The sequence below is a fragment of the Dreissena polymorpha genome, chromosome 3, assembly GCF_020536995.1.
Source record: "Dreissena polymorpha isolate Duluth1 chromosome 3, UMN_Dpol_1.0, whole genome shotgun sequence".
Classification (NCBI taxonomy): Eukaryota; Metazoa; Mollusca; class Bivalvia; order Myida; family Dreissenidae; genus Dreissena; species Dreissena polymorpha.
In genome coordinates, this window is record NC_068357.1 from 152081402 (window position 1) to 152144992 (window position 63591).

The following is a 63591-nucleotide window of genomic DNA, read 5'->3' on the forward strand; positions in this document are numbered from 1 at the left end:
AACATGGTCATAGTTTTTGTCAAAAATATGCCTGCCTTCACTATAGATGTTGCAATTTGTTGCATTTTCTTGTCTTTGCGCCTAGTCTGTGGAGACATGACATCCCACACTAGTTTATTCATTTTGGCAACCATCAAGCCATCACAATTGCCTGGACGTGGGCAATTCTCATCCTTTACTGTTTTTTCATACAGTTCCTCGTGCATTCCTTTTCTGAATAAATCAGTGACGTTATTCGCCAAATATTCGTCAATGTCGTTACCACAGACATCAGTTGGTTTAAATTTCTTTGCCAAACTGGCGAATTTACTGGACTTTCCACTTTCTTCAGACTCTAAACTTCGTTTACGAGACGGCCCCGCCTCGTCAAAATTGTCAATTTCTTCGTTGTCAAAATAATCACCACAGTCGTACTCGTAACTGCAATGTTCAATGGCCTCTATTCTATTTATGAGAGCCGTTTGGGACTGTTGAATGTTTTTCAAACACTCCATAATAATGTTATTATTTAGATCATTGTTTGTGTTAGACGGTGTGTTAGACGGTGTGTCCAACACATTCGATGTTTTCTTAGCCGGAGCTTTCCCCTTAGAAACTTTTCTCTCCGGTTCTCCGCGCGGTTCTCCACGAGAACTGCTATTCATGGTATCATCGGCCATATTGGCAACAACCAATGTTTGCACCATGTGCAAACTAATTTTGGAGTTTCCGCGGCGCAACTACGTTGTCACCTTCCAATAATATCGATAAATATCTTAAAAATTATTATTTTCAAAAAACACAACGAATCATTACAAATTACGTCGACAAATTACACGATTTTATCAAACCACGTATGATAGCAGTTTACTTTGCGAATAGCGGAAGCACACTGATGCGCATGCGTAGCGGATGTACCATCTCAGTTAACTACCGTATTCGTTCTAATAAACGAAATAAAATTGGTGTGTATTCGTAAATGTGGCACAATGTTGAACATTTGCAGACAGGGAATATAGCCGTAATGCTCCAACATAAGACCCTGTCTATATGGAACTTAAGGAGTATTGGGCTATGAAGAAGAAACGTCCCCCCAGAGTTGCGTTAAGACAATATTTAAAAGAAAGTCAATAGTAATATTAGTATATTACAGTTAATTACTTACTTGTCGCCAAAAAAACGGTTACCTTTATAGGGCCACGTAAGAATTATAAGGTAAAACAATGTATTTTACAGTTAAAAATTAAACAAGACAAAGATGTTTCTATATAAAAGTAAATTATGTACATTATGTACAAAGCTACAAGCATTTATTGATAGGTAAAATACATGATGCCACCCTGGGGGTTTAAAGAAGGAGAATTTGGAAGTGTAGGCTGGTGTGGGTGGGGCGAGCCAGCAGGGGTACTACTGGGAAGGGTACAAGGGAGGTAATTGTGGAGGTGAAGTTTTATGGTGGTTGTGTCCCCTAGACCAGAGGGAGTGCACGGTAAATGGAAATTACAAATGGAAAATGATGGATAAAATTTAAGACAATATGATATTGTTATAGTGAAATAATCCAGTAAAATGGAATTGGTTAAAGAAATACCAAGTCATACTAAGATGCAGGAAAAAAACGCAAGATACCTTAATCTAACCTATAATACTAAATATATAGGTGATGAAACAGAGTAAAAATGGTACATAAGTACCTCATTTGCTATATAAGCAAAGTAACAATTTTCATAGAAGTTAAGGTAAACAAACAAACAATAAAGTACAAGTGTACTTTATATACTATAATACTTAATATAGCAATTTTAAAAATAATTAAAGTACCAAAGAGTTGGTAATGCCCTTTTAAGGGCTAAAATGGGTTTTGCAAGGTGTATGACCCTGCACCGTGCACTCCTGTCTGACATGGCTCTTCGAGTTTGAAGGAGAAGGGGGTTGTCAGAGGGGAAGGGAGGGGGTGCAATGCAGCCAACTTACCCGGGTTACTGAACAGCCTCGTCCTTTCTTTAAAATAAAAACTGCTATAAAATATGAATATATTAAGAAACTGAAGAATGTAAATGGTGGACTAACGTCATACTCTTATAAAAAATGTTTTAAAATAAGAAATACCAGGTCAATACCATTGGCCTGATTTAGAAAGGGCAAGGTTGAACAATAATCCCGTTAAAAACTAAAACAAAGTTGTGTCGAAATGACAAAAATCCAACACACTAACAAAGACTACGTTAGACTTGTGCAAAAATAACACGGTTTAAAACAAATCAGTCACATGACTGAATAATAGGGTGGGTGTTGGCTGCTCTCCCTCCCCCAAAAACCTAGATCTTGTCAGTTATCTGACAGTCTAGAAAGTATTTGGCAAGGGCAGAGAAGACCAGGCCCCTAGCTGCTCCCTTGTGGTCTAGCACGTTGGAAAGGTTTAAAACTAGTTCATGGGAGTGCAAATCCAGCTTCAAGGTGGTCCCTCTGCGCCTTACGGTTTTGGCAGTGCAGCAGCATGTGGGGCGCAGTGAGGGGTTCCTGGCACCTAGGACATGCACGGTTTACACTGAGGACATACTTTTCCGCGCCACCGGGTAATAGGGTGGTTCCCATCCTCAGGCGCGTGATGGCTCTGTCAAGAACAATGCTTGCTGAGTATCTGTCAGGCGGCCTGAGGGTTTTCACGGGTCTGATAAAAGTATGTCGACAGGAGGCCAAATTGTCAGTCCGGAGATTCCACTGACCCACGATAAATTTCTTTGCCAGGGAGTAGATCTCAGTAGGCGCCAGGGGTTCCCCAGCATCTACGGCCCCCCCCCCCCTCAAGAGGCCCTCTTTAGCCCCCCTGTCAGCCTGTTCATTCCCACTGAGGTTGACATGTGCTGGACACCATACTAATGTGACCTTTAAAGATTTGTCTAGGAACTGTTGATGAAGTTCCAAAATGCTAGTTAAAATATCAGGCCTAGATCTGCTATTTCTGTTTTTTATAGACTCAATAGATGACATTGAGTCTGATAAAAAAAGCAGCTTTAGTAGGCTTATTGACCAATATCCGGCACAAAGAGTATTTAATTGCCAAAAGTTCTGCTGAGAAAATAAAGAGATTGTTGCTGAGCCTGTGCGTTTTGGTAATATTTTTTGAAGGAATTACAAAAGAGTTGGCTACCAAACCAGAGTAAGGGCATTTAGAGACGTCTGTATAGATTTTTAGATGCTCAGCATACTTATTATCTATGAGTGAGAGAGCTTCTGACTTGATGAGTTGTGGCAAGTCAGTTTTCGTTTTTTATTAGAGAGAAATAGGTCAACATCAATGGGTCCAAGCGTCCACGGGGGGTCTTGGATGGCCTCAGGTCTGCTACAGGTACCTTGTCGAGGCCGGCATCCTCAACAAGGGTCCTAATACTCGCACCGAATGGTAGGGCGATATGCTTACGCTTAAGTATTTTCCCCTTGATGAAGGTGCCAGTCCCGACAAGTTTGTTTACAGGGTTTGAGCCATGCCGAGACTTAGCCCTGGCCCAGAGTTAAGTGACTGTTGTTTTCTGCGCAAGTCAAGGGGTAGCATACCGGCCTCCTCTTCAAGCAGTGCACCCGGTGTGCAGTTTAGGGCTCTCAGAGCTATCCTAAGGGCCTTGTGTTGAATGGCATCAACCATTTTTAGGACGTTTGGCTTTGCACATGCATAGATCTGGGCTCCATAAACTAGCTTTGGACGTATAAGGGACTTATAGAGAGTTAAGAGGCTATTTTTATCTGATCCGAAACCTGTGCCCTTTCGCACCTTTTTGCCAAATATTTGAAGTGGTGAGTAAAGGTTAACTGTTTATCTAGGTACATACCTAGAAATTTCATCACTTTTTCAAAAATAATTTTGGTGCCGCCTAAATTTAAGTCCAAAGAGTGCTGAATTTGGTCGCCAAATAACACTCCTACTGTTTTGGTTGGAGAAATTTTAAATCCCCATTCAATAGACCATTTCCATATGGAGTCTAAGCCTGCTTGAGCCCTCTTCTGCAGGCGTAACATGTTAGACCCCTTTATCCAAGTGCCTGAGTCGTCGGCAAACTGGGAGATAACCATTCCTGAGTCTTTTACGGCATCAGGTAGGCCGTTTACGATGAGGGAGAACAGAGTTGGGGATATTACGGAACCCTGGGGGTGCCGCGGTCGGTTATGGCTTCCTCCGATAACTCCCCATCGACCCTGACCTTGATTTTGCGACCCTCTAGGAAAGCTCTGAGGAAGTGAAAACAGTATCCAGTGATTCCATAGTCAGCTAGCTTTTTTAATATGCCAAAGGTCCATGTTAAATCAAAGGCGGCCTAAAGGTCCAAAAAAAGTGCTAGCACTGATTGCCCTTGATTTTTTGCAGAAAGAATATCATTTTGTAGTCTAGCTAGCTGATCAAGAGTGGAACGCCCCTTCCTAAAGCAAGACTGGAAGGGGTTTAGTATGTTTTTAGATTCCAATAAGTGTTCTAATTCGTTTTTTACCATTATTTCTAGTAATTTGCCTGCGTGAGATGTTTATCTTATTGGACGATATGAGTTTGGACCGTTTTTGTCCTTACCGGGTTTAGGAATAGGAATCAATGTGGCCTGCTTCAACTTGGGTGGTACTGTGCCTGTTCTATACACCTGATTGAATAGGTTAATAATTCAGTTAAAGTAAAAGGTAACTTAAGAGGCGTGCTGTTGTCCCCAGGCTAATTTAAAATGTTTTGGTGCTCCGTCTCAAACCGCTTTTGATAGTTCAAAGTTTCAACGGGAAGGTTTGAGTCACTGGAGACACATTGGAAGTGCTGTACCAAAAATTGAGCCTTTTCCCTTGGGGTAGTGGCAAATTCGCCTTTGTTTTTAAGTAGCGGTACAGGGATGAAAGATTTTCCTTTAATTCTGTGAATTTTTTGCCAAAAATCCCTAGTATTTTTCTTATTAATAATTGCTGAATCACAGAATTCTTTCCAATTTTGAGATTTTGCGTCCAAAATGACCCGGTTTGCTTGATTTTCGAGGGACCTATGTCCTGGAGACATAATATTTGTATATTAGGATTACTGTCAAGAAAATGTTTCAGCTCTGTATGTTTGTTGGTGGTAAGACCACCAACATTAAAAGAAATGATTTGCAGATTACTGTCCATATTGGAGTGAAACTATCTTGCGTTAAAACTTATTGCGGTTATGGTGTGGAGATTTAACTCCTAATTTATGACCGGCACAGGCCCCTTTGAGTTTCGCGGGGATCCTGGCCGGCCGGGCAGGTTTCTTGTTTACTGAGGGGAGACCGCTGGCCGGAGGGGGGCATCCGGGGTCTGCTAGTTTTGGAGGATCCCCAGTTCCATAATGGGTTTTATTAGTTAGGGATTTGTCAGGGGGGATAACCTTTGTTAGAGATTCTCTGCAATTTTTGAACCGAGAATCAATTCTATTATAAATGTAGGAAATAACACGACACCCAGTGGACGGCCTATTTCGGTCCTTTAATATCTCAGCTATCAGATCCGTCAGCTCGCTGAGATGAATGTTCCTATATGTGTGACCTGTTGCTGGCGGATCCTTGATTTTGATCAACAGCAATAAAGAATACGAAAGAATAGTTGTTGTTTTGTTTTGTGGGATTGCCAGTTTTTAGTCTTCCGACCACGTTTACTCTGCTGTTATATAAACTAATTCGTATTTTATACAGAGGAAATTATATTTATGAATATACATTTATTGGTACTAAATGTTATATTTTTGCAATATTATTTAAGAGTTTTAATGTTTATTTCGGATTTTTGTTTCGTTGTATTGACTAAACAAAAGACATGTATACATGTTTTACGTTACTGTAACCAGTGTTTTTTTCCAACCAGTCAGTGCGCATGCGCGGAAAATCCCGAATGTAAACAATAACATTCAACTGGTCTATAGGTCTTTGCTTTTACTCACTCAGGACTCAACCTACATATTTATTTATTTTAAATTAATTATTAAGACAAATAAAATGCACTGAATTTTAAAACTAATCGATAAAATTATTTTTTTCACATATCCCGGCATTATTACAAATAACTTCTACTAATATACATTTTCATATTTATGTGGACGTTTCATGGGGGTGAAACGTCTGCGGAGGAAACGTCTTGGGGGGGGGAAACGTCTGCCACCTAAAATAACTAGGTCATCAATGGGAAAAAGAAAATATACATTTCTAGAGAAAAATAATTATTCTCGTTGAAAATACAGTTTGATCAGAAATTGTTATAGGGGTACGAGCAATAGAATGATCGTTTCCGAAAAATGATCCGCTACTGGGGAAGATCCGTTACTGGCGACTAAACTGTATCATGGAGACATGCGTCTTTCTACCGATTTATTTCTCATACAAACGAAGACGATGACGAATACGTAGACGTAGACGATTCTCTAAAGACAAATAAATTTAAATTATAGCAATGTAATAGAGCAACGTCGGCTATTATCGACAGTTTAAGACTTTAGACATAACCATTTCGATGACAGCCGCTGCAAAAAGAAACGAAAGTTATATATAGAATATTTAACGGACGCTCTTGCCATTGGTTGGTATAAAATATCTGCGCCAATTCATTGTGTACACACCGGTCTTAGTGACAATAACGTAGTGACGTCACCATCTATGTATAGAATGGCGCCAATTTGTATAAGTAAGACACGATACGACCGTCGCTGGACCAGGACGAGTCCTTTAGTGCGTTCAGTTACAGCGAACGTTCGCTATAGTTCGCAAACGGTCGCGAACGTTCGCTATTGAACGCTCGGTTCGCCGCGAACGTTCGCGAACCGAAGCGAACCCTCTCGGGAGGTAGTTCGCTATAGTTCGCTAGCGAAACCAAGATGGCGGACATATAAATATGTTGTATTTGTTCAGTGTAACTTCGATATTTTTTTCCTTTTTTGTAGTACATAAAATGAATTGAACAATTAACAAAGTGTATAGGAGGTTTTGGGGATTCCAATAATGACGCCACGTTTGCGCATCCTCAAATTTTCGCCGTCAACACTGCGGCCATTCTGCTGTTGTTTGCGTTTGATGATCCGCATCGTGATAAGGTTTCAATCATATTCGGGACCCTTTTTTAAGAACAACAAAATACTCAGAAATTGAAATTCTTTTAGATTAATAGAATCCAATGAATGAACACAAAAAAGGACGAAAACAAACAACAAATTGATTGATTCATATCATAACATAAAGAAACTATTTGAACCTATATGTCCGTAAAAACTTACCTTGTTACAGATTAACTAAATCCTCTTGATACATGTAAATGTTTTTATTAAATTGTTTACAACACTTTTGACAATCCTGATTTCAGCATTTTTAACCACCCATTGTTTAATTGCCCCTTTGTTCATCACAAACCGATTATCTCGATATGATCGGATACTGTCCAGACAATTACTAAGAAAACAGGGTGTCATAAACCCAGGGACCTATATTTGTAAGACTCAGTATGGGGTCATTTACCACATGTGTCTGTCATAAAGCACAATTTATGATACCTCCGTGTCATCTCTTGGCATATTAAGCCAAAAACTTAACAGTTGCTTTAATAAAATATTTGAACATATTTAAAAAATAGGCGTACATTTGTCCGAAATGGATTAACAGGAACTATTAAGTATATATATTAGCCAGTTTAAACATAACACTTAAGTGTTTTATAATGACAATACATTTTAAATATTGTACAAATTTACTGCTACACAATTATCGTATTAAACAGGTACCTGCAAATGTAAACCGATATAATAACGTGTAAAGATCGTGCGTTACTGCAGTGTTCGAAACATCATCGTGAAAACAAGCAATCGCGTTTGATCATTATATGGATATAAAATACTTGGGTAAAAAAAAAGTATAGATTTATGGTATAATAAAATGCCAGATTTGTATCGCTCATTATCACTACAAAAGAGTTTTCAATATACATGTACATTCAAAGACAGTTCAATTCGCAAAATATGCAGGTTTTTTAATTCCATTTGAATGCTAAAATTTATTAATATTTTCATTAAATGTAAACGAAACGAAAATTCATTCAATGTAAAAGAAAATGACAACTACATTTGAAGATTGTAATGTATTGCGCTATTTAAGGGCTTTGTTTTATAACTGATTCAATGCACCTCTTACACTAAATTCCGATCGCTAATGAAAAATTATACTATCGCATTCACACCACTTATAATTATAATCAAATTATTATAGGTTGTATAATTTTTGAAATATCTGTTGGTTACGTATTTTTGTGTTATTACGCAATCAAAATCGCAATCAATTTTCTGGGAGCCGCCATCTTGAAACGTTCGCGCCGAACTTATCGTTCAATAAGACCGAATCGGAGACGAACGATCATTGGCGAACGTTCGCTGTAACTGAACGCACTAAAGTTGCCTCCAGGACACGCCCACTCAGCTTATCTAAGAGCGTTGACCTCGGCACACCGAACGTCATGGCAGCTTTGCGTTTAGACATTGCCTTAGTTCGAACGGCCTCAATAGCCAGGCCCATTTTCTTTGGCGAATACTGGACTCTAACTTGTTTTGACATATCTTTACCAGCAACAAAACAGATAATGCAGGTCATATTAAAATGTTATGCAAACCTTAACATCATTACATTTTTTACAATTTAGACGGAAGCAAAAGACAAAAAAAGAATTCAACCTTCTCCTGTGTTGATAGATCTAATTTTTCAGCAAACGAATTTGAAAGCATCTATATAAAAGAACCAAATTATTTAAAGAATTAGCGTATAGTAACCAAATTGAGGTTGAAAACATAGGGAAAATATGAGGACTCTCCCTTTGCCACAATTTTTTTAGAATTTCGACTGCTGCAAAGACGTACTAGAAGGCCTTTCTTTTATGAATCGCATATCGCAATATCGATAGGTGCAAGATCTATAGCTGAACGCGATATATCAATACGTTTAAAATAGTGTTTAGACCTTTAGTTATTTTTTTTATTTATTAAAATAAAAACCAATCAATAATTGCCTATCGCATAAATTTGCGTCGGCAATTATCGACACATCTGATATCTGAAGTTTCAATGTCAAATCACGCACGATTTTGCAATGCAAACGTTGTTCCATGTATTAAACTTGTATTTACGTAGAAAGGCATTCAATCGAGTGCAGCCAAGGACACATGACATTGGTACAGAAAAGGCATCCTCCTTATCGTATGTGTTAACGTCATGAAATTTTAGTATAGCAAAATTGTACTTACTTGTTTTGTTTGCGTAAACCGTTGAGCTCGTTCAAATCGAAAAGATCGAAAAGTGACGTCATGTATTAAGTAATTTATTACGTCATTTACCATCTTTCGTAAAATAAAAGGCCAAAATCAGGAATTGACGATAACTACCGACGGTCGATAATAGCCGACTTTGCTCTATTAAGCAATGTAAAATAATAATTATTACTATTCTAACAACTCATTTAAACATTCTATAGATAGATGGTGACGTCAAGTGCTACGTTATTGACAGTAAGACCGGTGTGTACACAATGCTCATTTAAATTACTTTTACTTAAAATATGCACACGTCAATAAATACATAACAATTAATTAATGAATAAATTATAATAAACAAATAAATAAAATAATAATACCGATTGTGATGTTGTCCACAAATGTTGTACAAATATTGTTTTATCAATGCTCGTTATGACGTTTATAATATGACGTAAAACGCGTAAATGCACGTGACGTCGTGGCGCGAAACATAAGAGCGTAGGTTCTTATACCTGCTTTAGAAGTTTTCAATATCAATTAATAAGAGGAGTCTGTTTTTATTGAAAGTATGCGCGTTCAATTTTATTCATTAATTGATGGAGATATTGACGTGTTTGTAAGTACTTGTTTAAGGGAAACAATGGATGGCAGTCTCAGAACAAACAAAAGATCTTGAAAATTCTAATAATTGAAAAATTATCATACACCATCAAACTTATACAATTTTGTTGGAGGTATATGAATTAGTAATTATTTAATTAAAGATTGTCTTAACATTCATTGCGGAAAATTTTCCTTATCAAGTGCAATTATGTATAATTATCCAATATTTTTTCAACCAAAATATGTTTAAACTTATCACTTGTATGTTGAATGTATCATTTGTTTTTGTCTTTCTAATTAATTCTTAACATAATTATCAAAATATCGATAACAAAAATCACGAACACAACTTATTAATCTCATGCGCCAAAAGCAATTGTAGCGAAAAGTTTTGGGGTTTCTTCACTGTAATATTATCATTACCTATACCATTCTGCATAACTTTCACACCATATTTAGTAAATTTAGTAAACAATGAGGATATCCTATTTGTTATTTGCAAAGTAAGTGAATATTCTGATTTGGTGTTAATTTATTTAGCAGTTTTATATCGCTACTAATTCGGTTTGTTTCCGTGTTAGTGGAAGAGAAACACATGATCGGTAATCTTCGTAAAATGGGCATTCGCTAATGTATTAACTGTCGAGATTTACTGACGCACTGGCTAGGTTGCTCTTTGTTCGCCTGTATATAAAGATATTTAATTTGATAAGCAGTCACAGTGGTTGAACACGCGCTTCATACCTCGGCGACTCGGGTGCAATCCCCGTTCCCAGAAGCATGTGAGTTTGGTTAGTAGTCCCTAAATAGTGGTCATCAAACATAATTCAGCATCAGGCGCAGGAGGACATCTTAAACTTCGAAAAAGACACATATAACTAGGCATTTGGGCGTCTGCGTTAGCTGCAAGGTTCAAACGGCGCTTCCCGGGTTGCAGAGAGTTCCTGTTGCAAGTTAAGAGTTTCGTAGGAGGGTTGGAGTCTTCGGGAATCGAACGAGGGAGTGCGGAAGCTTTATATGGTGGACAAATGGTTACAGCTTAATTGAATATCACTATCTCAGCCTAGGCCTAAAAATGGCTGACAGAGGCGAAGCTATTAAATCAATTCTTTTGAAGAAATGGAGGCGATGAGGCGCTACAATGCGGCCATCGCAGCAAAAGTTGAAAAGTTGACTTGGGAAAATAACTGGAGTTATTAAAGTGAGACAACATGCGGACTGATTTGTCAACTCATGTTCGTGATAAAAAGAAAATAGACCCGAACCAATTCCGGAAAATGTCACAGATAGAAAAAAAACAATATAAACATGCGCTGAGATCAATAAATTGGACTACAACGACAATGGGTTGCACTTGGTAGTGATGTAGCGTGACCATGCTCAAGTAAATGGAAAACTGTTATATAATGCCAGGGATAACGGCTCACTGTTGCAGGTATTGGAAGAGCGTTTTGCGAATCCTTACCAGACGAAACTCTACAGAGTGCTGTTGCATGACCGCAGACAGAAAACTTTGGAGACGCTGGAAGAGCTATGACAAGGCATTCGAAAGTTAACATACCTTGCATACCCGGCTGCGGATCTTAAAGAAACATTAGCTAAAGAGCAGTTTCTTGATGTTCTTCATGGTCAAGACCTGAGGTTGCACATCCGTTAGCCTCAATGATGCCTCCAGGCACGCTGCGGAGCTCGCAGCCTTCAATCGAGCAAAAAGGGTGTAGTCCGACGGTCATGTGGCAGTAACAGATGCCGATACATCAATGAAGCAGATTGATCTGCTTTAAATGATGGCTCATATGCTTGAAAAACGGCCTAAGGAGTCATGGATCAAAGTCGAGTGCCATTTAGCGACGATGTTATACCTGCGTTTCAAAATTTCACATGATGCGCAGTATCCTGATAATCGACATGGGCCTCGCAACGACGAAATTACGACTTTAGGAAAGACCTTTCTGACGCAAATGTCAATATGCGGAGAAGGCCTTAATTAAAGGCTGAAGTCACAGTGTTTCAGGGTAATATATCTGCATTGTCAAAAGGCTGTTCTTCCTCGTCAACGCATATTGAGAAGAATGGTATTATGGAAGAAAGGCTTGAGCTAAAATTAGAGCTGATGAGAAAGTTTGGAAATTCAGGCCCTGCGTATAGCGTACACGAGTTAAAAAGACCGAAGATGCTATCTATACGGCTCAAAAAAGCCCCTGAAAAGACAAGCCCTAATAGCCGGTAAAGGAAACACAGGAAAAGGATGTCCTCTTCAAGAAAGCCAGTAGAGCTTAAACAACGACAGGCCAAACGCTATTGCGGACTCGTTCTCTAGGTTTAATGCTTCGGAGGAACGTATCGGAACTAGGGGATACTGATGCCGCGATGACACTGTTGTTGTCCCGGGTATGGGACAAGCTCCAAAAAAGTACGCTGAAACCGTTAAAGGAGTACAATTAGGCACTGGATTCGGCGTCTGGTAAAACAACTGAGGCAGGAACTTGATTACTTAGGTTACTGGCGTGGAATGCTACGCATTCGATCTTGTGCAGCTGAAGTAGATTGTAAAATCATATCATCACTTTAATCACTTAATGAAAAACATTGGAAGTACAATTAATGTAGCAAATAGAAACGGTGTCATTCACGACGAGAGTAAAGCATTAAAACGTACTTGCGGGCCCGTATCGTTCAACATGCGTGAAACCATGACGGAGCAAGGGATGGCTAACGTACATAGGGATGGGAGAATTCATGTTTGCAGTGAAAGCAAGATGGTGTCGAAGGCAAAGGAGAATCTGGTTCGAGGAAATAGTCGGGTAAACCGTGATAGAAAACGGTTCTAACACATATGTTGACGAAAACGACAATGCCTCTGCGGTTTAAGCCGGCATGTGAATTTGCCGATGCTGGTATGTAATCATATAGGAATAAAGTTGGTTTAAAGAAAACGATAACGGTTTTGATACAGAACCATAGCACTAAGATGTCCAATACTAAGAAGTCAGTACGAAATCAAGCAGTCGTTCAATGTAAGCAGTCCAGTGGCGTGTCCGAGGAAGTCACCTTCAAGCAACAGGACCAAAGATGCTTCATTAACGTATCGATATGCAAGGCCAAAGCGCCGGCTACATTTGGTTGGACTGCTTAGGCAAAAGGGACAGCATTCAGGACAAAGTGTCACAAAGTAACTATGCAACTACAGGCGACATTCAAAGAAGGAAGCTTGTGATAACTAACGAAAATTAATCAGTTTATGAAAGGGAGACCAGTAACAGGCGAATTTAACATGCCTTTGACAGTTATGATAGTGCAGAGAGCATCTAATCTGTAAGTCAGAATGCAGAACAAATCGAATTACAAACATCACGACATTTTGAAAATTCTGATAAGACTTTACCCTTTCTGATAGTGGAGTTGGTTTCCATGACAAGAGAATACGTGCTTCCGACAAGAACATATCCCTTTAAAGTGCGCAATCAATCAGGGACCTCAATGAAGGGGATAGTGTTTTGGCTAAGAAATGTAGAAATGTGTAAGAACGCGTTATTAGATTGAACATGCATGACTTGTGCATACTTAACACATTTTCAACACCCCGTTAATAAGACCTAATAAAATGTATTTGTACGCCAAGTTTAGAGTTGGCTGACATAAAAACAATGACGAAGTCTACAAAATAAGACATGCTAGATAAAATTACGGTGAACGTTTCTTAATTCGATTGTTTGACAGATTGCAATTATTACCTTCATAGTGTAATTGTTTAGGATTTGCCATCACACTTTGCTTATATTTACAACAGGGCATACAAATGAAATGTTATATTGTAAACAATGTCTAGTTTGCATCCTGATACTTGTTGTTATACATATTAATTGGTATTAAAATTTATAAACAAAAGTAAAACAGAATTAGGAATTCGAAATGTTGAGTTGTTTAAAAAAATGCATTGCTGCTGTTAATAATATCTTTAAATTCCTATTGATATCCTTTCAAACATTGTTAGAAACTACACAAAAATTGTACATTCATTAATTCGGGATGAGATAATGAAATAGTTTGTGTTTGTGTATGGCGTCAATAATATTATACTACTAGTACCATATCCACAAAATGTTTAATTTTAGTTTCTTTACGTAAACGGGTCCAGTACTACATTCTTTTGTTTGTTATGGGGCTGTTATTTTGGAGCTCAAACATTCCTTTTTTAATATAATGACAGGTTTAATTCCTAAATGTCCACGTTAAAATGAAATGTGTTAAGATTCCATTCTTTATTTCGAAAATTTAGGTAAATTTCTTTAAATACAAGATAGTGATGGGGATTTTTCCAGAACGTATTATCAGAAATTTTCGTTTGTACCCAGGTTCTTGAGGCTTATATCTGATGGTTTGTGAACATATACAGTAATATGTGAACAAATAATGTGTACCGCAACTATGAAGGTGATATATGTTAATATTTAATACATGTACCAATTACAAGAGACCTGCATACAGAGAGTATCAAATTAATGTAAACAAATATTTTTCATATAAAATAACAGGCATTGATAAATATGAACATCTAATGAGCAATTGCATCACGCTTATGAAAGTAATGATTGTAGGTTATTGTATATGATATTTCATACGCTGATACACGGTCAAACCATGTTTGACATTATGGATTGAGTGATAATGGATCATTGATAAATACACAGAACCTTACATTGACAATACATTTCATTTATTGTAGAGTCTTCAATGTGAAATGTGTAATTGGAGTTACTCCAATACTCAGTATTAAGGTATGGCCACAGATAACAGTGCTAATTGTAAAGATATCACAATATTTTTTTTAACAAAGTCACATTCTCTTACACAATGCGGGCAGTACCAAATAATATGTTCGTCGGCCATCTCTTGATTATACACGGCGCAAGGCCAACATAACCCAGGTGTCTTATCTGCCGCAGTTAGCACAATCGCAACTTGCACTTGCATTTGAAATATCTATAAAGATTGCATAATCAGGACGATCTTTTCTACAATTGCTTTATAGCTGACCACTCCTTCTAGAAAGACGTGGAATTAGGGCTGGTAGGTTTTCGTGGCTACTGTTGACTGGTGTTCACAGAATCGTGTGTAGAGTGGCACGGTTCATACAGTGCATCTGTGTCATTATGGTTCATGAGTATTTTGGGAATGATCCAGTTCATAAAGAAGTCCTGTCAAGCTACAACACTGGTTTCAATGTAAGAAAACAAAGTAAACGGGTACTGTCACCATGTCAATCGTTGTCGAAACTACCTAATTGCACAGGGATAATCCGGTAATCTTCTAAAGCCCATCGTACTTGTGCGTATTTTCCATCATTTTTTAAGCCCAAAACTCCCATTCTCCTATCAAGATTTTAAATCACACCATCTTTAGGAAATGTCTGCACTGTGCGGGCATTTTTTGACGATGCTACAGCATCGTCCAAGGTATAACCCTAACCCTAACCCTACTCCTATAAATATGAGGTCGATTTACATAAGCGGGGTAGCTTACGTCTAATTATTTGGACTAACCCTAACCCTAACCCTAGCCATACAAAATCAAAGCGCTGAAGGCACTGAAGATGTTCGCTATTGCATAATCTAACACGCAATTCGTTTTTGAAAATCAATCGCAAGTTTGAAATGAACACACGCCATTCAACTTTATAAAGTGTGTGTCGTAGCGCACGGGCCGAGTTTTGTGTGCACTTTTTATCATCCTTATTATTTCATAGAAATAACGAAGACAAAATAAAAACAACATGCTTTTTGGAAGTTCTGAAAGCATAGAAAGTATGATGAACATGGTAATGATAACATAATATAAAGAAAATTTGCAGTCACCATCATATTAAATGAATATTTTTTTCTAATATCAAATGACTATCACACCCAGAATATAAATTCATAATGAAAGTTCCGTGTACAAAACTTTTGATTTTTGACACCATATACAAATTCAAAATATACAACAATCTTCGTATCTTGTATATGGAGGAATAAAAGTATATAAACATTGCTGTTTATGCTTAACTTATTACCCGAGCAGTTCACACGGTGTCAACAACGCTACCATAAACATAGGTATAGAGCACTAATGCGCTTTTAGGCGTAGCTGTTTCAGTTTTCATCTTAGTGACTTTTACATAACGCATGAATATTTTCGAATATTTAATAAGCTGATTCGAGATACAACCTCTGAATTTTTGCAACATCACTGCGTATGTGCTCAATTCAAAGGATGTAGCACTGTTCAGTGCAAGGAATTCCGGACTACTCTCTGTATGCTCAAACGACACAAATTGTGGCCCTGTTACAATTACGCGTTACAATCCATCTCGCAAAATTTCACTTTCGCCTCCAAGATGAGTAAACAATCATTAGCGAAATAGTATAGTGTCACGATAAGAGAAAATCGTTTAATTATCATACCACAATGTTTGCCGTACTTGGTCAGCACGTCTGGAAATCATTCCTTAATGTGTGGATAGGCTGCCATTATTAACAAGTTTGCTATTTTCAATTCAATTTTGTATCAGAAAGCATTGTTCTTAAATGTGGCATTTTCAATTCGCAATGAGATTTGTAATGACCCTCGTCATGCGAAAATGGGTCTTATTCCATATGCGCCCATCATATAAATAGCCCACTCAGCTATCCCTCCTTCTGGTAAGGAGAAACATAACATATTGAGTAATTTTAAAGCGAACAGCATCCCCTATGGCCTGACTGCGCAAAAGCACATGTTGGGTTTAACAAACGCTTGCCGAAACGCATAAGACCCATTTTCGCATGACGGCGCTATTGACGTGTGATTTAAATGTGTCGAAAGAAAACTGCGTTTAAATAAAATATAAACATACGATATATTTCGATAGTGAAGAAAGATACTCATAACAAGGCATATGAGGACACATATGAAGTGCTCTCCCGTAGTATATTTTTTATTTACTCACACTAATGTGTGGTTTGACAATGCTAACACACATTTCATGCGGTGAATATGCAGCTTACAAGTGAAATACACAAAACAATAGTTTAACTTTTGTTTAATTGTATTTAATTATTTAGAAAAGTAAATTGCTAACTTTATTTCAAAGTCAGCGTATACGCCGACTACATTTTTAAAAGACATTTATTGTTATAAATATATTTAATATAATATATTAAGTTGTTTTCGGTTTTAGCGATTAAAAAGCATTTTCGAGGTTGCCTATAGTATGCCTGTAGTAATTGATGAACTCATATCCAACTGTCTATGTATTGAAAACTGTGAATATAAACAATCTTAACCTTCTACTAACCTTCTACTATTGCATTCGTATTATTATTATAAATTGTTTGTTATATTCGGGTTTAGCAATAATGAAACTTTTTTTTGTCTATCGTATATAAATTGAGAATATAAATAAGCGTCAACTTTTTCCCGAATCTCTCAATTTACTACCTGTACTACGTCATTGAGTTGTATGCGAGAGCGTAACCTATTGCGTTGTTCAGTGTGGCCATACCACGTGGTTTGTGACGTCATTTTTGCTAGCACGCTAAGTAGAAATTTGTCAACATTGGCCCCGCTTAGAAATTTCAAATCCACGTAAGTATCTTATGATTTACTCTTTTTTGACGAAATAAAGCGCAGGCTAAGGAAAAAGTTGAGCACTATTACCGGTTATATAAATATTTGTCACCAGATGAATAGTTTAGTCTATCATTCGAGGCAAATTCCTAGTTTTTACGTTACAATGCACGCAAGCACGACAAGCACATTTGAAATCGTCCAAAATATCTGTTTTATATTCCTTTTTGCAGTGAACCAATATATGCGGACGTGATTAATTCCATATAAAATGTGTTTTGTCCGAAAAAATTACCTGAAAACACCACTTAATGACATTTCTAATGTACATCAACACTTTGGCTAACACGACAAGCAACGAAATTCAAGGCAAGCACGGCAAGTCGATATTTGGCTAGAACGATCAGTTGTTATTAATTATGTTTCTGAAGCGATGTTATTGTTGTGGTCATACACACAAATTTAATTAGAATTTCAAAACATTTTCTTGGTCCGGCACAGTAACCACAAAAAAATAATGTCGGACAATAACTGCGATGCTGTCTTGCACAAGTGCTATAAAAAAAATTGAAACCGAGAACAACCCTCGGAATGTTACAGAGATACTATATGTCTGAAAAAAGTTCCAACTAAATGTGGCGAATGTCTGACACACCCTTCTGGAGTCAGGTTTCAATTTAATTTTTTGATTTCGATGAACAGTCCACAATAACTCAGCTATCGTTAAAACGAACTGATGCTCATTGTGTCATTTTCGACCTGAAATGGCCTACAAGTCATCCGGGGGTGACTAGAAGCCGATTCATGTCACACTAGGATGACTTTTGTCAACCGGGGTGACTAGACGCCGATTCATGTCACCCTGGGGTGACATGAAGCCGATTATAGTCACCCGGTGATGACTAGCGTCGGCTTGAAGTCACCCAAGGGTGACATGAATAGGCTTCTAGTCACCCCGGCCGACTTGTGGGCCATTTCAGGTCGATAATAAGCCGATCTTATTGATATAAAATGCAACATTTGACGCAACATATCAACACATGTTCATTTGATCGTTTTATCCGTAAGTGACAGATGCTGACGTATATTAGCACTTGTATTTTTGGTAGGATTACATAAGTAATATTTGATTAGTAGCATAGTGATGTACGTTTTGATAAAGCAATACCCAATGCACACATAGATTAATAACAAGTGATATATCGATCTGAGTTGCAGTTAGCTTGGCTTTCGATTAATCATACTGTAGGTTATGTCCATGTTCTTTCCAACTGTTAAGGCCATTGCAAGGATTAAACAATACTGTTGTTAACAATGTTTTAAATTGTTGTAAAATGTAGATTTAGTAATGCGCCGTTGTCTTGTAATTATTTATGGCTAAGTAGATGAAATATTTGAAACGGTAACACACATGACAAATACATCATATGATTATAATACTCTAATGGTGACAGCACGGTGAATACATAATAACAAATGCATAATTGTGTATTTCATTTAACATATTTGATGTTTTTAGATACACATGATGACGACCGAAGAGTGATATATTTGTGCCATATGCGCCAGAGGGGTACAAGCACAGGCGCTATTTGGTTTACCATGAAAGAACACACGCTGGGATGTTACCCTTTAACTGTTGCGGCATTGGGTTTTCATCAAGACGACAATTACAAAGACACAGGTCATTATCATATAGCGCTTTTAGTCAGTAGAAAAATCACAGTCGGCTGTCTTATTTTACTTGCGATTCTAAACATTTCGAATTACATGTACATTGCAGTTTCACTACATAAACATTATCTTTAGAAAGCTGTGATAAACAGTCTTAACCAAAAAGCGTTATAGATGTATAAGATACACATTTCCCAAATCATTAACTAGTTAATTATTGTAGATAAGTAGCAAAGAGTGCACGTGTAGGATACATGTGCTTATTATGCTTATGAATGCTTACAGATGCAATGTACACGGTGACGGAAAAACTATCTTTGCCTTTATTTAGGAAAAGAATTCGCAACGAAAGTAGATTTAGATGCCCACTCGGCCCGAGAACAGCGCACTCGAGAGATCGAGTGCGAGATATGCAACCACAAGGCCACAACACGGGCTCATCTCCGAGAACATCTCAAAACACACAGCGAGGAAAAAACACACGTTTGCCATGTGTGCAAAGCCGCCTATAAACATAAGTTCACTGTATAGGCACTATGGGCAAAAGCACAAATGACGTGTATACAGTGGTTTTACCTGTTTGTGATTTACCCGTGATTTATTTGTGATTTACCCGTGATTGAATTGTTGCGATAAAAGCATAATCATCAGATCTCAAGCATAATTAACATTTGAACCGTATCTGTTTATACCACGATGTTTACTTGTTGCGTTTTTTAAACTTTTTATTGTACTTTTTATTGTTTTTTTTATGTTTTGTTAATGCTACTGTTTTATTATAGCAGTTGTGATTTGTATTGTGATTAAAATATAATTTTATAATTGTGATTAATGCTTTATAATCAGATCTCAAGCATAATTAACATGTGAATCGTAGCTGTTTATACCACGATGCTAACTTGTTGCGTTTCTTTTCTTTTTATTGTATTTTATTATTTTGTTAACGCTACTGTTATATTATAGCAATTGTGATTTATATTGTGATTTACATGTGATTCAATAACGCCATTTAATATTGTTTCATTAATTAAAATTATTAATAAAACATACACTGCGCTGTGTTAATTTCTGAAACAAAATCTTGAACAATCTTCGGTGTTCGTTAACTGCATTGAGCAAATCAAACGTAAAAAGCAAAGACAACTGAGCATTTGTGTAATATTATACTTTGCTTTTAACCAAAATTTCTCAATTATCTATGTGACACACAATGCTTAATGCCGAAATATAAAATGGAGTATTAAATTAGGGCAGTTTAAATATTGTACAGTTTTGGACAAAAATAGAGTTATTAAAACAACGTTTGAATCAATGCTGTTCAAAGCTTCAATTAATTATTTGCAAGCAATTATGATCGGATTCACAAAGGCGACAATAAACACATACCATTAGCATTTATTTGAGTGAGATAAATATTCAGCACAATTGTGTCGTGTACTGAGAAAACTGTGCATAATGCATGTGCGTAAAGTGTCGTCCCAGATTTTCCTATGAAGTCAGCACAGGCTTATAAGGGACGACATTTTCCGCGTAAAGTGTCGTCCCAGATTTGCCTGTGCAGTCAGCACAGGCTAATCAGGGACGACACTTTCCGCCTAAACCAGATTTTCGCTAAGAAGAGACATTATTTAAACGAAAAATTCCATAAAAGCAGAAAATGTCGTCCCTGATTAGTCTGTGCGCACTGCACAGGCTAATATGGGATGACAAATTTGCGCACAAGCATTAAACCCAGTTTTCTCAGAACACGACACAATTAACTTAAATACTGGAAAAAAATAACACACTATGCACATGAATAATTATTTATATCTCGCTCAAGTCAAGCTGCTCAAACACGGAATTGTTCAGAAAGGCGGTTTCTTATCAAATTTCTTCCATGTCTAGTCTAAGTCTGTACGTAGGCAATAACTTGCTTTCGTTTCTCCTCGCACAGTACCACCGTACACCTAAAGTTTCCCTGGCAACGGCATTTCGACTCGAGTCCATCTTGGCCTCTTTTGCCTTAGGTTTCACGCGCAGTCTCCACGGGTTGTCAAACTCGTGGTCACTAATATTGAAATAAATACAAATAAATACATTACTTCAGTTGAAATAACATGTGTTTTTTCTTTTAAATTTTACTTAAAATATTCCGAATGGACATATTACATGTATTTCCATAATAACAGTTTGTGCACGACTAAATAAGCTTTACGGACAAACAAAATTACCGAATATCGGAAGAGCTCTTGATGTTTGGTTTATCTTCACCTTTGCCATCGACGTTATATTGACCAACGAGTTTGAACACATTCTATTTCGAGGTTGTATAGAAGAAGTGCCTGAAAGTTTTAACAATAGTTTGGGTTGGAATCTAAATGCATCGGAGGTCAATTTACGGCATAATATGAAATAAACACGACTTATAAGCCTGTTATCCGCGAGTGACTATATGAAAATGGAATCATAACATTTTTAATAATTTTACTTTCTAATGAAACAATAACATCGCTTCAGAAACATAATTAATAACAACTAGTCGTTCTAGCCGAATATCGACTTGCCGTGCTTGCCTTGAAATTCGTTGCTTGTCGTGTTAGCCAAAGTGTTGATGTACATTAGAAATGTCATTAAGTGGTGTTTTCAGGTAATTTTTTCGGACAAAACACATTTTATATGGAATTAATCACGTCCGCACATATTGGTTCACTGCAAAAAGGAATATAAAACAGATATTTTGGACGATTTCAAATGTGCTTGTCGTGCTTGCGTGCATTGTAACGTAAAAACTAGGAATTTGCCTCGAATGATAGACTAAACTATTCATCTGGTGACAAATATTTATATAACCGGGAATAGTGCTCAACTTTTTCCTTAGCCTGCGCTTTATTTCGTCAAAAAAGAGTAAATCATAAGATACTTACGTGGATTTGAAATTTCTAAGCGGGGCCAATGTTGACAAATTTCTACTTAGCGTGCTAGCAAAAATGACGTCACAAACCACGTGGTATGGCCACACTGTTGTTATAACCCGTAAACTTTCCTTTGTTTATCGACAGGCGCATCTATTAATAGCCTCATATCATGAATGCCAAAACAACCGGGAAAAAGAACCACGTGACCAAATAGGACGCAAAACGCAAATACCATGCGACTACGACTTTTATTATGTAAGAACGCTCCGCAAATCCTTTGAAGTCGGAGCCTTTTGATTGCTATTACGTAAATAATTGACCTCTAACTGAAGTAAGCAAAGGAAACGCAGCACCTAATTGACCCATTCCTTCTATGTGCGAAGGAGATTGAATTTTACTAATGTATGGTTTGCCTATTATAACACACATTATAATGCGGTAAATATGCGACTAACAAGTAAAAAACACTATAATTAAACTTTTGTTTTGAATTAAGTTATTTAGAAAACAAAATTCCAAACCTTATTTCAAAACAGCAAGACTACATTTTTTAGAGAATATTATTGTTATATTTAAATGTTTTTTAACAGTTTCATCGATAATGAAACATTTTTGTATGTTGTCTATCGTATCCCTGTAATAATTGTTGAACTCGTGGTCAACGTATTATTAATTGAGACCTGTGAATATAAACAAGCGTAACCTTGTACTACTGCGTTATTCTCACACGGACTCCCCTTTGTTTATCGCCAGCCTCAGATTTATGAATGAGCTGAGCGAAAATACTACGTCACGCACACGCAGCAGAAAGTGAACTATTTTAATCATTCATAAACAATCTCCTCCGCGACACGTACAATACGATCATTGTTTATTGATTCTTTTCTATAAAACACCGTTCGAAAATATTGAATGTAACACGATATTAATATAATGTTACCATTTGTGAATACACATAATTGGAGAACTCAAACCTCTTGCATAAATTATACAACTCTTTCTTGCGCGGATACGCAAGCTGGTATTGGGTTAATCATACCTAGGCCGTATCGATCTGAATTTCACACTAAGCACTTTAGACGGGCGCTAAAGCGCCCATCTAAAAATTACAAAAAATAAAAGACCGAGCCAGTCCGATTGAGATAACTCGATTTTTCAGTTACTTCCCTTTTGCATTCGCCACTGCGTAGGCATTGATAACATTCTCCTAGCAGAGTTGTCGTTCGTGTTTCAACATTCAACAATGGCCGCCCCCATGAGAGTCTCGATTCAAAACTTTCATACTGCATAAATTGGCTTGTTTCGCTATTTAGAAGCTGTCATTTAGGATATATGAATTATTTATTCACTAAATCTCCGCTTATGACAACAATAGTTGGAATTCGAAGGATATATACTGGATGTGAATGAAGGACTTTCTGGATCGTAACAGCTTGACACGGCAAAACTGGCAAACTGGTATTTTTAGTTATCAATATAAGTCACATTGTGCTTTATAAATTGTATTCGAGCATTTTGCGACTTATTGAATGGCTATGATACCCGATATCAACATTTCATCGGGGATTTGCAGATCACCAAGCTGTCCTGAAATTCAACATTGATTTCAAACTCTTTACTCAAACTACTGGTTAGTACTTTTTATCATTTTAAAGTTAAATGAACTGTGTCACAGTAAAAGAGACATTAAGGCGATTGTGGCCAGTTTGGATCTAGATCAGCCTGCAGTCGCTTGAAAGCTGTTTGCTTAAAAGCGTTTTTCTGACAATAACAAATAATTTAATTGGATACCGATTTGACTGCGCTTTTCCTGTGACCTGGCTCAAATAATAGAATTGTCATTAATCAAATTATTTATTTCGAACATTAATCAATTGTTTTTCTTGTCCCTCGGGATCAATGACTCCAGCACATTCCTGTTAAGAATTGAATACTGCTAAAGGCGATGCTAGGGGGCGTGAGAGATGTTGCACCTTCCAGTATCGCTCGATTGTTCATTGTCGGCTCGGGTACTACGTACATGTACCCCGGGTACTTTTAAGTATACTTACATGTATCCCGGGTACGGTAAATATACTAAAATGTACCCAGGAAATTTAACCCTAAATCAGTCGTTGTCGACTATTTTTTGTAATAACTATATATACACATTTATGTCAATTTTCTGTAGAATGGCCTCTATATTATCGGAACACATACTCAAAAAGCATGTTGATGCATACTCCTATAAATATGAGGTCGATTTACAGGGTAGCTTACGTCTAATTAATTTATTTGGACTAGTTGATGCAGTGTTTTTTGAAGAGAAGTGTGTTTAAGATAATCGGTTGCGCATTTTACGACATCGGATTTTGGGCGCGAATACAACTCGGGTACAGTCTAATATGGACCGAGTACAATTACGTTTATTTACCGTACCTGGGGTACATGTAAGTATACTTAGAGGTCAAGATCGATGAAAGCTCTGTATCGATGTTACTATACGCCGATGATATAGTCCTTATCGCCAACTCGGAGGCCGATCTTCAGATTATGCTTAACCAAATGCATGACTGGTGTAAACGATGGAGGGTACTCATCAATACAGAAAAATCTAAAGTCGTGCATTTTAGAAAGGGGCGCTCACAACGAACAGATACTGAATTCAAAATTGGATTAAATGTGCTGGAAATTGTAGACAAATATAAGTATCTGGGTGTAGTTATGCACGAAAAGCGTGATTATAGTTTTCATTGTGAAATGCTCGCAAAAAGTGCCGGGAGAGCTCTCGGGTCTATTATAAATAAAATCCATAATATGAAACAAGCTGGCTTTAAAACCTATGAAAAACTATACAATTCGTGTGTGATACCTATATCGGATTACTGTGCATCCATTTGGGGATTTAAACACTTTCAATCAGCAGAAAATGTTCACCACCGGGCAATACGGTACTTTTTAGGTGTACATAGATTTACGCCTATATTAGCGTTACTAGGTGAAATTGGGTGGTTACCGAGCATTTACCGTAGATGGCTTGCAATGATTAGGTTTTGGAATAACCTTGTAAAACTTGACGAATATAGATTAACCAAACGAGCATTTGAAAGGGATTACAGTTCATCAAATAACAATAACTGGTGTAGTGAATTTAAAACGGTAATGTCTAGTCTTAACCTTACGGATTATTATAACCGTAAACGCCCCATTCCAATGGATTTAGCTAAAGAAAGCATGACTCAGTTTTATTCAATAATTTGGTCTAGAGACTATGAACGTGTTTCAAAGTTAAGAACATATAGAACCTTCAAAACTGAATTTGTTTGTGAAGAATATCTGACACTGAACTTAAAAAGAAATGAACGCGCCTTATTTGCGCAATTCAGAACCGGAATTCTACCACTTAGGGTCGAAACCGGAAGGTATGTGGGTGAAGCCCCCGAGCAAAGACGGTGTAAGCTGTGTCACAGTGGACTGGTCGAAGATGAAACTCATTTTCTTGTTGAATGTGCTCTTTATGAAAACACAAGATCAGTTATATTTGGGAACATTTTGAACTCTGAAGAATATGCTACCTGTCAATCAAATAAAGATAAATTAGTTCTCTTGGTTAAATGTCATCCAAGAAAGTGTGCGAAATTTGTTGTAAATGCTTTTTATATCAGAAGCAGTATTTTATATAAGTAACAATATCTGTTGTATGATGTTGTGTCAGTTAAAACTTTAAAATAATATAATTATGTAAATGGGCTTCTAAGTATCAACTACGAATTACACATTTTTCAGGCATATGTCTTCTTACTTATGATAAAATTGTACATATCACATTATCATTTAACTCTTGCTATGTTCTTATACATATATTATATAGAAGATGCTAACTTATTCATTGAACTAAGTATGTTGCTCAAATATTTCATTGTCTATTTGTATAATAATGATCACGTTATATTTTACACTGTTGTTAAGGTGACTTATAGGCCTATTAGGCCGGGTGTTCTTGTATGCATTGTATATATGTCTGTTAATCTCCTGTACGTAAACACATGTCACTATAATAAAAGATTATCTTATCTTATCTTATCTTATCTTAGAGTACCCAGGGTACATGTAAGTATACTTAAGAGTACCCGGGGTACATGTAAGTAGTACCAGAGCCGACAATGACCAATCAAGCTCCATTATCCCTCATGAACCGACTCAAAAAACCGAGTCGGCAATATTTGACTTAATTTTTGGTTTGGTTGCTCTCGAGGGATCGAAAATTTCAGAATCTTCCTAAAAGCCCTACGGGTTTGATCCCCAGAAGCGACATTGAAAACTAGCATACTTTGTTATCTTAAAGGCTGCTAAACCTGATATACAATGATAATGTGAATTTTCTCTCACATGATGTTCATCAGTCATATTATATAAAAACTTACAGCAGTAGTAAACAACTGGACAATAATTAATAAACGCATCTTTCATTTGTCTTTAACACTTTGATTTTGACATGGCCTAGATTTAAATATGTGACTGGACTTTACCAGCACTCTTGTAACAGAGCTAAAGTTTAAATGTACCATTGAAGATCACCTTAATCCAGATTTGTTATTATAGACGTGTGGAAAGTTTTAAGGGTGTGACAAGTAAGCAAAAATTGGTCATTACCCAGAGGCCACAACTGATCTATGACTGTATTAAAACAAGAAAAATCAGTGCCTGATTTAGATTTCCTTAGATAGTTCAATAAAAACTAATTTCATAAGCCTGGTAACAGTTTAACGGTAATGCTATCAATGTGTCACACCAGGGCCTTGAAATTGAAATCTAGGACATGCATGGTCATTTCTTTATGAAATCAGGACACAAAATTGTATTTTAAGTCCTTAATTGACCTGGCTATAGTTCTCAGATTATTATAAGCTCAATCAGTATATTTATATCATTATTTATGCTTTGTGTATTGTAAACATATACACACTCATGCAGTTACATGATAGCAATAAATAATATCAACGCTACCCATACTATAAAGGTCATTGACAAAGCCTATGGTCAAAATGTGAACACATTGAGTGTAATCGCCCTCTCGTGCCAGCAAAAACAACACGTTTACAGGTTGTCATTTTTGACAGTTCTATATTCACTTTCATTTTGTGATATCAAACTATTAACAATTATGTGGCTGAGAAAAATATCGCCATTGCTTTTTATGCCCCCGGTAGGGTGGCCTGTATCAGTTGAACTGTCAGTCAGTCAGTCAGTGTGTCAGTCTGTCCGTCCGTCCGAAAACTTTAATGGCCATAACTTTTTTAATATTGAACATAGCAACTTGATATTTGGCATACATGTGCATCTCATGGAGCTGCACATTTTCAGTTGTGAAAGGTGAAGGTGAAGGTCATCCTTCAAGGTCAAATGTCAAATATAAAGCGTCTGTCTGTCTGTCCGAAAACTTTAACATTGGCCATAACTTTTTCAATATTGGCGTGCATGCGTATCTCATAGAGCTGCACATATTGATTGGTGAAAGGTCAAGGTCATCCTTCAAGGTCAAGGTCAAAGGTCAAATTTTGCAATATTGAAGATAGCATCTCCATATTCGGCATGCATGTGTATGTCATGGAGCTGCACATTTTGAGTGGTGAAAGGTCAAGGTCATCCTTCAAAGTCAAAGGTAAAATATATGGCTTCAAAGCAGGGGGCATTGTGTTTCACAAATGTTTAATATATTTTCTGCACATTTCTTCAAAAAACTTACATCAATACACAATTTTCTTCGTTAATTCAATCATTCCTGACAGACTTGTGTACATATTTCGCTTACATTTTGAGGCGCGAAGGTAGGACCGCATTACCGCTTCCGAAATGTGTATTCATACTATTGCCTTCGAGGAACTTATCTGATGTTTGACGGAAAGGGCCGAAAATGTGCGAGTGTAGGTCAAGTTCTCCACAGGTACTATATTCCCGTTCCCCCAATTTTGTTTCCGTACCTAAAATTTTTCGTACCCAATTTTTTTTCCTACCCAATTTTTTTTCATCCCCAATTTTTTGTTCGTACCCAAAAAAATTTCGGTCCCAATTTTTTTTCCGAAATATTTTTTCGTACCCAAATTTGTTTTCATACCCAAATTTTTTTCGCAAAATTTTTATACCAAATTTTTTTTTCTTTCCAACATACACAATTGTGGTGATTGTGGTGATGTAGATAAACTTAACTTGATGCTTTTTTATCCATCCTCTCAAAAGCATCGTCACACCAGTACTGTCAGTACTTTGATTTCTTCCAGGAGTCGCTTTCCATGGCAGTGGTAGCACAACATTCCGTCGGGACTTTCACGTATGAAATGGCTTGGCTTTTAAATATCAGAAGAGTCCATACATTGTAGAAAAAGGTTCCGTAGTGTAATTATCGGCCAGGTAAGCGTCTGATCAGTCTTAGCGGATGCGCAGGCTGGTGTGGAGTTGCACTGGCCGTATATTGACATAAGACGCATTTTCGCATGACCGTGTCAGTTGGTATTTCATAAAAGTAAAAATGGCCATATTTTTTCTGTTTTAAACTTGTTTTGCTTTTTGTGTCAACCATATTATATAATTTATATAATTCCGTTATCTCTGTCTAAGAAAATCCGATTTAAAATTCAACCATATGGTGTAATTGAGCCGCACTCTGGAAAAACGTTGCTTAATGCATGTGCGTAAAGTGTCGTCCCAAGAGTCTGCATATTCTAATCAGGGATTACACTTTCAGCTTTTATGGTATTTTTCGTTTAAAGTAAGTCTCGTTTCAGCGAAAACCCACTGCACAGGCTTATCAGCCACGACACTTTTCGCACATGCATAAAGCCCCGTTTTTGTCAAGGGCTCGATTCTTTCCGCATATTGATATGAAACTCGCTTTCATGGCCGGACAAGTCAAAGGACGACGATGATGACTTCAAGTCATTTTATTATCATGATTTACCATGTTTTCATACCTTCATTGCCAGTAAGGGGGTATGTCGGACCGTATTTGGTACAAAAACGAATATGGTACATTTGTACCATATTCGGCCGAATATGGTACAAATGTACCATACTCGGACCGAAGATGGTACAATTTTCGACCGAATATGGTACAAACATTGTACCATATTCGGTTGGAATAAGTTTTTCTATGCTCGCCAAAACGTATTTGGTACATACCAAAAAAACTCATAAAAATGAAAATGGCCTACGTATATGGTACATAAATTATGTATTTCTTAATAAATGAAATAGTCTGCCGATGTGTAAACTTTTTTTCAAACTCAAATACATTGTATTAACCTAATATTGGAAGTGACAAAAGTATCATCATCATCATCATCATCATCATCATCATCATCATCATCATCGTCGTCGTCGTCGTCGTCGTCGTAACTAGCAGTAACAGAAACAGCTAACCTAACCACACTTTACATGGATTTTGCTGGTTGTGTAACTGTTTCGCCGGCTAGCTCAGTCGGTTGCGCGTCAGATTGGCACGCAGGCGGCCTGGGTTCAATTCCCGGGCGGGCCAGATCCTTTCGTGGAGATCATTAATAGCAATTTTCAAATTTTTAAAACTTTTTTTTTCGAAAGTGTATTTTCACCAAAATCCGATTTAAGAGATTTTGAGCTCTTTTAAATGAATATATCTCTCCAAAAATAAGGATGTTTGACTGGCTGCTTTAGACAGGTGTGACTGTATTCCTAAACATTACTTTGTAAAGTTGATTTGTCGTTCCGACGTCATATTGCTGAGAAGCCGACAAAGCTTTGAAGTTTCCGATTTTTTCTTTGATAACGTGCCGCTTTAAAAAGGCGGGAATTTTGCACACGAGTCTTACTCAGAAGTCAGTAACCATATTTGACTTGGCGGTCGGCAAGAAAAGTTGTGATTTTCGACTAGAAAGAATTGAAATCCAAACTTTCTTCAAACTTCAAAAGAATTCTTGACAGTAAGTACTGTACATAATTTTAATTTTCAGTTGTCTTAATATGCATTGATGTTTTAACATGCATTGATTTTTATGTTTTATGCCCCCCCCCCCCCCCCCCCTCAGAGTGCATTTGCAGTTGTCCGTCCGTCTATCCAATTGTCCGTGGCATTCCTTCCGGGTGCGTAACTCCTAAACTGCTAAAATATTTAAGCTACAGTCATTTTTTCGAAAGTGTATTTTCCACCAAAATCAGATCGAGCTCCTGTAATCTGTAGATTTGAACATTTTAAATTTTATGGAGTTTATAGGTCTTTGACCTTCGAACCCTGCCTAGTCGTGACTTCTGGTGAGCGACCTAGGCCCCCAGGGCCCCTTCTTTATATCCCTTCCATCCACGTAGCATTGGTTTCTACAGACCGTTTGTCCGTTGACCGCCATAAGTTTGCCCGTTATTTTTCCCCTGAATTTGAATTCGGTTGGATTTCAATGAAACTTTACATGAAGTACTTGCTACTTTCATTGCGCATATTGCCCGGAAGTTCGGATTGTAAATTTTAGCGGAGCTATCAGACGAGTGATTTTAGCTCAGCTCATGTCGTGAGACATTCGTTTTCGACACGCGGTGTTCAATACAAGCTCTATTAACTAATGAAGTATAAATGTATAATAACTTATTATATTATTTCAGATGAAGGAAGCAATTAGGAGAAAAAGGAAGCAATTAGGGTGCTTGCCCAGGTCGAAGTACGACATTATTGTCAGATGTTTAAACGGATCGTTCGATGTCCCTGTGAAGAAACGGACACCTGAAGAGAATAATTGTTTGGCCATGATTAGAAAACGTAAGGACTTCGAGCTTGGTGACCGGGGTTCTTTATTGTGTGGCGGAAAGCAAGTCCTTGTGAAAGAAGATCTTCCTAGATTTGTTGAGAAGATGTTCATGGAAAACAAAGGATGTGGAGCAAGGGTTATTTACAACAAACTGAAAGTAAATTACACGGGGTTCTCGGAACAAGCTATCCTTGAAATACTGTACAATAGCAAGTATTACCATGAGAAGTATCCGAGATTTACAAACAAGCCAAAGCCAAAGACAATTACAGAAGAGGAACCAGGCAAAAGATGGCAGATTGACATAATTAACATGAAAAATCAAAGTGTTAGCTACAAGGGGTCCACATACAGTTATATTCTACAAGTCGTGGACGTTTATTCTAGGTACGTTATGCCAAAACCCCTGAAAACGAAGAGTTCGCGTGAAGTTGCAAAGGCATTAGAGGACGTGTTGATGGTTAACCTTGCCCCTGACATCATCCAATGTGACAACGGACTGGAATTTAAAGGCCCTAGTATGAAACTTTTGTTGAACAAGTACAACATCAAAATGATCAATAGTAGGCCGTACCATCCTCAATCACAGGGCAAGTGTGAAAGGTCAAACAGTGTTATAAAGGCCAAGATTCTATTTGCAACAAAAAGTAAACGTGGATTTAACTGGGTCGAAGGGCTTCAAGATTTAGCCTATGCCATAAACACAAGTTTCAAACGAGTTCTTGGGGGTCTCACGCCCTTTGAAGCCTACTACGGAAGAAGTCATGTTTTTACCAAAGAACGTCATAGTTCTCGTGAAATAAAGAAAACCATACGGCGAGCAAATAAAAAGGCTTACAGGTCGCTGTTGAAAAACGCAACTTCCCCAAGCAAGTACAAAGTAGGAGAGACAGTATTAATTCGCTATCCCTTTCGAAAATCCAGGGTGCCAACCAAAAGATATGTTATCGAAGGCAAGGTAGAAAAAGTAAAACGAAATGGTGTTTATATCGTGTCATTTCAAGTACCGAACAAACCCGAACTTGGATTCGTAAGCAAATCGGTTGGGGTCGAAAACATGACTAGCCTAACTGTTGCGTTAGAGAAACAACGAAAAATTAAAAAACATTCATTAAAACAGAACCGCTCAGAGAAACAAAATCACAGAACTAAGTACTATCATGTTTTAACACACCATGAAAATCTGCAGTTGTTGGATGGGGTGAATATTGCCATGGACCCAAATCCGGATGGAAATTGTCAATTTGCTGCTATATCGCATCAACTTGGTAAAATTGGTATATACAAAGACGTAGATGCTTTACGTAAGGAAGCAGTCCATCACATTGTAGAAAACAGATATTTCTATGAAACTTTTGTCTATGATGAAACATTTGATGAATACGTTAAGAATATGTCTAAGAATGGGACATACGGCGACAACCTCACGCTCATTGCACTTATGAGAGAATATAATTTGCAGTGCCTGGTAGTTTCTACCCGAGGACTAGAACACTCATCAATTGTGTCAGCAGATGGAAAGTTCGATGGTGATGTTGGAACAATTGCATTGGGGTATTTCCCAGAAGGATTTGGCATGCATTACGTTAGTATCCGTATCAATCAACGCGTGTACAAGGACATAATATCACGCTTAGAACAGTCGTATGACAACGGTGACTCTGGCGACAGCGCTGCGTCTGGCGACAACGCTGCGTCAGGCGACAACGCTGCGTCTGGCGACAACGGTGACTCTGGCGACAACGGTGACTCCGGCGACACCGCTGCGTCTGGCGACAACACTGCATCTGGCGACAACGCTGCGTCTGGCGACAACGGTGACTCTTGCGACAACGGTGACTCCGGCGACAACGGTGACTCCAGCGACAACGGTGACTCCGGCGACAACGGTGACTCCGGCGACAACGCTGCGTCTGGCGACAACGGTGACTCCGGCGACAACGCTGCGTCTGGCGACAACACTGCATCTGGCGACAACGCTGCGTCTGGCGACAACGGTGACTCTTGCGACAACGGTGACTCCGGCGACAACGGTGACTCCAGCGACAACGGTGACTCCGGCGACAACGGTGACTCCAGCGACAACGGTGACTCCGGCGACAACGGTGACTCCGGCGACAACGCTGCGTCTGGCGACAACGGTGACTCCGGCGACAACGCTGCGTCTGGCGACAACACTGCATCTGGCGACAACGCTGCGTCTGGCGACAACGGTGACTCTTGCGACAACGGTGACTCCGGCGACAACGGTGACTCCAGCGACAACGGTGACTCCGGCGACAACGGTGACTCCAGCGACAACGGTGACTCCGGCGACAACGGTGACTCCGGCGACAACGCTGCGTCTGGCGACAACGGTGACTCCGGCGACAACGCTGCGTCTGGCGACAACACTGCATCTGGCGACAACGCTGCGTCTGGCGACAACGGTGACTCTTGCGACAACGGTGACTCCGGCGACAACGGTGACTCCAGCGACAACGGTGACTCCGGCGACAACGGTGACTCCGGCGACAACGCTGCGTCTGGCGACAACGGTGACTCCGGCGACAACGGTGACTCTGGCGACAACGGTGACGTCTCTGTGTGTTCAGCCCTGAAAGAGCTTCAAGATATGATAAACAATAGGAGGGCACAGAAGCGAACGACTTTTCCATTTCTGATGTTACCACTTCACATTCAAGTTGAAATTTTTAAGTTCTGCATACAATCAAACCCGTCAATCCAGTTTGTGTTGGCGAAGGTCGGCAAACCCTTTAGAGATTTAATAAGGTCAATGAGTTTGCAAACACCTAGAATTTACATTCGGCCGGATATTGGACTAGATACTAGTAACAGAAATCCTGTTAGCGTTCGTTTCCTATTAACAAGAGCGGGCAGAAACAGCGGTCTTATTTCGGCAATAAAAGAAATCATCAAGGGGCCAAAATGGGCAAACGCATGGCTGCGTTTGCGTGTTAGTGGAATCGGTTGGTATGATATCATAGATGTCATGTACAGACATTACAGGTGAAATATACATGTATATCGGTGTTTGGAAACCTGTTATGTTATTTTTGTGATTGATGATTATGTTCTTCTACCGGAAATTTGTTGTCATTTGCTCATTTACTGGTAACTTTTTACGAAGCACATTTGGGATATTTTGGCTGCTACTAAAATGAATGTATATATGTATATTATGTCTTGTCAAAATGCTACAGTTGGATTAAAATTTAAATGCTGTTCTATGTTCTTCAATATTACTTTGAAAAATCCTGTCAGTATACCAATAAATGAAAAAAGTACAAGTTTGTTGAATCTCTTGAATGAAACAAATTATAAAATACAAAATGTAAAATGAATATGTTATGATGATGATGACAAAACATTTGTGATGATGATGATGGTAAAAAAATTGTGATGATGATGGTGGTGGTGATGATGATGACAGTGGTTATGATGATTGGGGTTTGATGATTGTGGTGATGATGATGATGATGATGATAATGATGATGATGATGATGATAACAAACGTTTTGGGATGATGATGACAGCGATGTTTATCGGACGATGATGATGGTTATAATGATGATGATAAGTTTTTAGATGATGATGACGGCGATGTTTATCGGCCGACGATGATGATAATGATGATGATGATAACAAAATATTTGTGATGATGATGATGGCGATGTTTATTGGCCGATGATGATGATGATATTCTCATCGTCGTCATCATCATCACAACATCCTCATTATCGACCGAAAACATCGCTGTCATTATCATCACAAAAAAAACTTTTGTGATCACCATTACGATCATGATAATGGATATGATGATGTTGGTTTTGATGGTGATGATGATGGTGGTGTTGGTAAAGATAACAACGATGATGATCATTGGGGTGTTGATAATTGATGTGATGATGATGATGATGATGATGATGATGATGATGATGATGATGATGATGATGATGATGATGAGATAACGATGATGATGATGATGATGATGATGATGATGATGATGATGAGATAACGATGATGATGATGATGATGATTACGATGATGAGTGTGTATCATATTCGGAACGAATGTGGTACATTTTTCATCCGAATATGGTACAAGTTTGTACCATATTCGGTCAGGCATTTTACCCCAAAACTGCAGATACGTATATGGTACAATTAGACAGTTGTACCATATTCGGCCGAATATGGTACAAACTTGTACCATATTCGTTTTTGTACCAAATACGGTCCGACAGGGGTATATGCCGAATAAGAAACATTTAGCATCGTTGTGTAAAAACTGGGCTTAATGCAATTGCGTATAAAGATTAGCCTGTGTGTTTTCGCATAGCTCGACTCACATCGACGTAAATTACAACACAAAATCGACGACGTATTTCTTCTGCAAGTAAACTTTCCAATTGAATGCGCTATAGCTTTTTCAACGTTCCATTTTTCAAAGAATTCGACATTTCGACATACACTCTCCACTTTGTCAGAGATTCCCGACTTATGAATATTTCTACGTTTTTTTTTGTGTAAATAATTTCCAAGAATACCTTGTAAGAGACCATATGTTAACAAGGCTATTGTCAAGCAATATGACCCTCTACCGGCTCCACCATTGTCAGAAGTTCCACCATTTTCAGATTATTATTATTTTTGGTTGCCATAGCAACCACAATTTTTGACGTAGTTACAAAATGAAATGACGTGCATAATGTCCATATTGCCATCTATCCATGTTGCAAGTTTCATGAAAAAATATTAAGAACCTTTAAAGTTATCGCAGGATCCAGAAAACCACCATTTTCAGCAGTATTTCTAGTCTATTTGTTGCCATAGCAACCATAATTTTTGACGTAGGAACAAAATGGAATGACGTGCATAATGTCCATATTGCCATCTATCCATGCTTAAAGTTTCATGAAAAAATATTAAGAACTTTTAAAGTTATCGCAGGATCCAGAAAAGTCTGACAGACAGACAGACTCAGACAAGACAGACAGACAGACGCACAGAGCGCAAACCGGTAGGGGACAAAAATGTATAAGTTTTTACAGCGACCCTTTTAACAAGCGTTGTTATTTAAAGCCTAGTCCAGTTGTCCAAAAACGTGTGTCTATAAAGTTCTGAAACAAAATCGCTGCAATGTTCCGTGATTTCAAAACAATTTATCACGTGGGTGACATACGAAATCGAGAAACATCCAAAAATAGATACTTCTTAACTTGTATTTAAAGATGATACAGAATTGAATAAAACATAACACATTTGTGCTTCTAGAAAATTATATTTCTTGTATATTTCCTTATTTCGCATGTATAATTTGCTATATGTTAAAAATTGTAATACGATCTGAATATTTTGTAAGATTTTGACATTTGAATAATAATATTGGAAAAGGAAAACATTTAATGTGTTTTATGTGCATAATAAAATATGTATACACAATTAAAATTTCACATTGTATAATGTGCAATGTACGCAGAGAACATACCTATATAAATGCTAAACTTTGGTGAATATAATACATACATATTGTCATGCAAACATATATGATATAGCTTTAATCAATGTACAACAATTTGATTGCCACTAAAGCATATGCAAAAAACACAAGTAAAAATCAGCGCTAAAATAAGTAGTAGAAATAGAGCAACTTTAAATTCGATAAATTTGTACTTGAACGATCTTAACTCTAGTCCTAGACCTCACCATTGAACGATCTAAACTCTAGTCCTAGACCTCACCCTTGAACGATCTAAACTCTAGTCCTAGACCTCACCATTGAACGATCTAAACTCTAGTCCTAGACCTCACCCTTGAACGATCTAAACTCTAGTCCTAGACCTCACCCTTGAACGATCTAAACTCTAGTCCTAGACCTCACCCTTGAACGATCTAAACTCTAGTCCTAGACCTCACCCTTGAACGATCTTAACTCTAGTCCTAGACCTCACCCTTGAACGATCTAAACTCTAGTCCTAGACCTCACCCTTGAACGATCTTAACTCTAGTCCTAGACCTCACCCCCGTTTTAGTGATAAATTTGTACTTGAACGATCTTAACTCTAGTCCTAGACCTCACCCTCGTTCTAGTGTCGCGAAATGCCTCGAGTTATTTCGGCAACCATTCCTATTATATAGGCTCACTGTGATAGCAATAAATGCCGTCCTCGACTTAGTTTGAACGTGTTTCAGTATAAGAAAGTATTCCTGTAATATGCAAAACGTGATAGCTATTACAAACTCGACTAAGTCCAGTTTAGTAATGGTATCCATTCCTGTTATATATGCTCGCTTGGAAAGCAATAATAACTTCTCTCGACTTAGTTAAGATTAATTTCAGTTGTGGCAACCAGTTCTGTAACTTCTGTTAAATATGATTTTATTGATATATTAACTTTCCTAGACTTATTTTAGATTTATTCCAGTTATCGATGCTTACTGTTATAACAAAAAGATGTCCTCAACTTATTGAAGACATATTTCAGTGGTTGCAACTATTCCTGTCATATATTATATGCTCACCGTGATATTAATACAAACTTTAATTGACTTAGTTAAGACTTAATTCGTGGTGGCAACCATTCCTTTTAAATCCTTATTTATGAACAAAGACTTCATTAAAGAACAAGGACATTTTGAAGTACATTTTGTATATAATTTGCGAATCGATGTGCATTGCAATACAGGACTTGTTATAATTTACACTTTGGCAGATAAACAAACATTTCAAAGTAAAAACAAAAAAATCCAACTTTTATAAACATTTTTACCACATCTCTCGTTTTAAATTTGTATATACGATCGTGTGACACGGTAACAAGACAGTTGACGAAAACAGTTAATGACTACATAATTTATATTTAAAAGTAAAAAAACAGAAATTGCTTAAAAACGCAAACTGATGTTTGAGTCCACAACAAGTTTTTGTCAGAACATGCCGAGACTAAAGTACATATCTGGTATACCTTGAGAGATGTTTAAAGTTACAAAATACTTATACATTATGCAAATATTTTACGACCAATTGTCACTTTCCTCAGCTTATTGTGAAAAAATGATATGAATAAACACGTGTGAGGAGACACTCGGCGCTTTCATTTCAATGACTATTCTTGGAATCACTTTTAGCTCAGTACACTGAGAGAAAGAACATTCGAAATCAAATCTCATTTTCCCTATATAAAATACAAAATATATCTGGAAATATAGTACATGTTAAAATTGATAATGCCATAATATATTACAGAGAATTGTCACCTTGTTAACTATCGAACATAATTTTGTTTCATGATTATGCGAATATATCGCTTCTTAAACCTTCATAATGTTTAAATACATCAACGGCATATATCATTTACATGTATATGTACGGATGTGTATGTAATAATGACTGCAAATAAAAGTGTGGAAACTAAACAAAGAGAAAGATGTCTGTAGCAATGTGTCCCATGACTTGTACACGTATCTCCAGATCCTTGCCAGTTTGATTTGAACGACACTGTGGTGTTTTTAACATGAAAATCATGAGAAAGAAAAGTCTATCAAAGCACTGCTGGGTCACACGAGCCAGTTTCGCTCTTCTGCGGGGAGTCATGCCTCGGGCCTTCTTAACGTGCGGCTGGTTATGAGACCACGCTGTAACAAATAAAATGTAGCGTCAGATGTAGAATAAATCAGATATTACGTCACGTGACCTCGTGATAAAACGAAAGTATACATATAGAAAGACAAATAATGTTACAGTTATTTACTTTGTCTTTTATGGTACGGCTTTGCGTTTGTGAAATGACTCAACTTGGTTTATTTTTTTATTTTTTTTGTGTGAAATATTCGAGAACCTTCAAAGAATAGCATCGAGGAACTGAATAGCTTTAATTATTTATTGCGTTGAAGTTGACAGTATTAGTACATTTATCGAATATTTGACAATGCCGTTCACAGAATTGTAACCCATTTCACACGCATTTACAAAGCTGTCAAACATTCCGGATATGACGTCACATCTTACCAGCCTGTTTTCCCGGCCACCGGATCCTTCTCGGCTAAGACTCGAACCAGGAACTGACCACTGTGGTTGTCGGACAGACAGTAAGGCACTATGAAGTAACTTCCGGGAGAGAGGTCAAATCTCGTTGAGATCTCGCGGTTATCGTTATAAGACGTCACTTCCCCAAGCAAGGATAACTTTGAAAGCGAGCGCTTTTCATCCCGGGCCGGGTTTTTCGTCTAAAGAATTAAAGTTGACTCAGTTTATAAGTGAAGAAAATAACAATAAAAATTTATCGTAACCGAAATCGTAATGTCGAGTTGCCGCTTATATAAGCTAATAGATGCGAATGAACTGCATGGGCATATTTTGGAATCATATATCACTAAGTTTAATTGTGACTTGAAGTAAGGTAAACATTCAATCTTTAATACATATTTTACCGGCTCGTTTTTTTTTTAAAGAAATCACGTCAAAAATAAGTTACGACTGAACTTTTATCTTACATGATATACATTTTTTGTTATGTTTCTTAAAATAATATTAATGAGAACGATCGTTAGGAAAAAGAGAAAGAACATTACTGACTTTATTTTATTAATTATTGAAGCTGGTGCTAAATAACAAAACATCTTCAAAATGTGTCTCGTAAGTCGATTTTTATTTTGGTAATTTCCGTTAATAATATTAAAAAAGGTAAGTAGGTTGGCTTACTGGCTAAAGTTAACTTACTTAACGAGACAAATATTATTTTCCACACTAATCAAAGACAAGACTCTTCCAAATCGCTATTTAATAGCATTTCTTGATATGTAGAAGTAAACCTGTAGCAACTTTTAATACCAGCCTAAATATTCGTAAAGATCTTTCTTTTTATAACTCCAACGGAATGTTGACGGTCAGCACCAACATGAATTCAGATCTTGTAATTGGCAATAGACAACATATCAACGTAAGTACTGTAAATAGATAATATTCGTGGGACATTAATGATCGTTGATTTCATGTGTTGACAGATCCAAAAAAAATTCACACAAAGCGCATCGGGAAATCACCGACGCAATTGTTTCTCAAAAATCAGAAATCAACGAATCTATGTGTAAACGAAAAAATCGTTGTTTTAAAACACGAGATTTCTTGTCGAAGAATATAAATGATTTTCCAGTATTTCAAAATGTGTTTAATAATACGGAGCCCTCACCTTATACACGGAGAAGCCGATAGGCATGAGGAGGCTATTCGCCGTCTTAGCGCCATGTCTGTAGTCCTGTACAAGGGAGATAATCACGTGACTCTTGCCGTGGTATCCAGGGGCGACCACTCTATTGATGGCGTCCGGGTGAAGCACGTGCAGCGGTATCCGCGGGTTCCTCATATGGAGCTTCATGTCGACGCTGCTAACACCGGATTCGCTTTCTGCAAGTTGCGAAATATTGCATTGAGTGCACTCGGATAAAAATGTTGTGTATACATTAAATTTTGTACCGTCATAGTCAACGTCATCATCATCAGTCGCAACACAAGTAAGCCATATATTTTTCGCTGATTATCGTAAACGCGGACAGAGGGAATGGCATACGATTTTAAGATCGCAAGACAAACGAATGCGTTAGTTGAAAACTTTTGCAGAATGCAAGCGTTCCGAGAGGCCGACGTCGGACGCGCCGTTGTCGACCGGTTTACGCGATATATTCACAAGCTCGTCGCAACGATATACCCTTGAGAGATAGAAATTATGAAGCATTTGTATGTTTTGTGGAATTAAATGCGTGTTGTTGTTTTTTTTTCAAAGTGGATTTATTTCAGTTTTGATGCTCATGAAAAACAATAAAGGTAAAATCAATAGTTTTTGAGCCCAATCTGACCTAGATTTAAACACGGAGTTGATGTTCCAGATACAAATAACGACCACTCGAGATTGAGTCAAACTGAGGCTTTGAGAAGGATAACACGATTAGTCCAAGACTTGAACTTTTGACCTGGTTTTCGTATGCACTTGAAAAAAGATATGTGTAGGCAAAATAAACATTCTGACTAAGTCATCGAGATTAATTGATAAAAGTAGCTTCGGTAACATTAACGTTATTTGTCGCACGGTTCAAGCAAGACGTCGATGGGAAAATGCCGAGTAAAACAACGTGCATTGCACGTAAGTTCGAAACACGATATGCGCACGTTGCCCTTACGACGGGTGTTTGGCGTACGACCGATGCATAAATTTAAGCGCTTGCGCTAGTGACAGTTGTGTCGTTTGTGGTGACCTTGCGAGCAGGTTCGTCTTACGTCCGACACACATATTCGTCAAAAATCTACGCAAGTGTGACGTAAGATCTGTCGGACCGTATTTGGTACAAAAACGAATATGGTACATTTGTACCATATTCGGCCGAATATGGTACAAATGTACCATACTCGGACCGAAGATGGTACAATTTTCGACCGAATATGGTACAAACATTGTACCATATTCGGTTGGAATAAGTTTTTCTATGCTCGCCAAAACGTATTTGGTACATACCAAAAAAACTCATAAAAATGAAAATGGCCTACGTATATGGTACATAAATTATGTATTTCTTAATAAATGAAATAGTCTGCCGATGTGTAAACTTTTTTTCAAACTCAAATACATTGTATTAACCTAATATTGGAAGTGACAAAAGTATCATCATCATCATCATCATCATCATCATCATCATCATCATCATCATCATCATCATCATCATCATCATCATCATCATCGTCGTCGTCGTCGTCGTCGTAACTAGCAGTAACAGAAACAGCTAACCTAACCACACTTTACCTGGATTTTGCTGGTTGTGTAACTGTTTCGCCGGCTAGCTCAGTCGGTTGCGCGTCAGATTGGCACGCAGGCGGCCTGGGTTCGATTCCCGGGCGGGCCAGATACTTTCGTGGAGATCATTAATAGCAATTTTCAAATTTTTAAAACTTTTTTTTTCGAAAGTGTATTTTCACCAAAATCCGATTTAAGAGATTTTGAGCTCTTTTAAATGAATATATCTCTCCAAAAATAAGGATGTTTGACTGGCTGCTTTAGACAGGTGTGACTGTATTCCTAAACATTACTTTGTAAAGTTGATTTGTCGTTCCGACGTCATATTGCTGAGAAGCCGACAAAGCTTTGAAGTTTCCGATTTTTTCTTTGATAACGTGCCGCTTTAAAAAGGCGGGAATTTTGCACACGAGTCTTACTCAGAAGTCAGTAACCATATTTGACTTGGCGGTCGGCAAGAAAAGTTGTGATTTTCGACTAGAAAGAATTGAAATCCAAACTTTCTTCAAACTTCAAAAGAATTCTTGACAGTAAGTACTGTACATAATTTTAATTTTCAGTTGTCTTAATATGCATTGATGTTTTAACATGCATTGATTTTTATGTTTTATGCCCCCCCCCCCCCTCAGAGTGCATTTGCAGTTGTCCGTCCGTCTATCCAATTGTCCGTGGCATTCCTTCCGGGTGCGTAACTCCTAAACTGCTAAAATATTTAAGCTACAGTCATTTTTTCGAAAGTGTATTTTCCACCAAAATCAGATCGAGCTCCTGTAATCTGTAGATTTGAACATTTTAAATTTTATGGAGTTTATAGGTCTTTGACCTTCGAACCCTGCCTAGTCGTGACTTCTGGTGAGCGACCTAGGCCCCCAGGGCCCCTTCTTTATATCCCTTCCATCCACGTAGCATTGGTTTCTACAGACCGTTTGTCCGTTGACCGCCATAAGTTTGCCCGCTATTTTTCCCCTGAATTTGAATTCGGTTGGATTTCAATGAAACTTTACATGAAGTACTTGCTACTTTCATTGCGCATATTGCCCGGAAGTTCGGATTGTAAATTTTAGCGGAGCTATCAGACGAGTGATTTTAGCTCAGCTCATGTCGTGAGACATTCGTTTTCGACACGCGGTGTTCAATACAAGCTCTATTAACTAATGAAGTATAAATGTATAATAACTTATTATATTATTTCAGATGAAGGAAGCAATTAGGAGAAAAAGGAAGCAATTAGGGTGCTTGCCCAGGTCGAAGTACGACATTATTGTCAGATGTTTAAACGGATCGTTCGATGTCCCTGTGAAGAAACGGACACCTGAAGAGAATAATTGTTTGGCCATGATTAGAAAACGTAAGGACTTCGAGCTTGGTGACCGGGGTTCTTTATTGTGTGGCGGAAAGCAAGTCCTTGTGAAAGAAGATCTTCCTAGATTTGTTGAGAAGATGTTCATGGAAAACAAAGGATGTGGAGCAAGGGTTATTTACAACAAACTGAAAGTAAATTACACGGGGTTCTCGGAACAAGCTATCCTTGAAATACTGTACAATAGCAAGTATTACCATGAGAAGTATCCGAGATTTACAAACAAGCCAAAGCCAAAGACAATTACAGAAGAGGAACCAGGCAAAAGATGGCAGATTGACATAATTAACATGAAAAATCAAAGTGTTAGCTACAAGGGGTCCACATACAGTTATATTCTACAAGTCGTGGACGTTTATTCTAGGTACGTTATGCCAAAACCCCTGAAAACGAAGAGTTCGCGTGAAGTTGCAAAGGCATTAGAGGACGTGTTGATGGTTAACCTTGCCCCTGACATCATCCAATGTGACAACGGACTGGAATTTAAAGGCCCTAGTATGAAACTTTTGTTGAACAAGTACAACATCAAAATGATCAATAGTAGGCCGTATCATCCTCAATCACAGGGCAAGTGTGAAAGGTCAAACAGTGTTATAAAGGCCAAGATTCTATTTGCAACAAAAAGTAAACGTGGATTTAACTGGGTCGAAGGGCTTCAAGATTTAGCCTATGCCATAAACACAAGTTTCAAACGAGTTCTTGGGGGTCTCACGCCCTTTGAAGCCTACTACGGAAGAAGTCATGTTTTTACCAAAGAACGTCATAGTTCTCGTGAAATAAAGAAAACCATACGGCGAGCAAATAAAAAGGCTTACAGGTCGCTGTTGAAAAACGCAACTTCCCCAAGCAAGTACAAAGTAGGAGAGACAGTATTAATTCGCTATCCCTTTCGAAAATCCAGGGTGCCAACCAAAAGATATGTTATCGAAGGCAAGGTAGAAAAAGTAAAACGAAATGGTGTTTATATCGTGTCATTTCAAGTACCGAACAAACCCGAACTTGGATTCGTAAGCAAATCGGTTGGGGTCGAAAACATGACTAGCCTAACTGTTGCGTTAGAGAAACAACGAAAAATTAAAAAACATTCATTAAAACAGAACCGCTCAGAGAAACAAAATCACAGAACTAAGTACTATCATGTTTTAACACACCATGAAAATCTGCAGTTGTTGGATGGGGTGAATATTGCCATGGACCCAAATCCGGATGGAAATTGTCAATTTGCTGCTATATCGCATCAACTTGGTAAAATTGGTATATACAAAGACGTAGATGCTTTACGTAAGGAAGCAGTCCATCACATTGTAGAAAACAGATATTTCTATGAAACTTTTGTCTATGATGAAACATTTGATGAATACGTTAAGAATATGTCTAAGAATGGGACATACGGCGACAACCTCACGCTCATTGCACTTATGAGAGAATATAATTTGCAGTGCCTGGTAGTTTCTACCCGAGGACTAGAACACTCATCAATTGTGTCAGCAGATGGAAAGTTCGATGGTGATGTTGGAACAATTGCATTGGGGTATTTCCCAGAAGGATTTGGCATGCATTACGTTAGTATCCGTATCAATCAACGCGTGTACAAGGACATAATATCACGCTTAGAACAGTCGTATGACAACGGTGACTCTGGCGACAGCGCTGCGTCTGGCGACAACGCTGCGTCAGGCGACAACGCTGCGTCTGGCGACAACGGTGACTCTGGCGACAACGGTGACTCCGGCGACACCGCTGCGTCTGGCGACAACACTGCATCTGGCGACAACGCTGCGTCTGGCGACAACGGTGACTCTTGCGACAACGGTGACTCCGGCGACAACGGTGACTCCAGCGACAACGGTGACTCCGGCGACAACGGTGACTCCGGCGACAACGCTGCGTCTGGCGACAACGGTGACTCCGGCGACAACGCTGCGTCTGGCGACAACACTGCATCTGGCGACAACGCTGCGTCTGGCGACAACGGTGACTCTTGCGACAACGGTGACTCCGGCGACAACGGTGACTCCAGCGACAACGGTGACTCCGGCGACAACGGTGACTCCAGCGACAACGGTGACTCCGGCGACAACGGTGACTCCGGCGACAACGCTGCGTCTGGCGACAACGGTGACTCCGGCGACAACGCTGCGTCTGGCGACAACACTGCATCTGGCGACAACGCTGCGTCTGGCGACAACGGTGACTCTTGCGACAACGGTGACTCCGGCGACAACGGTGACTCCAGCGACAACGGTGACTCCGGCGACAACGGTGACTCCAGCGACAACGGTGACTCCGGCGACAACGGTGACTCCGGCGACAACGCTGCGTCTGGCGACAACGGTGACTCCGGCGACAACGCTGCGTCTGGCGACAACACTGCATCTGGCGACAACGCTGCGTCTGGCGACAACGGTGACTCTTGCGACAACGGTGACTCCGGCGACAACGGTGACTCCAGCGACAACGGTGACTCCGGCGACAACGGTGACTCCGGCGACAACGCTGCGTCTGGCGACAACGGTGACTCCGGCGACAACGGTGACTCTGGCGACAACGGTGACGTCTCTGTGTGTTCAGCCCTGAAAGAGCTTCAAGATATGATAAACAATAGGAGGGCACAGAAGCGAACGACTTTTCCATTTCTGATGTTACCACTTCACATTCAAGTTGAAATTTTTAAGTTCTGCATACAATCAAACCCGTCAATCCAGTTTGTGTTGGCGAAGGTCGGCAAACCCTTTAGAGATTTAATAAGGTCAATGAGTTTGCAAACACCTAGAATTTACATTCGGCCGGATATTGGACTAGATACTAGTAACAGAAATCCTGTTAGCGTTCGTTTCCTATTAACAAGAGCGGGCAGAAACAGCGGTCTTATTTCGGCAATAAAAGAAATCATCAAGGGGCCAAAATGGGCAAACGCATGGCTGCGTTTGCGTGTTAGTGGAATCGGTTGGTATGATATCATAGATGTCATGTACAGACATTACAGGTGAAATATACATGTATATCGGTGTTTGGAAACCTGTTATGTTATTTTTGTGATTGATGATTATGTTCTTCTACCGGAAATTTGTTGTCATTTGCTCATTTACTGGTAACTTTTTACGAAGCACATTTGGGATATTTTGGCTGCTACTAAAATGAATGTATATATGTATATTATGTCTTGTCAAAATGCTACAGTTGGATTAAAATTTAAATGCTGTTCTATGTTCTTCAATATTACTTTGAAAAATCCTGTCAGTATACCAATAAATGAAAAAAGTACAAGTTTGTTGAATCTCTTGAATGAAACAAATTATAAAATACAAAATGTAAAATGAATATGTGATGATGATGATGACAAAACATTTGTGATGATGATGATGGTAAAAAAATTGTGATGATGATGGTGGTGGTGATGATGATGACAGTGGTTATGATGATTGGGGTTTGATGATTGTGGTGATGATGATGATGATGATGATAATGATGATGATGATGATGATAACAAACGTTTTGGGATGATGATGACAGCGATGTTTATCGGACGATGATGATGGTTATAATGATGATGATAAGTTTTTAGATGATGATGACGGCGATGTTTATCGGCCGACGATGATGATAATGATGATGATGATAACAAAATATTTGTGATGATGATGATGGCGATGTTTATTGGCCGATGATGATGATGATATTCTCATCGTCGTCATCATCATCACAACATCCTCATTATCGACCGAAAACATCGCTGTCATTATCATCACAAAAAAAACTTTTGTGATCACCATTACGATCATGATAATGGATATGATGATGTTGGTTTTGATGGTGATGATGATGGTGGTGTTGGTAAAGATAACAACGATGATGATCATTGGGGTGTTGATAATTGATGTGATGATGATGATGATGATGATGATGATGATGATGATGATGAGATAACGATGATGATGATGATGATGATGATGATGATGATGATGATGATGATGATGATGAGATAACGATGATGATGATGATGATGATTACGATGATGAGTGTGTATCATATTCGGAACGAATGTGGTACATTTTTCATCCGAATATGGTACAAGTTTGTACCATATTCGGTCAGGCATTTTACCCCAAAACTGCAGATACGTATATGGTACAATTAGACAGTTGTACCATATTCGGCCGAATATGGTACAAACTTGTACATATTCGTTTTTGTACCAAATACGGTCCGACAAAGGTCGGAGTAACCCGGTTATGACATCGGCTTGAGAAACTGGACATTATCGTTATAATTGCAATCGTCCTAATATTAAAATAAACAGTAACAGTAAGAACAATCGAATGGCAAACAAGTTATAAAATGGATTTTTAAACTGTTTTCATTTGCGACTTTATGTCTGTTTTTAAAGAAATTTTAACAGGAACTTACTGTCCCATTTCCCCTTGTACTCGATTATGTACCTCCAGGAACCATGCGACCGGAAATTGTCCGAGGAGGACGCCATGAAATTGTTGACCACCATGTTTGGCAGGGATCCAGACGAAGCGTTCCGTACAAAAGTTCCGGGAGCGCTCTTCGGTCGCCGCAAGGAATTCTCCCGCGATAATCCCGACTGCATGTTCAGTGTGATATCAGACGTGGAAAATGTGCTTTGGCACTCAGAGATGGCGGAACAAGTGGAAGCGATGCTATCGGATCGCGCCTGCATGTAGTCAAGGCTCCCCTTCCGGTGAGCGGCATATGACGGGCGGGAGACGGTCTCCTTACAACCGTCCTGGTTTGTTAATGTACAGGTCGAGCCTGTTGAGCCCGCAGAGCTTTCCGTGTCCTCACTCGCTGGTCCAAGGCATGAAAGATGAACGCATGCATCATGGCCGATAGATCGGTGCCCAGCATCAGCGCTGTACTTCCGTTCGCATAACACTGCTTCCCGTTTCGATGCATCAGCATCATTCGTTCTGTCCATCAGAGCGCATTTCTTATGACTATGTTTGGAACCACCACCACCACCAAGTTTCATTTGGTGAGACTGTTTTCTTGATCTCTCTTTACTTTTGTTAATATAAGTATTGTCCACTTTGACGGTTCTGGAATTTTCACGCACTAGTAGCCCGGGTTCGTTGGACGCCGAGTTTTCGCTAGCGGATTTGCCTAGCGAGAGTTTGGCGTGTGCGCTGTGTTTCTTCTTCCGCTCCACGTGCGGATGCGAGTTTCGGTGGAAGCTGAAGTAGGAGACTCCGCTGGGCCGCCGCTGCTTCCCCTCGATGTTGCGCCACTTGTTGTTTGCTATGGAAACCAGATTATAATGCTATAATTGTGTATCAACACGAACTGTTAACGTTTCATACTTTAAAAAGACTTTCCTAATGCTATGAAAACCAAAAAAGTTCTGATATATTATATGTTAACCCATTTATGCCTAGCGTCTAGAAAAAAGGCTTTGGCAAACAGCGTAGACCCAGATGAGACGCTGCATGATGCTGTTTGCTTAAAGGAATTTCTGTAAGAAATATTCTAAATAAAGAAATAAATGTACTAGACATCCCTAATTTCGGAAATAAATTGATCCAATTTAGAAGGATGCCACTATGAATAAATGGGTTAAAGTAGCGAAAATCGCATTTACGAGCCTCGATGAAATTTAGAAAGTGGGATGGCCTGGGAGGGGGCGGTATGTACCTAATTTAATTTCCTCCTCGCTCATTCTACGGTAGCATCGGTCGGTGACAAGGCCCTCGGTCGTGTACGGAATGTCGCTACTGCAGACGACAAGGCCCCCAAAATTACACCGGAAGTCCTCGAGGGTCATCCAGTACTCGCTCGTCTCTTTGTTGACGAGGGGCTTGTATTTGTTGATGAACTCCGTGTTCACAGTACCCCAGGAGATCTCGTCTCTGAAATCAAAAATACACATAACATGAGCCTCGTTCTGGGAAAACAGGGCTTATGCGTGTGTAAAAAGAGTCATATACTAATAAGGGACGACACTTTCCGCTCTAATCTTATTTTGCCGTCCCAGATTAGACTGTGTGGACTTTTTTTCCCAGACAACGTCTCAATTATGGTATAATTTAACATCCGCAACGGGTTTAATTTAATTTGTCATATGGGAAAACATTTCTCTGTAATGATCAATGAAAAGTTCTTAAATCTAGACGGAAGATGACCAACAAGGTAAATACCTGAATCTTAACAGAAACCATAGTGTACGAGCTTCTGAATTAAATTACTTGGTCTTTGTAAGAACCATTTCGAGTACACATAACTTAATCAATCTACATGTACATGTTGTTATTCACGGAAACATTTTCTGAGCCGTTTTTTGTGGCAGTTTGTAGGCAACGTCCACGGGGCTAATCATATTACATCAATAACAGAGTGATCTTGTTTGAATAATATATCTGTTACACAGGACAGGCGTCTGAACTGACTGACACACGGTCATTCAATTATTGGAAACGCAAATTGTAACAATAAGAACGCAAATGAGTTTCTTTAAAGAATGCACTTTTTATATAATCTTTTGCTATCCCTCACACATGCGCCCTGCTTTTTTTGTTACCGCAACGACCTTTTTAGGTCCCCTATATTTCTTCAGGTACTGCGTTTACTGTACCTTACCGCTGCCTCATTGCGGCCCTCTTACTTCGTCATGGCGTTATACGGCGACGTGAATGCGACAACAAACACTCCGACACCTTAATACAGATGCATTACTCCGATACGGAACGCATAGGGATAATTTTAAGGACAATGTCAAGAACGTACAGCTATCCTAGTGTGTTTTTATGACGTGCTCGTAGTTTATTACCACGATGCTGCTGCAACCATAGCGTCCTCTAGGCGATTCGATGACGTACCAGACAGGACGCCGTAAAACTTTGACGATAAAGACTCTTTTTAAACAGCATTGGGTATAAGAAGGTCGTGAGTTCGATTCACATTGGGAAGTGTGTTCTTTATTTTAGCTGGGATACACACTTTACTAAAAAAAGGAGCCAAGTACTGGTGAAACTTTGTTGAATGCAAGTGTAGGCGGAAAGTGCCGTCGACGACACTTGGCGCACATGCATTAAGCCCCATTTTCCTAGAGCGCTACCCAGATAGGCCCCGTTAAATTAGCTATATATTTCACTATTGAACAAAGTACTTTTCGGCAAATTTTCCGTTCCAGACCGGTTCACCGGTGAAAGGACAAAGCAGTCGGACCATTTCTATCATCCGACCATCCGACAGAGGGAACTGAAAAAAATAATAATAATTACAAATACCTCGTAAAGCCATCGTCTATAGCAATCTAAGTGTTCCAGTCTGTTGTTATGAACGCGCATTGTATTGTAAAAAAAATCAAGTTGCTCAACAATTATATAAGAAAGAAATTTCATACAGGTACAAATTGGGCATGCAGGCTTACTTTTTTAACCTAAGCGCGTATGGTCGAGTCATGATTAGAAAGCAGTATTTTGATCTTACATTATGTGGGCAGTTTCAAAACAACAAGAATAAAAGAATAACCACTTGTCTGTGTTTAAGGAACACTGCAAGTGCAACGCTAATGACGTCAGTGCTCCGTTACCTTTGTGGCCGCTGTAAGCACGTGCAAGTAGCGAACCGTCTGCTGCTGTATCGCAGGTATCTCTTCCTGAAGCAAAGGGAGAACTTTCCCAAGTAACCACGATAATTCATAATTGAGCCGCATTCTGGGAAATATGGCTTAACCCATTTATCACTAGTGGACTCTCCCATCCTTCTAAATTGGATCAATTTATTACTAAAATTAGGGATGTCTAGTATATATATTTCTATATTTAGAATATCTCTTACTGAAATTCCTTTAAGCAAACAGCGCAGACCCTGATGAGACGCCGCATCATGCGGCGTCTCGTCTGGGTCTACGCTGTTTGCCAATGCCTTTTTTCTATACGCTAGACATAAATGGGTTAATACATGGAATTGTCTTTCCAGTTTAGCCATTCCGCACAGGCTTATCAGGGACAACACATTAAACCAAAACTGGATTTTCTTTTACAATATACTTTGCTATTAAAGCGCAATGTTTCGACCCTGATAAGCCTGTGCGGCCTGCAAAGGCGTATCTGGGATGACCCCGTACTGACATGCATGAAACCCCGTTTTTCCACACCGTATTTCAAAAGCTCACGTAATAAAAGTTGTTAACAGAGAAATAAGTTGTCGTTGTTAAACAACTGAATAGGCAATAAACAACGCAACATGAAGCTCTAAGCAGAAGCGCAGCAAATTAAAATATATTTCTTATTTCATACACACACACACACACACATGTCCCAGATCATGCTACACAATTTATAAAAAATAGATTTATTTATAGCTGTTTTTCGGTCAATTAAAACAATTTTGAAATTTACAACGGCCCCAGAAGTAATTTTATGCCAAAGCCCCACACAAGTTCATTGACTGGCCTTGCAATTCTTGCTCACTTTCTCCTTTCCCTCCGGAATGACAGTCCGACAATCTACAAACCTTGAAGCTAGCCCCCCCCCCCCCCCCCCACACACACACACCAACCCTCATTGCGTAAGCAATCTCAGATTGGACCTCTGACCTGTTCCTGGGGGTGAAGGTCATAAGTAAATCCCGTTGGAGTGAGGAGTTTGTCGTTCCGCCAGCAGACCATCTGCGACCGGTTGACGCACGACTTGTAAAGCAGGTGGAAGAGGTTCTCCGGAGGGTTGATATCCGGCGTGAAGTACTCGCACACCGCCCCCGTTAGGTCCGTCAGCGCGTCCATTGTACGGCCCACCTCGTTAGCTTCATAGGTTTTCTTGCACCTGCAGGGATATAAATTAGACGCGTTATTTTTTTTTAACGTGGCTAAATGCCTGTGCGTAAAAGCTAATATGTGGCGACACTTTACGCAAGTGCATTGAGACCAGTTTTTCTAGAACGAGGCTCATATTATAAAGGGCTCGGTCTGCGAATATATGAAAAGTAGATCGTTGATTTTATTACTTGAGATACCACCATTTCGCTTTGTGGCTGGGCGGGATGTTGTAAGTTTTTTATGTTGTAATGTTTGTTGTTATTTTGTTTGTTTCTTTGTTAGTTCTGTCTGTTTTTAAATATGTCTGTTTTTATTGCTTTTGATGGACTGAATCATCGTAGAAATACGAGGATTCGTCAATAACTAAGCCTCGCTTTAAACTGGGCTGAATGCATGTGCTTTAAGTGTCATCCCAGTTAAGCCTGTGCGGTCCGCAATTGCTTATCAGGACGACACTTCGACTGTTGTGGATTTTTTTCGTTTAAAAGAGTTGTCTTCTTAACGAACATATAGTTTAGACGGAAAGTGTCGTCCCTGATTAGCCAGTGCAACCCAACCCGAGAAAGCACGCATCTAAATCTATCGCATCAAGCGTTCTTCATTGTAAAAAGTCTTGGCTTACATAAGTGCACATTCCTTAAACATAATGGCACCATCTGCGACGTTTTCCTGACGCCATTAATTCATCCATTAACCGGAGGCCATATAACGTACAACGCGTAAAACGAATTAGTCTTGTGAAATGGCGAGTTTCAGACTCCAAAACCTTTCAGGACTTCGATTAATGAATTTCAAGAAGCGGAAGAGAAGGGGAAATGGCGGCGTCTTCGACATCGATGTTGATTATTGTTGTTTTGTATTTGCATTCCCATTTTATTGCTTTGTTGTTTGTTGCTGTTGTGTGGTTAAAGTTGGCGACTATTCAGTGTTTGTTGTCTCCGCTATATTTGGTTGTTGCTGTTATTGATGGTGTCTTTTGACATTTTTAGATGCAAGAGGCGGGATTAAAGCTAACGCCGACGTCTATGGTGTGATGTTTTAGGTTAGTTTAAGATTAAAAGGGCGTGGCACTATCTTTTCATTCACTTTCACTACGAGCAACACACGTACAGGCTCAATCAGTTGCGAAGATTTTGGACGAATTGAATACGTATTGTGTGCAATTTTATTTATTTATTTGTTTTTTGTTCTTCCGCACCTGAGGTTGCATGATGTAAGGAACTGGATGTCTCCCGGCACTCATACTTATTACTTACAGGACTCACGAAAGTTGGGGCTCATTTGAATAATTGTTGCGTTTTTTAAGGCATTTAAAAAAAAGTATTTCCTTTTCGTGTGATTTTTTTTCCTGTGGGGTGGGGATATCGTAGTAAATGGAGGTGATCATCAACCAAACTCCCAGAGGACGCTAGGATTGAACCAGCGTCGCAAACGTGGACAGCGCGACCCGCACCGCAACTGACAGAGATTAAAAACTAGGCTAATATGCAATCGATGGACTTTATTGTCGGTGTTTAAATTAAATAAATGAGATTAAAGGCAGAACTAAGATGCGTGGGGTAAGCTGTAAGGGCGGGTCTAAGATGAAAGGGGCGCTGGAGCTTAGATGCAATAGTTGGAGTAAAGGCTGAGTAAATATGCACGGAACGGCGGTTAAAGGCGGGGTTAAGATGCACAGGACGAAAATTTAGGGCCGAGTAAACATGAAAGGTGCCGACGTTTAAGGCTGGGCTATGATGCAATATGCGAAGGTTAAAAGCGGACCTTAGATGCCAGAGAAGGTGGTGAAATGAGGACCTCAAATGCGAAAAGGGATAGAGTTTAAATGCGGAGCTTAGATACAAGGCGCGACGATTAAATGCAGGGCTAAGATGCAATAAACGGGTTTTCAGGGTAGATCAAAACTTAAGGGTGAGTTTATTATTTAATGAAAATGCAAGGAGCGGGGCACCTACTTTGCATACGCTTTTTCCACCAGGGGTCCCCAGTACTCCCGTGGGTTCCCGTAAGCCTGACAGTACAGGAGCCGGTTGTCGAGGGTGGGGAGGTGGTCGTCCACTACCAGGTCTATCCACTCACCGAACCGCCACAGCTTGAAGTTGAAACAGCCTGAAATAGTTTAGTTTAACCTATTTGTTTTAGATCAATTGCATCGAAAGCCTCAGGCTTATTGAAATACTATCGAGTTCGTTTCCTAGGTAGAACCAGTCCTTGGTGTCTTTGGTGGAGAAGTACAGAACGCTCCCACTGTGGGGGTTGAGCCCGTGATACAAGAACGCGACGTACGGTCGAAAAAAAAAGCATAAAGCCTCGCTTAGGGATAACGGGGTCTAATTCATGTGCGTTAAGGATTGTCTCAGATATACCTGCGCATTGCACAGGCTAATCTTGGATGAGATTATACGCACATGCATGATCCCAGTTTAACGTTTTCCCAGATCGAGTATGATTTGGCATCCAGTCATGCTATGTACGTGGCTGTCATCTCTCATATATCAGGATTTTATGTGCGCTTATAGTTGTATCTGCAGAGTTCTACATCGTCTGACATGTTATGAGGTAATTTTATTGATAATCAGTTTACACAACGGTGTCCATGGTAACCTATTGTTTCTCTGAGTACGATATCAAGAACTATACATGAACCAGGCGCAGCATTATTGCATGACAATTGCACTCGTATAAAGCCTACACAATAGTTTTGTATGAGTACGATATGTAACCCATTTATGCCCAGCGTCTGGAAAAAAGGCCTTGGCAAACAGCGTAGACCCAGATGAGAAGCATAATAATGCGGCGTCTCATCAGGGTCTGCGCTGTTTGCTTAAAGGAATTTCTGTAAGAAATATTCTAAATATAGAAATAAATATACTAGACATCCCTAATTTTAGAAAGAAATTGATCCAATTTAGAAGGATGGGAGAGTCCACTAGGCATAAATGGGTTAAAATATACATACGTCAGCCGAATATAAAGTAAAATTAAAATCGTTTAAAGCCTAGAGAAAAGTTGTTATGAATTGCATTATTTTTGCATATTCATGCACTACAATATAAACTGAATTAGTTTGTAGAACAGGTGAACGTTAGCCGTGTATGGGTTATAGCCCAAGTGGTATGCAACAGAACGTCTTACGTGGCAGAGCAGGATTCCTATTGTAGTCAACGAAAAACATAGTATGATCCGCGTCATACGAAAATGAGTCTTATGCGGCTATTGTAGAGCTAGACCAGCTTTCGCAGCCGCACAGGCTGGCAAGGAGCTAAGCTGACCGCTTTAAAGAAACGCAAGGTTTCGTGATTATCGGACAGGGTAGGTCCAGACCAAACGGCGTGAATGTGCATAAAACATTACACCCCCGTTTCGCACGACGCGGGTTAAATAGTATCATGGTTGGTACATTTCAAGAAAACTGTTGATTTAGAAGTCATGAGAGTGTATTAAGCACTTTGCCACACAGGCGCTCGATGGCAATGTTTTATTATTATTTTATTTATTTATTTTTTATTATTTTTCATTTAGTTACCCGTTGTTTATTATATAAAAATTATAATGCATACACAATCAATATAAATCTTCCAACAAAACGTCTTCTAAAAAAAGATAGTTCGACTATCTATATACATCTTTTTTTAATAGACGTTTGTCGGAAGATTTTATTTGATTTAGTATGTGTATGCATTATAATAAACAACGGGTAACTAAACATAAATAAATAAAAAAAACATTGCCATCGAGCGCCTGTGCTTTACCATTGGGATTGCATTGTGTTATCACCACATTACTTGTTTGTATAATCGACTAAAACGTTAAATCACTTATTAAATTTCCCACCAGAGTAGTCAGGTCGTAACTAAGCTCCAGAAGATTAAAATTCGTTTTATCAGCAATGAAAAAACTGGTGTTTATCAACAGACAAACATCTCAAATCAATCAACACGCTCATTACATGGAACTCTAGGCGACAAAAGGAACTAAGCAATAGTGTATTATAATATCAAGTGTATTTTATCGCAAAGAATTTTATAAAATGAAGTCACATATGTACAATATCATTTCTACAATATAAATATGATTTCTATTATAATTATACTGTTGTTTTTAACTTAATGAATGACAATTTGTATATGAAGATTAAAGGAGAACATTCTGGCAACGATCGATTGTAAATTAAAACTTGAATAAAGCGTTCTATTTCAATAATCAATAGTTGTAAGAAATTGTATCCCCCCTATCCAATATGCAGTGCGTTGTAACAAAAACGCATTCTAGGTAAAACACGATGCTGCATTAAAATGTTTTAAGTACCGGGTAAGTTATAAACCTAAAAATATTCAAAACTTTTAGCAGAATACTTATAATAAATAAACTATTTATTTCATTTTATCACTTAGATAACTTGTGGCCCAATATCGCGTGTTGTGGAGTGCTGAAGAGGATTAAGTAGTATGTAAGAATCACTGATAAGAATGTTTGGTTTTGTTTTTTAATTTTGAACCTTAACAGTAACGCCATTTGCATGCGTGGTCTACTTGACCAAACCATTCAAATGGTGTGAGCAACACAATCTGTGTATGTTTACATCTCCAAATCCACGTACCTATATAGTCAGTATGAAAGGTCTGATCGAAGTTCCGGTAGCCGGGAACCAACTTGTCGAGGTACCGGATGTTGAGCGACACGACTGCGATAGCCGCCTCGAACCACGCGCACTTCTTCCAGCGTTTCCATGGGAACGGGGCCTCATAAACTCCACCCACCCCAGCAAACACTGCATTGGAGTTTATTTCCTATTTTAAACAGAAAGTGATAATTATGATAATAATGAGATTTATTATATTTTTTCAAATGAAATATATTCTGATAACTAAAATAAAGTTGCAAAACATTAACAAAAAATATTTGCCTAAACTAAGCATAAATACCGAACATAACAGAGCAGACTAGTTTATTTGACCTAAGCATATATACAGCTCATCGTCGTTAACATACATATACAATAACAGCACGCGTTACAAGTAAATACAAAACATAATCATTTCGAAGGAAGATCGATTAAAAAGGGAATGAAATACAACATGTTTAAGTGAGAATGTCACATGGAAGAGGTTAATACTTGATGACCACATAATGTAAAAACGTTGTTTAATGATTGCAACAAGTATGACATTATTCTACCCTTATTGGCTTTATGAAAGATATATAATGTATACTACATTTATAGGACATTTTCTCGCATTTAGAAGCCTTTTAAACAAAACATGGCTAGTTTTCTTAACACTTTTTTCTTTGAACTATTAAGTAGGTCGATAAACTTAAACATATATGGGCGAAATCTATAATTCTTTGGAATTAATGTATAACATAGGCGTAGTAAGGACATGTAAGAACAAAGTGATATTCATCCTCGATATCATTAAGGTTGCATAAAACACATTTACGTTGATCTCTAAAAATGATCTGGTGTTTAACCGTTTCAATTAATAATTTGTGAGATGGCAAACGTAATTTAGCTATAATGTTCCTATGCTTTTTATTTTCAATAATATCAAGATAAGCCGACCGAATACTGATTTTAATTCCTTATATAAAATCGTTGAACTATATGGTGTGACACTTATATTCCAGTTAGTGAAATATTGGTCTCGTCATCTGTTTTAAGTAACGGGATAAATTGATTAGTGTTCACAGATTCGGGGAATAAAATGTTAGGCATAAATGGGTTTATAGAATATTCAAATTGAAATCAGTAAATATGTCAGTCGGTTTTGAGATTGATTAGTTATAGAAAAGAAAACATCCTCCTTTGGGGACGGAACAGACCAATGTGTCTGCTGGTGGAACAAAAAACAATATTACAAAAGACAACGGACGCGAAACGCATTACTTGTATATAAACATTATATGTCATATTTTATTTCTCAGAGGTTTTCATTTGATTCAAAAGTATTTTTTCAGCATTATGCCAATAATTAAAAACAAACCCTGGTGTTGATATTCCTTATGATGCCATATACTAGTACCGTAGGAATTGAGACACATTTTTGAGATCTCAGCTTTTGTTTTTACCTCCCAAATTCAATTATCTGTTACTGCTACAAACATGTTCAGTCGCCAGAAGCGAATAATACATCAAAACATGACCCACCTTGAGGACAATGTGGGAGGCAGAACCTGCAGCTACATGTAGCTGCTGATATTAATTCAATAATAAGGGGGGCACTAAGCGCAGACCGTGCTTTAACCCGTTCTCCCATTAGAAGCAAAGTGATAATGGCTTTTGCAACCAGCATTAAACCAGAACAGCCTGTGAGTAACTCAGTCTGTTCAGGTTTTATGCGGTTTGCTGCTCTTCAGTATCGAAGGGTTTGAAATTAAGCCTTAAAAACTTGAATCTAGTAAGAAAGGTCTTAAATAAAAAATATAACTATCCAAGGGACTACAAATGCGTGAAAATACATATCTAAGTGGTAAAGGGTTAATGTAGCTGATTATATTAGTACAACCCATGGGGGCTATGGTGGCTTCAAGATGAAAGGAATACTGTTTTGTCATGCCTATATAAGGCTTGTACACATTCATAAAAATATGTTACAAAAAGCACGACTTATATTGTTGACCTCCATTAAATTGGTTTAAACTCAAATTATTTGGATTTACCGAGACAACGATGTGACCCCAGTTTTATTCGTGTTCGTTTCTGTGTTGTTGATTGTTTTTGCTTATGTAATGTGTAGGTGCATTTTTGTTCTGTCGGACAGTTGGTCGATTCGCATAAATAAAGGACTTAAGCTTTAGTAATGTTTTCTTCTTCATATTAAGCTTAAGTTTCAGTTTGATTATATTTGATAATAAGGTGTGTTCTGGTATATTTTAGCTTCTTTCAAACACCAATATTTCAGACAAATGATGTGAAAAAAATATTCTATGTTCCACTAAAACATAACACATGTATCGTGCTTTGAAAAAGATCTTTCAATTAGTTTACTTCTTGACTTGTTACAAAAGGTCTCTCTATACGAACACTTGTGGACTTGTTTCTAAAGGTCTCTTTATACGAACACTTGTTGACTTGTTGCAAAAGGTCTCTCTATACGAATACTTGTTGATTTGTTGCAAAAGGTCTCTCTATACGAACACTTGTTGACTTGTTTCAAACGTCTCTCTATACAAACACTTGTTGACTTGTTTTCAAAAGGTCTCTCTATACGAACACTTGTTGACTTGTTCAAAAGGTAACTCTATACGAATACTTGTGTCTCGATGCGAAAGGTCGCTCCATACGTGTATATGTTGACATGTTTAAATCGGTCTCTCCATACGTATTCTTGTTGACTTGTTACATACGTGTTTTTCACAAGTATACTTGTCAACTTCTTCTACACGTCTCTCCATACTCACATTCAAGTTGACTTGTTCTAAACGTCTCTCCAAACTCACATTCAAGTTGACTTGTTCTAAACGTCTCTCCATACTCACATTCAGGTTGACTTGTTCCAAATGTCTCGTCATACTCATATTCATGTTGACTTGTTCTAAACGTCTCTCCATACTCACATTCAAGTTGACTTGTTCTAAACGTCTCTCCATACTCACATTTAAGTTGATTTGTTCTAAACGTCTCTCCATACTCACATTCAAGTTGATTTGGTCTAAACGTCTCTCCATACTCACATTCAAGTTGATTTGGTCTAAACGTCTCTCCATACTCACATTCAAGTTGACTTGTTCTAAACGTCTCTCCATACTCACATTCAAGTTGACTTGTTCTAAACGTCTCTCCATACTCACATTCAAGTTGACTTGTTCTAAACGTCTCTCCATACTCACATTTAATTGACTTGTTCTTAATGTCTCTCCATACTCACATTCAAGTTGACTCGTGCTGAATTGTATCTAGAGCGTTGAGCCTGTTCAGCTTACAATATTCGGTCTTTTTTAAGATCATACGGTCAAAGAAAACATGTGTGCATTTTGTATAAATATAAAAAGGCTACATTGTTCCAAAATAAGGCTAACTAACTAAAGTATATATGGTCTTATTGGTCTCGTTTGCAGCTCGTTAACGTAAATTGAAATCGAAATGTAGGAAATGGCACATCTGTATTACTTTTCTACGAACATGCGAGTCGTTACTGTAATATTTATATTCCGATCCATGACCCATAATTGACTTTTGCTGGAATCATGCCTGTTAACCCATTTATGCCTAGTGGACTCTCCCATCATTCTTAACTGTATCAATTTATTTCCAAAATCAGGGATGTCTACTATATGTATTTATATATTTAGAATATTCCTTACAGAAATTCCTTTGAGCAAACAGCGCAGACCTGGATGAGACGCCGCATCGTGCGGCGTCTCATCTGGGTCTACGCTGTTTGCCAATGCCTTTTTTTCTAGACGCTAGGCATAAATGGGTTAAGTTTTGGTCCTGATTAAAAAATCTCGTATAGATACAGGCCAAAACTGACCTGGCATGCGTCGCTCATGGTGTGATCTATGTAATTGGTCTTTTCTGCAACCTTAACATATTTATTGTACACAATGCGCGCACAACAAAGTATTTTTCATTAAGTTCCTATATATCAGTATGTACATACAAAAAAACTTCCGTATATCAACGTTTCATGGTGAACGGCTTTCAATGTTACAAAGTCTCTCGATATTTTTCTTAGTTTTATCTCTTTTCCGACATCTCACCTAATTAGCGTCATTTGCCAACGTATTTTGTAACAAAATATTGATTGTAATTAGAAACTTCTTTTTGTTATCAAATTCAGTTTCGAGATATCAATTCGGAAGAAAAAACGATACCCACTGGAAACCTAATTACTTCTTCGGAAATGTCAGAGCAACGTTTAAGTTTTCCGACATGTAAAAGTCAAACTTAATTCATTTTGTTGACAGTCCTTTTCAGTAAAATAATATTCCCACGTGCGCTTTAACTAAAAATCATAAAGGAAATTTTCATTTGATAGGAGCGGCGGGTCAAAGTATGAAAGACGGGTAATTTCGGAACATGTCGGATTTTTTGCCTGAACAAGTTACAATGTAAACAGTTTATGTTAAACTTCTTGAAATAACCATATTCTCTTTAGGGGTTATACGTTTGACACGTCAAAAAAGAATCTTAACTAGGCGACATACTTTATTTTGTTGCACGTCAGCCGTGATACCGGTTTTACGACGTCAAATTTGTATAGCTGCAATTTACGACTGGCAGAAGAAAGTCTGGTCGTTCATAAAGCGTTTACGTGATCTTGGCTCGTCAGCACTTAACCCATTTATGCCTAGCGTCTAAAAAAGGCCTTGGCAAACAGCGTAGACCCAGATGATGCGGCGTCTCATCAAGGTCTGCGCTGTTAGCTTAAAGGAATGCCTGTAAGTATATATAAAAATATAGAAATAAATATACTAGACATCCCTAATTATGGAAATAAATTGAACCAATTAAGAATGATGGGAGAGTCCACTAGGCATAAATGGGTTAAAGATAGCGATCCTCGCAGACATTGATCTCAGAAATGTATAGCAAACCTTTATGCGCGCGTCTTAAAGAAACGCTTGACCCGCCAAGAAGGATGCTTTTATGGTGCGATCTCCATGACAAAGCAGACATCTCAACCAGTAAATTACAAGTGAGATTTTACATTTAATTCGTTTGTATTTTATTTTTTATAGAAATACAAGGGAAAGGTCGTTGTTGACCGCAATCCTCAGTTTCACAGCTGAGAATAGTTAACTGTGTTTCCAATGCAGTTGCCACTAAATTGTTTTTTATTTCAATAATTTTAATTGAGCGAGTATAAATTAAATCGTTAAGACGGTGGTGTTTTGAGGAGTAGTATGTTTTCTGCGGAAAGAAAAATATTATTAGATAATGTCTTGTTATAAACATACTTGGAGTAGCATACATATAATTGTAATTATGAAGCCATAAGGAAATAATATTGATGGCATAACAACCACTCGATTTACTTAATTCCTTACACTCATGCTCTGACAATTTTTTTATCCAAACCTCTGTGACCTAATAAGTAACCCGGGTGTATGTTTGATTAAGGGAAATTTATATTCTTATTACAATCGTAGTTGGACGGATGACAATGAGGACAGAGTGTACGAAGAACGTTTGTTCTTATGTGAGGATACATGTATTTGCGGCTGATTGACGTATTTTATTTTCATTGTCCAAAGAATCATAATAAAGAAATACAAAAAGTGTTGCGGACTTGGAAAAAAATCGGAAAATGACAATACAACTAAATTTCACTTAAAAAAAATTCTCATTTCATCCGCCGATTTGGTATTATGTTGAAAGCTAAAATAAAACATGTGCTGATAAATGGAATATAATGGCTACAGTTAACGACAAATGTTTGCCTACAATAGCATGTATCCACCGCTCTCGCTACAAATATCACATGTTTAGAACACGCCTAAATATAATCAGATGAGCCGTGCTATGTGAAAAGGGGGTTTAATGCATGTGCGTAAAATGTCGTCCCAGATTAGCCTGTGTCGTCCGCACAGGCTTATCAGGTAGGACACTTTCCGCAAGAAATAGATTTTTACTAAAAAGAGCTTTCTTTAATCAGAAAAAATCATAAAAGCGAAAAAGTATCGTTCCTGATAACGCACATGCATTAAACCCATTTTTCACAGAGTACGACCCATACAAATGTATACGTTTTGCCAAACTCGGATATAGGGATTACCTAGGCGACCTTATTTTATGTTGGAACGTCAGTCGTAATACCGAGTTGGCGACATTTCAAGTTGCGTAGACTGTAATTTACGACTGGCAGAGGCAGTCTAAATGGTCGATCATGTGGGATTTACGTGTACTTAGCTTGGCATCACTTAAAGATAGCGATTCTCGGAGACATTATCCTAAACATTTTACATTAAATCTGCATTCGAGCGTCCTAACGCGACACTTGATCCCTTGGGAACGATGCTTTAATATTGCGATCCTGAGTGCAAAGCAGACATCTCAACCATTAAATAACAACCGTACGGAATGCCGTTAGGGCCATCGTGGTTACATATTAAAATCCAGAGGGCGACAATGCGATAGTGCGATAGTACGATGGGCGACAATGCGATAGTACGATGGCGACAGTGCGACAAAACGAAGGCGACAGTGCGATAGAACGATGGCGACAATGCGATAATACGATGACGACAGTACGATAAAACGATTGCGAGAGTGCGATAGTACGATGGCGACAATGCGATATTGCGATAATACGATGACGACAGTGCGACAATACGATTGCGACAGTGCGATAGTACGATGGCGACAATGCGACATTTCGATAGTGCGATAGTACGATGGCGACAATTCGATATAACGATAGATGACGGTAGAACGATAACGCGATAGTAAGATGGCGACATCGTACTGGCGCAATGTCGCCATCGTACTATCGCACTATCGCATTGTCGCATTGTCGCCATCGTACTATCGAATTGTCTCCATCGTACTATCGCATTTTCGCCATCGTACTATCGCACAATCGCATTGTCGCCCTCTGAATTTTAATGCGTTACCACGATGGCACTAACGGTATTCCGCACAAACGAGTTTCATATTATATTGTTGCCAATCTCAACGCAGATTTGTCGTTCCATGCTCACATACAATCTTTGCCATCACAAGAAAATCATACCAGATTTGGTTGTATTTAATTTATTGCTTTACGTATATATTATGAAAGTAGTATGTTTTTACATTTTAAAAATATTGAATTTATTGTATACGTTTAGGTTTATAATAAAAAGATAATTGTTATAAATAAAGAAATAAAAATACAACGGTACAATTATTGTACCACGTGGTTAGGCATCATATCAGTGGTTAGTTATGGCAGGGATTTCATCCAGCTATGCTGGCTTCCGTCAACATCTCTGCGCGG

At 38.4% G+C, this 63591-nt stretch overlaps 2 protein-coding genes and 1 long non-coding RNA gene across 3 annotated transcripts in view; all 3 read right to left on the reverse strand.

Annotated features, from left to right (window-relative positions):
* LOC127873950 (uncharacterized) overlaps positions 1-862 on the reverse strand; it is a 6021-nt gene extending 5159 nt beyond the window's left edge. Inside the window, exon 1 of the mRNA XM_052418054.1 lies at positions 1-862. This exon is cut by the window's left edge and continues 459 nt beyond it. Coding sequence (XP_052274014.1) covers positions 1-686 — 686 coding nt within the window. The 5' untranslated portion in view covers positions 687-862.
* A 35530-nt stretch (positions 863-36392) lies between these two features.
* LOC127872849 (uncharacterized) lies at positions 36393-36860 on the reverse strand. The gene is made up of 3 exons (XR_008045811.1): positions 36819-36860; positions 36621-36725; positions 36393-36445 (listed from the first exon to the last, which is right to left on the reverse strand). It is a non-coding gene; the product is annotated as an uncharacterized LOC127872849 (long non-coding RNA).
* Positions 36861-38748: 1888 nt separating this feature from the next.
* Positions 38749-59491, reverse strand: LOC127872693 (uncharacterized). Its single transcript, XM_052416024.1, has 10 exons — positions 59069-59491; positions 56268-56457; positions 53623-53776; positions 51449-51674; positions 50441-50506; positions 50015-50106; positions 48544-48758; positions 47293-48150; positions 39933-40147; positions 38749-38970 (listed from the first exon to the last, which is right to left on the reverse strand). The coding sequence occupies exons 1-10, from the start codon at positions 59489-59491 to the stop codon at positions 38749-38751; spliced, it is 2661 nt and encodes an 886-aa protein (XP_052271984.1).
* Between the last annotated feature and the right edge of the window lie 4100 nt (positions 59492-63591).

Coding starts and splice junctions, on each gene's coding strand:
- LOC127872693 (XM_052416024.1), bottom strand. CDS start 59,491: ATGGAGAGACGTTTAGAACAAGTCAACTTGAATGTGAGTATGGAGAGA. Junction 50,107..50,440: donor TGCTTACAGCGGCCACAAAG/GTAACGGAGCAC, acceptor TATTTTTTTCAG/TTCCCTCTGTCGGATGGTCG. Junction 40,148..47,292: donor GTACAAGGGGAAATGGGACA/GTAAGTTCCTGT, acceptor CGCAACTTGCAG/AAAGCGAATCCGGTGTTAGC.